This window comes from Camelus ferus, chromosome 1 (genome assembly GCF_009834535.1).
Source record: "Camelus ferus isolate YT-003-E chromosome 1, BCGSAC_Cfer_1.0, whole genome shotgun sequence".
NCBI classification, from domain to species: domain Eukaryota; kingdom Metazoa; phylum Chordata; class Mammalia; order Artiodactyla; family Camelidae; genus Camelus; species Camelus ferus.
Window position 1 is genome coordinate 2,259,035 of NC_045696.1, and position 58,448 is coordinate 2,317,482.

The 58,448-nt window shown below is 56.6% G+C and overlaps 3 protein-coding genes and 1 non-coding gene across 5 annotated transcripts in view; 2 read left to right on the plus strand and 2 right to left on the minus strand.

Annotated features, from left to right (window-relative positions):
• Positions 1-37, minus strand: part of RRP1 (ribosomal RNA processing 1) — a 12,593-nt gene extending 12,556 nt beyond the window's left edge. Inside the window, exon 1 of the mRNA XM_032496020.1 lies at positions 1-37. This exon is cut by the window's left edge and continues 201 nt beyond it. The gene's annotated coding sequence lies outside the window, so the exon portion shown is untranslated.
• An 11,304-nt stretch (positions 38-11,341) lies between these two features.
• On the plus strand, positions 11,342-15,151 carry CSTB (cystatin B). The gene is made up of 3 exons (XM_032496254.1): positions 11,342-11,657; positions 14,323-14,424; positions 14,809-15,151. Exons 1-3 carry the CDS (start codon positions 11,592-11,594, stop codon positions 14,935-14,937), a joined length of 297 nt encoding a protein of 98 aa, XP_032352145.1. The 5' UTR covers positions 11,342-11,591; the 3' UTR covers positions 14,938-15,151.
• A 3,564-nt stretch (positions 15,152-18,715) lies between these two features.
• LOC116666887 lies at positions 18,716-18,824 on the plus strand. Its single transcript, XR_004323696.1, has one exon. It is a non-coding gene; the product is annotated as a U6 spliceosomal RNA (small nuclear RNA).
• Positions 18,825-23,718: 4,894 nt separating this feature from the next.
• PDXK (pyridoxal kinase) lies at positions 23,719-50,546 on the minus strand. 2 transcript variants are annotated; one of them, XM_032496336.1, is made up of 12 exons: positions 50,276-50,532; positions 37,124-37,178; positions 35,210-35,365; positions 34,683-34,787; positions 34,138-34,221; positions 33,749-33,795; positions 33,134-33,219; positions 32,336-32,381; positions 31,146-31,257; positions 30,200-30,336; positions 29,385-29,451; positions 23,719-29,083 (listed from the first exon to the last, which is right to left on the minus strand). In XM_032496336.1, the coding sequence occupies exons 1-12, from the start codon at positions 50,360-50,362 to the stop codon at positions 28,971-28,973; spliced, it is 1,095 nt and encodes a 364-aa protein (XP_032352227.1). In that variant the 5' UTR covers positions 50,363-50,532; the 3' UTR covers positions 23,719-28,970. The 2 variants fall into 2 exon arrangements, with proteins under 2 accessions (XP_032352227.1, XP_032352283.1); XM_032496392.1 differs by lacking the exon at positions 35,210-35,365 and having other exon boundaries at positions 28,780-29,083; positions 50,276-50,546.
• Between the last annotated feature and the right edge of the window lie 7,902 nt (positions 50,547-58,448).

The window sequence follows — 58,448 nt, forward strand, 5'->3', positions numbered from 1 at the left end:
CACAACCACGCCGGCCTCTCCCAGGCGCAGCATGACGTCACCCGCCCGCGCCTGCCCCTCTGAGACTCGCGGTGACGTCACACGCCCGCGCCGGGCTCCCGCCACCGCCTCGTAGTGGCCCGGCCCCAGAACGGCAAGTCCGCCTGGCTCCGTGTTGGTGGACATTCATTGTGGACACTGGCCACCAAAGGGAGGCTATTAAGTGTTTGCCCGTCTTTCGGGGGTGGAGGGCGCTGCTGAGGGAAGGCTCTTCTCTAGCCAAGAATGCCAGCGAGCACAGAGGAATGGTCCTGAGGAGAAAGACCCCAGTGAATCGTTGGTTCAGGCGAAGGTCATCAGAAAATGCCACAGCTGCCTGAGGAAGGTGGTGGGGGCTGGGGTTTTCCTCAAGCATCCCCGCCCCCAGTGGCCTGCCGCCGCCTCCGGGCATCCCCACCCGTGCAGCGGCGTCACCCGTGGGGCAGTCTGCATCCCGGCTGTCAGGACACGAGAGGAGGCCACACACGGGGCACGAGGAAGCACTCACCAGCCCAGGTCTGGGACAGTCCGCATCGCTTCACAGCTAACGTCATGAACAAAGGTATGGGTGAAGAAGGTATAAAGGACGGGATGCAATAATACAAATCATGATTGGATCCTGGTTTAAAAGATAAGCTTTTAAAAACTCATCTTGGGGACAATTGGGAAAGCTTGCATATAGACTAGGTCGTATTGCAGAATAATTGTTTTCTCAGGTGTTGCAGTGATGTTTCTACAGAGTGGGCCTCAGCAGACTTTTCTGTAAAGGGCCAGGTGTCAGGAGAACCCAAACCCCCAGGTTCACTGATTTGCTAGGAGGACTTATGGCTATGATTTACTACGACAAGAGGATGCAAAGCACAGGGATTGAAGACTTGCTTAACTCCCCAGCGAAGAGCTGTGAGGACACTTGTGAGATGTCAGAAGGAGCTCGTTAGAGATCGGAGCCCAGGGTTTTTATCATGAGCTGGTCACAGCACCCTCTGCCTGGCACACACCAAACCTCCAGAATCCCAGAGGGAGGGCAGATGCTCAACACGTGCTGTATTGTTTGTACAAACAGTTTAGGCCCTGTGAGGCGCTCTTACCATAATTAAAGTAATGGGAACTCTCCCCAAACCCACATTCCCAGATGCCTGCTAAGGGCCAAACTTGTAAGCAGGACTTTCTCAGGAGAGCATTGAAGCCTGATGGTAACTTTTCTGCACAGGTGAGGTAGTGAATATTTTCAGCTTTGTGGATCAAAACAACTGCTCTAATGCAAAAGCAGCTATAGGCAATCTGTACATGAATGCGCGTGGCTGTGCTCCAGTGAAACGTTATTTTAAAAAATGGGTGATGGACCAGATTAGGCACAATGATTATGGTTCACCAACACCTGGTGTAGAAGAATATTTCTGCTTTTAGGAAATAACTGCTAAGTGTTCGGTGGGGGTGACGTGTCATGGTGTCAACAGAGAAGTAATCACACACGAGCAAATTGGGCAAAATGTTGACAATGGTTGACTCCAGTGGCAGGAATACAGGTGTTCATTGCCCTACACTTCCAACTTTTTCTATGTTTGAAAAAGTTATTTCAGTTCTTTTGCCAGCTATTTAAGCACCATATGAATGCCAGGCTCCACCCTAGGCAGCAGTGGCGCTGTTGAACAGGACAAAATCCCTGCCTCCCGGAGCCCACGACGTCATTGGTGGTGCTGGGCTGTAAGATAACAAACCCACGCACTCGAGAGGATGGTACTACCTGCTGTGGGAAAGCCTAACGCAGGAAAATGACAGCCTAGAGAAGACAGTGATTTTGGTAGACATTCGCTGGATTTCTTTTTTTTTTTTTAATTCAAGGAAGTGAAAAAAGGATTTACTAAGCAATAGTCTGCTCTCAAGGGGAGAGAGGGCAGGGCAGACTCAGGTAAGTAGCTGCCCAGTGAATTTCTGACGAAATTTCACCAAAATCACACGATGAAATGCACCAACATATACTTTTAAAATATACTTTACAGTATATACAGCAATTAGATGCTGACAGCTAATGAAAGAGTTATGGTATATTCAGTGTAACTAAAAAATAAATGTACTTCATTCTCATGAAATAAAATTTATATTTTAAGGCAGGAGAGAAAATTTAGGCACAAAATTCTCTCTGTCAAAAAAAAAAAAATTCTCTCTGTCCATTTGGGCCTCCTGCTTCCCTCCCTAATGTGTGGGGCTCATCCCCATCACACACTGACCAAACCTCCTCCAAGGTGAGCCTGCCTGCTCCACCATGAAGACCAATTTTTTTACCTTCGTCTGACACCAGCAGTGGAACTTCTCAGAAGAACAGCGCTCTTTCCCAGCTCTGCAGGGGGGCGTGGTGGCCTGCTGCTCGCTTTGTGCCTGCTCACCTGGACCGTGCATCCTGGGTGAACTTTATGTAAAATGTCACTATGTCATCTTGATGTACGACCCTTCGTCTCAAAAATGTACCTGAGTGTGCCTTCGACTTCTAACAGGCAGGACAGTCCAGAGTTTTCCGAAAGACCGTCTTTCGGGTTACAGTCCTAAATTTGGCTTGGCTCAAAATAAAACTCTTTTTCCTTCTTAACTTGATTGTCAGAAGAATTTTCATCGACAGTTCTAGGTGCAAAATTATCCCTCTTCAGGAGACTTTTCAGAGTCCGCTGTGCATCACAGCCAAGAGCCATCAGTGGACACTAAAATGAGTGGCAAAAGGTGGTGAGAAATATGATTATTTGTGTAGCCGCAAAACTGCTTATTGGTTACGATGGGGAAATAGTAACTTTATGGTGGAGAAACCTGGCTGACACTCCCCTACTCAAGATACAGATCAACGTGGCCAGTGTGAGACGTCTGGGCGTCACGTGCCTGCGATACAACACTCTGAAAGGGCACAGCGTCACTTTGGCGGTGGTCCTGCCCAAACTGCACAGCCTCCGCCTGTTCAGCAGGAACAACAGACAAGCCCAGTCTGTGGGTCATTCCTCAAAGTAAGCAATCCTTGCTCTTTAAAGTGTCAAGGCCATGAATGGGAAAGACCGGGAACCTGTCTCAGGTTGAAGCCGGCTCAGAAGCCTTGACCGGGAGGAGCCCGGGGCCAGAACGGGGACGTCGGTGGGATGGCAGTGAGATGTGCGTGGACTCTGGATGCGAGCCCTTCGCAGGGCGTCTCGGCAGTCATTGCCCGCTTTTGATGACCTCTCCACGCTTAGGCTCGTGTAAGATGTCAACATTTATGGAAACTGGGTGAAGAGTTTTCAAAAACTTTACAGTATTTCTGTGACCTAAAGTTATTTCCATGTAAAAAGTTTTTAAAATTAGAAAAGCAAAAACAGGAAGTCTGACAGGACTCGGGGAGAGGGTGTAGTTTCCCACTTCTGTACACATCCCCCTTCCCAGCCCCCCAGCCCGAGGGCAGGGTTTTTCTCGGTCCTACTCACCTGCCCCCAGAGGTGGCAAGGTGCGGGGACAGCTGTGGCTACCTCACTAGGCACGGGTTAGCAATGGAAGTGTCAGCATGTACTCCATGGATAATGAAGACTAACGTCTCTCATTTCTTCTGGTGTTGTGGGGGTCCGCTTCTCATCCTGAGGCTATCCTGCTTGTGTTTGTTTTCTGGGCTGTAGAAAACCCCTGTTCGTGGATCCTGTGGGTTTTCCTAGGGTCTGGTCTCTCAACTCAAGGTTCAACTTGGAGACAAGTAGACCCAAGGGTGTGACTGACATCTTCAAGGCATAATTTTGCATCCGTGTTGGGAAGCATGTATGATGAGCAAGGGAGGTGTACCTGTTTCTTGGAGCTGCTCTAACAAAGTGCCAACAACTGGGTGGCTGAGAACAATGGAAATGTACTGTCTCCCAGTTCTAGAGGCCAGAAGTCAGAAATCAGTGTGTCCGCTGGGCCCTGCTTCCTCTGAAGGCTCCAGAGGGGCTCCTTCCTGCCTCTCTGGCTTCTGGGGCACCTGCATTCCTTGGCTTTTGGGCACAGCACACCGGCACGTGGTGTCCTGCCCTGCAGCTCTGTCTTCACGAGCTCTTCCTGTCTGTCCCTCTGTGTGCTCTTGTTTTCTTGTAAGAACACCAGTCACTGGAGTCAGGGCCCACCCTGAACCACTGTTAACCTCACCCTAATTAATTACACCTGTGAAGACCTCATTTCCAAGCTAAGGTCACATTCTGAGGTTCTGGGTGGATGTGACTTTGGGGGGACACCACTGAACCCGCTAAAGAAGGTGTAAGGAAGATAGGTACCAGTCACTGCCACCTAACGAGTGCCCAGTACGTGCCGCGGCTTTTCAGATGCCTTCATGAATCTTAAAAGAATCCTGCAAGGGAGGGGTGCTTTCTGCCCTTCTCTCCGTGAGCACATAGGCTTCCGGGTTACGCTTTTGCCCAGAGTCTGTAAGAGACGAGGTGGCGGAGACACCCAGCCCAGCCCGTGGGCCCGGCGCAGCTGGGGGCCAGGACCGTGTCCCAGGTGGCAGGCGGTCCGTCCGGGCAGCTCGCAGCCTGGCCCCGAGCGGAAGTTTGCACCTGGTGTAGCCCTGGTGCCGCCTTCTTGAAATTTTTTTTTTTTAACATTTTTTATTGATTTATAATCATTTGACACACAATGTTGTGTCAAATTCCAGTGTAGAGCACAATTTTCCATTTAAACATGAACATGTATATATTCCTTGTCACATTTTTCTCTGTGAGCTACCATAAGATCTTGCATGTATTTTCCTGTGCTGTACAGTATAATCTTGTTTATCTTTGAAATTCTTAATCCATTTTGAACAAGGGCCCGAAGAGTCATCTTCAACATACACGAGACAGCCTGTCCATCCTGACCCAGCCCCTCCCTCTCCCCAAACCCGACCCCATCCCCCATTCCCCCTGCTGCTCAGAGCTGCTCCGAGCGCCAACACATTAACTTCCAGATTGTGTGTTTTCTCCCTCAATTTTTACTATTGAAAATCAAAGAAAATTAAGGAAATAAGAAAAGTTAAGGGAGGGACTGAACCAGTCTTACGACCTGAAGGAAAAATTTCTGCTGTATCTGTTCTTTATTTTCTGTGCGTAGAGTTTTTATGAATTACATGTTAATTGAATGTTAATTGAATATCATGTATAAATTATATGAGTCACACTTGATTGACAGTTTTGAAACTGCTTTTCAGTAGCATACCTAACATTTTCCCACCATATCATTCACTTCTCAAGAATATGCAGTATTCTGAAATAAAAAAGCTGTGTTTTCTAAAAACAAAAAGTCCTTTAAATAAAACTTTGGAAGAACACAGAAAATCACAGAAAGCTGTGAAACACAATGCCCCACCCCAGGGATGGCTGCTGTTCACATCAGTGAGCATTCATCAGCCCCACAGGTGCCTGCGTCCCACTGAGCCCCAGCGACTTGGAATCTGCAGAGGAAAGGGCTGGGAACTTGGCGTTTCAGCCAGCAGCCAGTGCGGCAAACATCAGGGTCCTGGGGGTCTATAAGCACCTCTTCCCAACCACACAGGGCTCCTCACTATGGGTGGAGGCTGGGCATTGAGGGAGCTTCTCAATTCTGAGATGGACACTTTTATAGCTAAATCTTCTATCCACCCATGAATTTTCCTTAATATAAATTCTTGGCATCGACTGCGTTCATTGTGAAGTTTTATTTTTGATTTACACAAATGTGTAAGTGTAACTGAGCAGGACCCCGTGGGGCCTTCCCAGGAACAGACCCCACCCCCAGCCTTGTCCTCCGCCTGCCTCTTGTCTGTAGAAAACCTTCAGCCAAAGAATAAATGTAACCACAAAAGTGAGAAAATGCAGAAGCAAAGGAATGCAAACAAGACAAAATAATAGTTTAGCCATTAAACAAAGTCAGTGACCTTTAGCGCCTCCTCAAGGGCTACAGACAATACCCTCAGCTGTGTCCTGTGAGCTGCCTTGCAGAGTCTGAAACCCCCACCCGGTGGATGAAGTTACCTACACAATGATCAGACTGTAACTGTGACATAAGCTGCTCCTTCTTACACAATTCTGAGAACTAGCCTCAAGGAAACTGGAACAAACCAACCCTGGAGCTGAAGATTAACTGTACTTAAAACAATCAAGATGTTGCTGACCAGACTGCTGCCGACCAGTTTCAGGATGACTGTGAGAGCTGACTGTGCTGTTCTGCACATAGCTCTGCCTGCACCACCTGTGACCCTGGAAACTCCCCTTTAAAAGCTCCTGCCCCCGTTCAGCAAGGGGCAACTGGTTCTTTGGGACATGGGTCCATCTTCTCCCAGGATTGCTGGCTTCCTCAAGAAGCTGTCTTTCCTTTTATCCAGCACCTGTCTCTCAGTATTGGATTCTTGAGTGACTAGTGGCCGAACCTGAGTTCGGTAGCACAAGGAGCAATTATTTTTTTCCCTTTTGAATCTTTTTGTGTATATATAATTATTGAAGTATAGTCAGTTTACATTGTTGTGTCAACTTCTGGTATGCAGTATAACACTTCAGTCATACTTGAACATACATAGATTCATCTTCATATTCTTTTTCACCATAAGTTATTATAAGTTATTGAACATAGTTAGGAGTCAAATATTTGTTTAGTGCCTCCTATGTGACAGGTACAGAGGCGGGGAACAAGCCCAGTGCTGCCTGTCTGCTGGGGACTTGGACAAGGGTCATTAGGGGACACACAGAGAACAGGTGGGACAGGTCAACAGGTGTACCCAGAGTCACCCGCCCCAACGTGGATCCTGGCTTTCCCTTCTGATTCTTCTGATGTGTCTAAGCTTAGAAAACCCTTTGCCCACGTTAGTTTATAGCAACAGCCTTTCAAGATCGTACATCTGTCTCCTCCTTTGATGCACCCCAATTTCTGCATTCCCCTGCACCTTTTGGGGAGCTCCGGGCCGCCTCTGCTGGAGCTGGCCGCTTCGGGGTGAGAGCGCTGCCCGCCCTGCCTTCAGCAAGGCCAGGCAGCCAGGCCCGCGGTGGGCCCTGAGACTGTGCCCACGCACTGTGCCTATTTTCTATAATAGCTCTACCGTTATTCCCCTTGCTACTGAAGATGAATAGGTAAACTTAACAAATGCTTAGTCATTTAAATTTTTATCTTTCTTTTTATTTTTCCCCCACCCCAATCCTGCACCAAAGAGTTTCTTGGGCTACAGTCTAATTAGCAACAAATTCTAATGACGGAATTTCTGCATGATGAAACACAAGCAACTGAACAGCACGGGGCACAGGGGTGCGAGTCACCCACCTAAGCACACGAGCAGGGAGCGGACAAGCTGGGTCATGAGGGAGCAGAATGTGCCGCTTTGGCACGTGGACTATTTTGAGCTGAAGGCAATCAAGACCCAGGAGGCTCAGGAAAATGATCACCTCTTCCTTAACTGCCCGAAAGAATTTAGACAGGGTGCCTGGGCCAGAAAAAAAACAGCTATTACTAGAGGTAACCTTTTTATCTGAAAGATGCATCTTCAGAGTAGGGAAAAGATTCATTGCCAAGCTGCCCTGGTTACTGCCCTGCCAATGGCCCTCCTCCCCTCCAAGCCCCAGGCCCCCATCCTGTCCCTCAGCTCAGGACGGTGCGTCAGCCTCAACTGTCAGGTTCCTCCTTGGTCTCGTATCTGGGGCTCCTGGATGTAAGAAATCAACTTTGTTTTTCTCCTGTTAATCTGTCTTACATCAATTTAATTGTCAGTCCAGCCAAAGAATCTAGAAAGGAAGAAGGGAACATATTTCCACTTCTATAGCTGATTTGCTGCAGAAGAAAGGACCATGAAACACTGAGACAAAAACACCTTGGCTTCTGCTGACTCTGGGGAAGTCAGAGATCACAAGTGAAACTCCAAAACTGCGTGAATTTAAAAATTTGACCCTTCTGAACACAGATTTCAAATTGAAATGATGTTCCACACCCCTGAACGGCCCCCGCAGCTCCCACGGGGAGTCAGGATATTTGGTCTCTCCTCCGGCTCTAGTAAGAGGAAAAGCTGCAGCATCAAGGTAGGAGAGACGGGGGCAGGGGACAGCTCAGGGGCAGGGCGCGTGCTCAGCATGCACGAGGTCCTGAGTTCAATCCCCAGTACCTCCATTTGAAGGAAGAAAGGAATGAGAGATAAACGTTAGCATTTTCCAGGGCCTTTAGGTAGATAAGGCAGTATGGGTTAGATTCATGTTAGCACAGTAATTATAGACAGTCATAGTAGTAACACTGTCAACTCTCCCTGGGGCTCAGACACTGTCCCAAACATTTTATACTCGTTTAGTGCTTAATTTAGGCACAGAGAAGTTCAGCAGTTAGTCCTATGCCACACAGCAGGTGCAAGGAAGGGCTGGATCAGCACAAAGCACTTGGTCTTCAGAGCCTTCGTGACAGCGTGAAAACATCTGTCTGGACCCAGACCCACAGCAGTGAAGCAACGCTGACTTCACAAAGCAGCGCGAGAGACTGAGGCCACAGACGGACGGTGGCCAGATCACATGCACGGGACAGGGGAAGTCCGACCCAAGGCCTCCGCGAGAGCCAGCCAGGAGCCAGACTATAGCCTCTGCAGCCACTGGCTTGGACGGTCACAAGTCAGCCACGGCCACCGGCTTCCCTAGGTTTTCCCCTCCCTCTCCTAACTCAGGACTCCCAGAGAAGGCCAAATGTGTGCCTGGAATCAGTCACACAGGATGCCCGCACTCAGCCTCCCCTGGCCACAGACCATCAGGGCACACCTGAGCATTCCTTTCTTTCCGGTATAAGCCATACCCCCACTGCCTGCCTGAGCATCTCTGCCAAACCCAAGTGATGGTGGCAGGTGCCCTGCTATAGCCTGTGCTGAAGAAACAGCCTTTCCACAGGGGTTACCCTCCTGTTTGTAAAATGAGCACCTGCAGACCCAAGTCCAGCAGGGAAAGAGGGTCAGACATGAGGAGGCGCCTCAAGATGGCCCAGCTCCCGGAACTGCAGATGAGAAAAGCCACAGGACCACTTCCCTTGCCCTGGTTGGTCATAATTCTCTGATGCTTTGTTTTTGACACAGAGGTTTCCACTTTCATGGGGTCAAATCTGTGACCCCTTCATTCAGTTGTGAAATGGGAGTCTTGAAATCGTGTCCCAAGAATGCTCAGGGGTCTATTCTTGTCTTTCTTATCTTACTTTCTGTTCCCTTTTGTCCTAGCCTGTACCTGTTTGACCACATTTTTGCCTCATCAATAAGGACCAGTGACGGTCAGGGGCCTGGGGCCACAGCGTCCCAGTAAGCAGTACCATCGCTTTTCTGAGTCATCTTCCAGGGGAGAGAGATGACCTTTACAGATTATGGTGACACAGACCCCCGGGGGCACAGACCTCCAGACCTTAACACATAGACCACAGATGATTAAGATGATTAACCCCAGTGGAGAAAAGGGAGCCCTCCTATGCTGCTGGTGGGAATGTACTTTGGTGAAGCCATTGTGGAAAACAGTATGGAGATTCCTCAAAAGACTAAAAACAGACCTACCATAGGATCCAGCAATCCCCCTCCTGGGCATATATCCAGAGGGAACCTTAATTCAAAAAGACGACTGCACCCCAATGTTCATAGCAGCACTATTTACAGTAGCCAAGTCATGGAAACAACCTCAGTGTTCACTGAGAGATGACTGGATAAAGCAGATGTGGTATATTTATACAATGGAATACTACTCAGCCATAAAAATACTAAAATAATGCCATTTGCAGCAACATGGATGGCCCTGGAGAATGTCATTCTAAGTGAAGTAAGCCAGAAAGAGAAAGAAAAATACCATATGATATCACTTATATGTGGAATCTTTAAAAAAAAAAGACAAGTGAACTTATATATAAAACAAAAACAGACTCACAGACACAGAAAACAAACTTATGGTTACCAGGGGGAAGGCGGTGAGAAAGGATAAACTGGGATTTCGAGATCTGTAGATATTGACTGGTATATATAAAATAAACAAGGGCATACTGTACAGTACACGGAACTGTATTCAATATCTTGTAGTAGCTTACGGTGAAAAAGAATATGAAAATGAACAGATGTATGTTTACATATGACTGAAACATCGTGCTGTACGCCAGAAATTGACACCACACTGTAAACTGACTATACTTCAATTGAAAAAAAAAAGATGATTAACCCCAGCTCCTCTGTTCTTCCCCTTTAAAAACCGCTAACTCAGAGACCAAGCTGCAGTGGGCGTGAGGTTTCTCTCCCACTCCCTTGCTTGGACCCCTGCAGTAAACCCTCACTCTGCTGCAAACCTCCTCTGTCAGAGTTTGGCTTTCTGCGCCCTGGGCCTTAGTTGGGTGTCAGTATCTCCTCCCTTCTCCCCAGGGCTCAGTGACACATGACCCCCCATGCTTCCCTGAAGTTACAGACCAGGCTCTGCCCTGGCAGGTACCACAAAGGCTCACCGCCCCACACACCTGTTCCCAGGCCACTCCCACTGGGGCTAGGCCCTGGGCCGGTTCCTGCAGAGTCAGTCCCCAGTGATGGGATGGCCCAGCACCCACTGAGGTGCAGCCCTGCAGGGAGAAGAGGCAGGTGGGTCTTTCTGAAAGGCCAGACCTGTCCAGACGGCTACCAGCACAGGCCCTGACCTGCCCCAAATAAAGCAGGGGACCTTCCCTTACCAGGGTGTTGGAAGTAATCTAAATCCTAAACCAAATCCCAGCAGAACAAAGCCCTTAACTAATGCCCTTGCTCTAACCCCCACCCCAGCCTGGGGCCTGTGAGTCATCCTCCCCATCACTGGACTCCTTTGTGCCGCCCCTGTCCACCCACGTCTGCCCGTCACTGTGTCCCTGTCACATGCTCCTGCTGTCCACAGCAGCCCACACAACACCCCACACAAAGAGCGAGGCCCTGGGGGCCCCAGCCCTCCTCCCCCAGGTCCTCCCGGTCCCGGCTGGGTGGGGGCTTCTCTCCCCTCCACCCTCGGCAGCTCTCAGGTCCAGCTCCCTGCTCCTCTCTGGACCACAGATGTCTCGGTCATTTCAGGACCTACCACTGTCCATCGCACGCACTGGGTCAAACTGTGGGGACCTGGAGATAGAGGGCCCTGGGGGCCAGGCTAGCCCACCTCCACCCCACATCCTGCCCCGCACCGGGCGGGCACCTTCGATACTCCCTGCCGAGCAGTGCCCACCCCCGCGGGGCCTGGACCACTCCCTCTCCAGGGAGCCTGACGGCCGCGCCCCCTCCTCCCGTGTCCTGCAGGCCCGCCCCCACCCCCGCCCTCTGACTCAGACGCCAGGGGAGGATGACACCAAAGCCGGGGTGGGGGAATGACCCTGCAGCCCACGACCCTTGGTCCCGAGAGGGTGCCCGCGGGGGTCCCAGGTTGCGGCCGTGGTCCTGACGCCAGCGCATCGCGACCCGGACGCCCCGCGCCGCATTCTCGCCCCGACGCCCCGCGCCGCAGTCCCGACTCAGGATCAACCCCCAACCGCCGCTCGCCATGGTTCCGCCCGCGTGTCACGTGACCGCCGCGCCAAGTCCAGGTGCTCGGCGTCCGTCCGCCACTCCCGCGAGTGTCCGCCGCTCCTAAGTGCCCGCTGCTGTTTCGGGACCGCCGCTCGCTGCCGAGATGATGTGCGGTGCGCCCTCCGCCACGCAGCCGGCCACGGCCGAGATCCAGGCCGTCGCCGACCAGGTCAGGGCTGCAAGGGGCAGATGGGGTCCCCGGGGCCGGGGTCGTGCGCCGGCATCGCCGCTGGGACGGAGGAGGTGCGCCCCTGCGCATCCTGCCGAGGGCCGGGGGTGGGCGCTGGACCGATGCCCCTCTGCGCCGCGGAAGCGCGCTCGGGGGTGTCCACAGGCGAGGGGACGCGATGTGACGGTTGGGGAAAGGCGGTTAGCAAACGGTGCAGCGGGTGGGGTAAAAAGTCACCATGAGTGAGTCTGGGGACAGGGTACACAGGCTTCCCAGGTTTATACTGTTATTCTAGTACTTTGTGTAAGTTTGAAATGATCTCCAAATGAAATGTATCGAAACAGAAACCAGGCCGGGTTGCAGAGGCAGAGCCGGCTTCAGACCCTGGGCAGCTAGCTGCCCCCTCATGGCTTTCCCAAGAAGCCACCTGCACCCAAGGACCTGGCGTGGGTGGGATGGGCACCCAAGGACCTGGCGTGGGTGGGATGGGTCGGGCCTGCCCTTGTGTGTCAGCAAAGTCAGCGCACCAGAAGCCTTGGGTTCTGATAAGAAAAGTAAGACAAACTTGTCTTTTAATTTTCGTAAACTTAACTTTCATAAACCCGAGGGCGTGAGAAGCCCCATGCCCTCTCTCCTGTGGTTTTGACGTTTGCAGGCAGTAAGGAGTGGTGGTGAGTCAGTCTCATGAGACCTTGGAAAATGAGGAATTTGCAGGGACTCCAGTGTGAGCCAGGCCAGGAGGTGGTTCTTGGCCCTTCCCCACAGCCACACAGAGCCCAGCCTTCCCACTGCTTCCTGGTTCTCCCCGCTTGTCATGTGAACTTGGAAGCCGTGTAAGCTCATTCGGGACAGAAGAGTTGCTGTCCCAAAGAGCTCTTGAATGATTCGGTGTCGATTACTTGAAAGTCTTGAGAGTCGTTGCTACTGGGAGGAACTCTGAGGCAGGAATGAGGGGGCCGCCCGTGTGCTGGGTGGTCTCCTAGAGGGGCAGGGGCACCGTCTGTGGCCCTCTGTACTGACCGCTTTCGGGAGCGTCCTGGGCTGCAGAGGAGAACAGAGGCCAGAGACTGACCACTGGCCGGAAGGACATCAAAGCGGTGCACTCCGTCCCCACCTCCTGGAGTCGTCCTGTGCCTTCCCTGGCCCTCTGTGCCACCTGGGCTCGGAACTGGCAGCTTCCTAACGACCCTGGGCCTTCTGCGCTTCCCTTGGCTGCGGCCCAGCCCATCTTTCTCCCGGTCAGAGACAGTGTCAGTGAGCTGCCCTCACGCAGGCAGCGGCCTGGCCAGACATTCGAGGCCTCCACGTTGCCTGTTCCACCACCTCCATTTGGGTTTTCTCACCAGTCCTTGCAAACATCAGGGGATCCCCTGCCTCCACTCCTGAAAAGGGCAAAGAAAGAGGCAGTTCCTTCCCTGACTGCGGGCGGGTTTGTGGGTGTCGCTCACCCCTGGTCTGGTGGACTGTCTGCAGGGTCAGTTCCCTGCAGAGGGAGCCCGGCATCTTGCAGGAGGACGGGCGTTACAGGGAGGTATTCAGACGCAGATGGGCCCTGGCCCCGGGGCACACGCACACACCCCTGTGGCAGCCGCACTGAGATGGCAGAGGTGCAGCGGGACCTGCCTTCCTGTGCCTGCCCCTCCCTCCTGCCCTGTCTGCCCACCGCGACACCAGGGAGCGCCCCTCCCTGAAGGCGCTGGAAGGCCACGCAGCCTTTGCCACAGTGACTGACTTGTGCGAGTGACCGTGATCCCGTCTCCCAGCCAGCTCTGGTGCCTGCAGTAACCCAGGCAGCAGCCAGCGCACTTTCAACCAGATGAGATTCTGAGGTGGAAACAAAACCAGCCTGCTCTCCCCTTCCTCCGGAAAGATGCTCAGTTCCTGAGAGGCCAAGACCCCGGAAACCAGGACTGGTCCAGAAGTGTGATCACTGTCTGACACTTAAGGTCAGGATCAGCCGTGGCTGAAGGCGCCGCGTCCTAGAGAAATCACCTAAAAATGAATCCTGCTGCATCAGTAAAGCTGCTGCGTTGTCTGTCACAGAAGAAACTGGGACTGCTTAAGAGAATTAAGGTGCCCCCTAGAAGATGGAAGATCAAATTTAACATTGAATTTAGTTTAACATTTTTAAGTGTTCTCGTTTTTAATTTTAAAAGAGTAATTTAAAACCCGTATATGGGGAGGGAAGGGTATAACTCAAGTGGTGCACAGGCTTAGCCTGCCGGAGGTCCTGGGTTCGATCCCCAGTACCTCCATTAAAAAAAAAAATTAAATAAATAGACTTAATTACCTCCCCCTCCCCCCAAAAAAACTATATAGGAGCATTCAAGTGAGCTGCTCACTAAGTAAAAAGGAAAGCAGGGTATGAGCTTGTCTATAGTGTCGTGACAACAATGTGAAACCCTCCTGTGCCGGGAAGAGGAAGGACAGCGATGTGGGGAAATAGCACCGCTGAGACCTCGGCGGAATCGAGGCGCTGTTTGCTGTACCTTGTCACCAGTGCGCAGTCTCATGTCTCTGCTCGGTTGTGACACTCGCGTCATAGAAAGTCCGTAGAGGGTGCGTGTTAGAACCCGGCCCATCGCGCGTGGCAGAGGTCGGCTCGTGTGTGAGTCCCTCGGGCAGGAGCGAAGCTGCCACGTCTCCCTGTGCTCCCGCCCCCCAGGTGAAGGCACAGCTGGAGGAGAAGGAGAATAAGAAGTTCTCCCTGTTTAAGGCTGTGGAGTTCAAGAGCCAGGTGGTTGCCGGCAGGAACTTCTTCATCAAGGTGGGTGTCAGCCTCACAGGGGGGTCTGGCCCGAGGTGGGGCCTCGTGGGTGCCAGGGCAGGGTGCTAAGGGGGGTCCTGTGGCAGCCCCCAGCATCAGGGAGTCATGGCCCTTTAATGAGTGTGTGCGTGCACTCCGGCCTCCTTGGAGGAGAGGACCGAGCTTTGGGGGGACTCAGGGTTCTGATGGGGTGATTGTGGGGTGTCGGGTGCTGACTGGGGCCGCGAGGAAGGAGGAAGGTGGGGATGGCATCGGCCCCGTCCCCGGGGACCTGAAGGGGCATGGCTTCCAGGCGTCCAGGGTCTTTGTCCGAGCCCAGTCCAGTGGAGCAGGGAACTTGGGGTCTGAGGCAGCACCTAACGTCTCCCTCGACTCTCCTTCCAGGTTCAGGTTGACGATGAGGAGTTCGTGCACCTTCGAGTATTTGAGAGCCTCCCACACGAAAACAAGCCCCCGGCCTTGGCCAGCTACCAGACCAACAAAGCCAGGCACGACGAGCTGTCCTACTTCTAGTCCCGGATTCTGACAGCCTGCCGCCCGCTGGCCCTCTCCTCTGCGGGCGTGTGCCTGGGCCGCTGCCCCTCGGGGTGGGGGCGGGCTGCCCCTGGGCCTCTGTTCCTCACTTCCATCATGTGCTTTTTCCTGCCAGTCAATGATCTTAACTAAATTGCTTTCAAGGACAGCTTGTGTTACCTTTAAATATATATCTTTTCGGTCTTTTTGAGCATCCTCTGTTTGGGTTTTTTCATTCATCAAAAGCCATCATCACCATATAGAAGTGTCCCGAGGTGAGAGCTGTCCTGGGGGAGCCCCTGCTGGGCCCCGCGCAGCCTGAGGTGCTGCGCCCCGGGGCTGCCCAACGTCACAGCGGGTGGGATTCCTGGAGCCGGAGTTCTAACCACAGCTCCGCATGCTGTCTCTGCGACTCCTATCTCCAGGCCTCTGCTTCCCCCTATAAAACAAACAGGCTTTGAGTCAATCTGATTCTCGAACATTCGCTCTCGACGCAGTCAGACACGTTGACACATTTCTCCACCCGGTAGAGAGGCACAGGCAAGCCTGCAGGTGACACAGGCGACCTCGCTGCGCTGACCAGCGCGGGGCTGTCTCGTGCTCACCCGCGGAGCCGCCTGAGCTCAGAAGCCGGAGCATCGGCGAGAGCAGGCCTGTTTCCGTGCTCTCTGGTCTCGGCAGCCGTCCCTGCCCGTTCGCGGAGTCAGCGCGGTGGTGACTTTGCCGTGTGTCTGTGAGGTGGGATAAGAAGGAGTGCGCCCTACGTGGGAAGAGTGAAGACCGCGAGGTCTCTCTGTGGTCCAGGGTCCTGGCAGGTCCGTCCCCGAGCTCGGCCAGAGCCTCTCGCGTTCCTGAGTCCCGCTGTGCCGTTGGGCTTTGTGCCAGGCGGGGCCGTCCAGGTCGTGCGGGCAGCAAACAGACCTTTGAAAGCAGAGTAAGAAAACGCTGGGTCATGAGCAGTGTGCGTCCTGTTCTCTTTCCATGATCTGTAAGAATAGAAAACTTCCAAAAAATAAAAAACTTAAAAACAGAATAGAAAACGTCCCTAACGTGCTCTTGGTCTTGGAAAACAAGAGCAAGCGAGCAATTTCGCACTGAGAGGCCGACCCGATAGACTTCCCTCCGGGAGCTCCCAGTGCCGGGTGGCAGGGAGGTGCCACTCGGGTGCAGCCGCTGGCGGGGAGCGGGGAGCGGGGACGGAGGGCAGATCTCACCAGCAGGGACAGTGACCGCTTAACGGGTGCAGGTGTTTTCTCAGGTGATGGTGCATTTTTGAAGCCACAGGTGGCGGTGCACGACGTCGTGAAGGCGCTCAGCGCTAGGGGCTGCGCCCTTCGCAGTGGTGGTGCCGCCTGCTGTGTGAACTTGGCCTCGCGGAGCGCGTCTCAGCCCCTCTGCTCTTCCTCCTCTGCGCTCTTACCCGCGGCGGTGCTCACCTTTGCGGCCTTTAAGGGTTGAATGACCAAGGATCACACGTTTGAAGGGCTGCCTGCCCGCTGGCCCCCAGGCCCCGGGTCTGTGTGTGTCCCTGAGCTCTCGGAGAAGGAGAGGGAATTACCCAGACCAGTGCCCAGCTGGCCGCGGAGGTGGCGGCTTCTGGGGGCTGGAGGTGCGCCAAGAGGGTTTCTGGGGCGCGGGCAGGACGGGCTCTTCCAGGGGAGACAGACCAGGGGCGCGGCCAAGGCACTCGGGGACCTTGCCTGCGGCCAGCTGTGCAGCCCTGGGCGGTGTAGCCCCGAGGGGACCAGTAGCAGCAGAGATTGAAGGGGAACGGGGCTTGGGGGCCGTGCGGTCTGGTCACCTCCCTGGGTGGAGAGGCTGCGGCTTCCGTCTGTGCCCTGCGGCTGCGTGTGGGAGACGGGGACGGAGGTGCCACTTCAGCAGGGCTCTGCAGGTCTGGCCCCGCCGTGTCACAGTCTTCAGGAGCCTTGAAACTCAGTAGGTTCTGTAGGTCTGAGTGAGCCCACGACTGCCCCCAGTGAAGCTCTCTGGGGGTCCTGAAGGCAGCAGGGTTGAGACCGGCGGGTAAGCCCTGGAGGACGAGGACGCGGGCAGGTTGTAGCCGCGCACCTGCAGATGGCGGGGAGCCGGGCTGCGGCCCCACCCATTTGCTCTCGGCCAGCGGCAAGTCCGTGCTTCGGGGAGCCCCTCTGCTGACCTGGGGCAGCTCCGGGGTCCCGCCAGAGCAGCAGCTCTACACGCGGTGAGTCCTGGGGCTGCCATAACAAACCACCACGGACCACCACAGACCGGGGGCTTGTGGCGGGAGACAGCTTTGCTCACAGTTCTGGAGGCCAGGAGCTGAAAACGGAGCTATCGCAGGCCACGTTCCGTCCGCAGGCTAGCGGGGAGGCCCCTTCCTGCCTCTTCCAGCTCCTGCGTCTCTCCAATCTCTGCCCCCGTCTCCACGTGACCCTCCTCCTGGGTTCGGGTGGCTCCAGTCTTGCTCTTACAAAGACACCAGTCGTGTCTGACTCAGGGCCTGCCCGGCCCCAGGAGGGCCTCCCCTAACCGGGTCCCGTCTGCAAAGACCTTATTTCCAAATAAGGCCACATCCACAGGTGCCGGGGTCAGGACACAGACAGGTGTTTGGGGGACACAATTCAATGACGACCTAAGTCACGCTGAGTGGCCTGTATCCATATTAGCCTCCTACTGCAGCTAATGCACCATGCCCCCCGCCCCCACCCCCGAGACCCCGCCCACCTGGCACCCCCCACTGCCACCTGCACACACGAGCCGGTCCTGGGCGTGCAGGACGTTCCTTCCAGCGCAGGCCTGTGTCTCCCCCCTTGCTGGGCTGGGACGTGGCTGTGACCAGAGGTGGTGGAGGCACGTAGGGAGGGAGCAAATGTCAGCCTGTGAGGAGCGGACTCAGGCGTATGGCTGCTGCTCTGTCTCGCGGGGCAGGAGCTGCTCTCCTTCAGCAGAGGCGAGGGCAGTGGGCGGTGCCACCTCGGGCATCAGGGGAGTCAGGGCTTCGAGGACCTCAGACTTGACCTCCCCACGCCCCATCCAAGGCCTCCGGGCCCCAGGTCCCTCGGCCTGTGGCTGCATCACTCCAGCTCTGCCTCTGTCTGTCGTCACGGGTCTATGTTCCTCTTCATCTTTCCAGGACACCAGCCATCAGATTTAGGGCCACACTCATGCCGTGTGACCTCCTTTTCACTAGGACATCTGCAAAGACTCTTATTTCCAAACAAAATCACCTTCTGAGGTTCTGCTGCCCCTGACTTGCTGGAAGACACTGTTGAATTTGGGGGAGACACCTGTCAAAGCTAAATTTAGCATCCTTTTCAAGGGTGCGACCTTTGTAACCAAACCCTGAATTCTACCCTCACCGTGGGCAAATGATGTGGAATGTGAATTCTATCTCAATAAAGCTTCAGGAGGGACGGGAGGGAGGGGGAAGGGATGGGTGCCTACTGTCCTCCCCCTCCCCCTTCCCTTCCCCGACTCAGGCTGCAGTGTGGACTTGATAGTTAGCCACCTCCGAGGTCACAGACGTGGATGAGGGCCACACTCCCAGGAAGGCAGAGCCACAAGGCCGAAGGGGCCCGGACTAGCCTTCCGCAGATTGAGACTCTGCTGCTGGGGACAGCCCGAGTCTGCCCCCACGGGGACCTTCTTCACTGCCGTAACTGAGGCAGAATTCCAGATGGGACGAGGCTGTGTGGCTGTGATCCCAGAGGCCTCTGGAAAGTTCCAGGCAATGAACACAGGCCAGGCCCTGAAGGACCCCAGCCGATGCACGCTGAGCTGAATGGGTCTTGAACAAGGTCCTCCATGTGCTCACTTCCCTGTTCTGAAATTGGAGTGACAGAGGAAGATCAGCATGAACTCTGTACAAGGATGACATGCAAATTCGTGAAGCGTTCCAGGTTTTTATCAACTATCCTCCAATCAATCAATCAATCAATCAAACATCATATACATTTTTTTTAAAAAACGTCTCCAGGGACAGAAGGCAGAGGTGCCAGGCAAACCTGTAAGGTCAGCCCAGCTCAGCAGTCGCTGTGAAGGTGTGCGTGGAGCACCACGGGCAGAGGAAGGACTCCAAGGCAGAGCTGCGGGGCCAGCGGAGTCATAGCTGGACCCTGATGGCAGTGCCTCCTGGCCTCCCGTGCGTCGCCCCCCTTTCAGTCAGGACAGCCACACCTGCCTGGGAGGGGACCTGATCTCCACACCGCCAAGCCCCGCAGCTGCCATCAACCCCCTCCCTGGCTCGGCCCCGACCCCGCAGAACCCGCGCCTCGGCAGCTCCGTCCACCAGCCTCCCCTCTGCTGGCCAAAACTCCCTGGGCGCGTGTTGTGTCTTGAACGGCCTTTGCCACGCGGTCGGTGCCCTGGTGACGAGGGCAGTAAAGCCTTGGCACGTGCTTACTCTCAATCTGTCTGATAGCTATGCTTTTTAACATTTTGAAAAATGTACTTTGATAAAAAACAAATGTTGAGAGTCCATTTGCAGGCTCTGCCACAGAAGTGGTCAGATGGAATTTCAGCCCTATCGGCTCTGCTTTAATATTTATATATTTTCACGGTCCTTTAACATTCTTTCAGAAAAGTGCACAAAAGATGAACATGTCATTGTGACTCAAACACTGGCATAACCATCTCTTCAGCTGAGAAACAATACTGCTGGTTTCTGGGTCTCCGGAAGTTTCCTTCCTTCCTGGAGATAACGGCTGCCCTGAAACCTGTCACAGCTGGTTCCTCGATTTTCTCTGATTTTGCCCAGAAAAATGCCATTGACTTTGGCTCTTCTTCAGAGGTCTATCAGTGGATTCGCACCGCATGTGGTCTTTTGGCTCAGCCTGTGTGCGGTGGCCCCACACCATCATGTGTGGGTGCAGTTCTCTGCCAAGCGTGGCTGGCAGTGTCCCCCTCGCTGAATGCACGTGTCCACTCTACTGGTGATGGACACAGGCTGTATGTCCAGTGTGGGACCAACATTATCAGCATGCTGTGGACGTTTGAGCATCTCTCTTGTTCTCCGGGGCGTGTTCCTAGGAATCCCACTGCTGGGTCCAGGGCTGCAAGAATCCACCACTTCCCTGGAGGACGCCAACTGTTGTTCAAAGTCGGGGTAATAATGTGTGTTCTCTCCGCATCGGACCGGAACTGCTGCCTTACATCCTTGCCAATCTGGTGTGCGGTGGAATCCAGTACTGATTTTAGTTTGACCCCTCCGATTACAAATAAAGTTAAATATTTTTTTCATGCGTCTCTTGGACATTTGAATTTCTTCTTTTACAAAGAGTCTCTTCAATCCTCTTGCTCGTTTTTCTTTTAGGTAGTGTCTACCTTTTCCTTACAGAAATTTCTTAAATTCTGGGCGCTAATCCTATCAGTTTAATGTGTCGGAACTATCCCCTCCTACTCTGTGGTTTTTGCTTTTCTTTTTTTTCCCAGTTTTTTTGTAGGGGAGGTAATTAGGTTTGTTTGTTTGTTTAATGGAGGTTCTGAGGATTGAACCCCGGACTTGTGCATGCTAGCCCACTCTATCGCTGAGCTATACCCTCCCCGCCTTATTCTTTTTCTCTAAGGTACAGTTTTCGAGGTATGGTTACCCACTGTGAAATGCCGTGTTCGGTTTGACAAATTTTGAAAAACCCACGTAGCTAACACCTCCACCAACATGCAGACGCTCCCTCGTGCCCAGCTGGTCGTTCCCACTCTCACTCCCGGGGGGGCCCTTCTCATTCCTGTCCCCGTGGGTGAATTTTGCCTGCTCTCAAATCATGCCTTGGTGCACTTGTGTTTCTGGCTTCTTTTGCTCAGTGTAAGGTTTTCGAGGGTCGTTGTGTTGCTATGCGCTTCAGTTAAGTTTGTTCCTTGTTAAAGCAGAGTAGCTTTTCAGTCTACGGCTATACCAGCGTTTGTTTATCCATTCTCACGTTGACTCTGATAAACATGCTTTTGATTGAAGTGTAGTTGGTTTACAATGTTGTGTTAATTTCTGGTGTTCAGCAGAGTGATTCCGTTATATATATATATGTATATACTTATGTTTTTCTTTTAATGCTCTTTTTCACTAGGGGCCATTACAAGGCACTGAGTGCAGCTCCCTGTGCGGCACAGTGGGACCTTGCGGTTTATCTGCGTTATGCATAGTGCGTATCTCTAAATCCCAACTGAGAACCATGCTAGTGTTCATCAGTATCTTCCCTTACGGCCGGTGCTTGTGTGTTCACTTAAGCAACCTCTCCTTGCTCTGAGGCCATGACTAATCTCCCAAACCATTGCCGAAAGCTTTATAGCCGTCCCTTTCACAGGTAGGCCTGTAATTCACCTGGGGCTGATTTTTCAGGTCCCAGATGAGACGACGGTCAGGGAGCATTTTCTGCAGCCACCCTCTTCTGCCAGCACCACGTATGTAAAAGCCTGCCTACAGGCCACGCCGCCTGCAAGCTGGCACCAGACGGCCTGTTCGGGGCTGTCCTTTTTTGGCGTTTGTTCACCTGGCTGTTCCTCCAACTGTCTCAGTTGCCGTATTTCATCAGTTCTAAGATGCAACCGTCTTCCCCACAACGTTATGTTGTCTCTGAAACTGGGTTGGTCTTATCATCAATGGTGTCTTGGATCCAGCAAAATATGGCCCTTTTAACTTGAGATTGGGTAGATCAAGTCCTCCCAAGCTGTCCTTCTGGGCAAGCATCTTGGATGTGTAACATCGTGTGAAAAGCTGACACGCGTCCACAGCAGGGATAAAAGGTTAACACCTCTAACACACAAAGAGCTCTTACAAGGGGGGAGAAGAGGATGGAAGACAATTCGACAGAGTATTAACACTTCCACTGAACTCTCTTACCGAGCGAGGAGCACAGCGGGCCGCGCCGAGAGCCCACCTCCGTCCTGGTAGCCCAGCATCCGCCGGCAGGCGTGCTCACCGCCCGGGGCCGGCTCTGGAGAAAAGGCCTCACACCTGCCTGTGACCCACAGAAGGGTGCCGCCCTGGCAGGAGCGCGGGCGATGTGCCCTCCAGCTGGCGCCCCTCTGCACGCTGGTGGGTAGCCCTGGCCCCTGGTCCTTTGTGCCCCTGATGTGACTGCAAGCGCTGTGTCCGCAGTGCCCGGCACCCGCCAGGTAGCTGACAGGCGGAAGAGGGCGGAATCTCTCATGCGGTTCAGGGCTCCACCTACCACGTGCTCCCAGCTCGCCTCTGGCGGACCTGCCCCTGGGCCCTGCCACGGCAGCTCCAGCGCTGGCGTCCCACCCAGCGGGACCCACCCTCAAAAGCCCAGGGGGGCATGCACCCCCGGGGTGAACTTTGACCAGGGTTGGAGGAGATGGGAGGGAGCAGCTGATGCAGAGGTCCCCGCGGGCCCTGCAGATGACCCCGTGTGACCCAGCAGCCCGGCGGGTCTCCAGGCCAGTGGCCAGGCACACACTGCCTGGCACACTCTCTCCCTCTCCTGTCCTCTGCCCTTTTCTGTCCTCACCCAGCACCCTGAGAGGCACCTCCCTCCTTAACACTGGAGATCCAGAAAGGTGCCCAAGGCTGGGCTCGCTCCACCCACCCATCATGCGGTTGAATAGCCCGCCCTCACCTCGTGTCCCAGTGCCCGAGCCTGGGTCTGTCGCCTAACACAGCAGAAGGGACTTTGCAGGTGCAATTAAGCTAAGGGTCTTGAGATGGGGAGATGGTCCCGGGGTAGCCGGCTGGGCCCAGTGCCATCGCAGGGTCCCTATGAGAGGCAGGCAGGAGGGTCCATGTCAGGGAGACCAAGGAGGCCTCACTGCTGCTTTGAAGAGGAAGGAGGGGCCACGGGACAAGGAAAGCAGGTGCCTCTGGGAGCAGGAAAAGGCAGGGAAGAGACTGTCCCTGGAGACCCCAGAAGGACCCACTCTGCCCACCCACTTTTTTTATTGAGGTCTTGGTGTGCAGCATTACATAAGTTTCAGGTGCTCAACAGTGACTCGCAGTTCTTAAGCCAAACTCCACTTACATTAACCTAAGACACCGGCTGTATTCCCCGTGCTGCACCATGTCTCCTTGTAGCTTATTTCGGGCAGAACAGTTGGTACATCTCATACCCTCTCCCCGCGGGTAACCATTCGTTTGTTCTCTAGATCCGTGAGTTCCCGACCCCCTTCTAGGCTTCTGACCTCCAGACTATAAGAGAATGAATCTGTGCTGCTCTGAGCCCCTCAGTCGGTGGGAGCGTGTTCTGGCCCCCACAGGGGACTCGGCCCTCAGGGTGAGGCCTGAGCAACGCTGGGACGGCAGTGGAATCGGAGGGACTTCAGACACCGTCCTCGCCCACCCTCCTCCCTGCCTGTCCCGCAGAGCCCGGCGGGCCTGGAGAGACTGCAGGACTGATTGACAAAGGTGCAGGCTGATCTTGGAGAGAATGGGTACCAGCCAGGCTAGCGGGAGCAGCAGCACCCCCAGGCAGCAAAGGAGCTGGGACCCAGGCCCTGGAACCCGGAAGGAGCAGGACACTGGGTCAATGACCAAAGCCAGTCCTCAGAATCTGGCAGAGAGGGGCCTGGAAGGGGAGCCTCACTCCCTCTGATCCCCAGCCCGTCCTGCAGGGAGCCCACAGGCCTGGCGTGCCCAAAACAAGCCTCCCGGGGCAGAGGGCAAGGCAGGCCGGATGGAGAGTGGCCCTGGCCACAGCAGGCAGGACAGCGCAGACCCTTTCCCATATGAGGGATGTTTAGAGAATCCAGTAGTGACCACGGCTTGGTTGGCTGGATAACACCACTTTAGGTCCTAACACCATAATGAACACGGGAGTTCCTCTGGGAAAAAGAAATCATCACACGGCAACACAGTCACCATGAAAATATTTACTTGTGATCATCGGTAAGTCAGTGAGACCAGCACAGACAGACGCGGCTCTACGGCGCTGGGAGGGGCTTTACGGCTGCAGACACGTCCACACGCGCACAGCGGGTGGGGCTGGAAGACCGAGGGGCTAGTGAAAGCACCCCGGAGCCTCACAGACTCGCCCTCGCAGCCAGGACCCAGGCTGCAGCTCTCCCCCAAGCCTCCAAAATCTGAGCTCGTCTCCAGGAAGGAACAGGTCAGCATCGACTGGCCTGAGTCAGGGCTCCTGTGGATCCAGGTTTGCGGTCGTTGGCTGAAATCCCAGCTCAAATTCTGCATTAGGAAGTATGCAGCTTTAAACCCAAGAACATTCAAAACACCTTACACATACTTTACGTCCTTTGGGGGCTACATGGAGTCAATGCAAGATTCACTTCCACCCCCCAAAGCACTGACATCTCCGCCTGTAGCCATCAGGACGGCGGACCAAGGTATCCTGCGGGGATGTGCTAAGGCTGGAGTTCTGCTGCAGGTCTGCCTCCAGCCCCTCCTCACTTTTCAGGGTGCACTAGGGGGCTGCTGCCAGGCTCATGGAGTCCCCTTTTCTGTCCCCCCGCCACGCCCCAACTCACCCTCCTTGAGCCAGAAGCTGGCACCTGGGTGAGAAAGTAATCAGTGGTCCAAACCCACTGGCCCAGCGCCGGCTCAGAGGCGCATGAGGGAGGGTGCCCCGTTCCGCATCCTCAGACTCACAAGGACCAAGGCCCCCAGGTGGGGCTTCCCGAACACGGGCCTAGAGTGGTGTGCCCGCCCCTCCGCTCCAGTCTGCCCAGTCCCGCCAGGTGCAGGGCGGCCCTTGCGGGACAGCCCACGGCCTCACGAAGGCATGTCCCTCCAGGATGGTTTCCTGCAGCAGAAGAGCTGGTCCCGTACTGGTGTGGGGGCTGGGGGCGGAGGGGGACTCTGCAGGCCGGGAACTTCCTTCACCGCCACCCTCAGGCCTGGGGCCCCTCCCCGAGGCTCATCTGCAGCCAGGGTCAGGGAGGGACGCAGAGTCTGCAGCTGTGAGCACTGGGCTCTGCTCCGCTCAGACGACGGGATGCTTTGAAAACACCTGTTTGCCAGATTTTTAAAAAGAAAATCCTAGGAAGAACTTTCCATTAATACCAAATTTTAAGATAATCTCTAAGTCAGACCTCAAGTAGCTCATGAGAGGAGCAAATGAGCGCAGCATGCCATGAGCATAACCCGCAGGAAAGGCAGGGCTGCAGTTTGCAAGGCATCGTTTAATTGGTATCTTTGCACGTTAAGGACAGATAATGTTCTGCACCGAGAACGAACTGCAGAAGTCCACAGGGAAACACACGCTATGGAAAGCTCACAAATTTAGGAACCGTGACCTCGGGCCACGTGGCAGCATGCCTGGGCGGCAGGTCACATGCAGGGGCCCCACTCCCCGGCAGCGCGGCACAGACCACAAAGCCTGGTTCCTATCACCAGACACACAAAAAACATCCCATAGGCGGGCGGCTGATGTGTGTAACCTACCAGGGTTGGGGCAGGGACCCCTGCCCACCTCCCTCTCCCCCCTCTGCCCTCGCTGCCCCCTGCTGGCAGAGGTCAGAAGTATGGGGCTAGATTCTGAAACCACAGCGCTGGCTGTAAAAACAAGTGGGAATTAATGACACTTCTCAGCTGCAGAAGAGCCACCAGCTACCAACTCTGCACCTGTCACAAAGCGTTGGCGGCACAGACACACGCAGGTGCACACCAGCTCCAAGGCCACACCCATGCGGGTCCTCAATCACTGTCCTGCGAGAGACCAGCCTGACTGGCGCCCGTGGGCAGACCACATGGGAGGGTCTCCTGGGGGGACGACGTGCACACAGACTGACCAGGCCTCCCCAAAGCCAGGGGTCCCTCTGAGTGCCCACTCGGCACACACACCCGATGTGCTCCCTGGACAGCCAAGGGAGCCAGCTCTCCAGCGAGTCAACGCGAAGAGCCACACGGGCTGAGAAAGGAAGGCCCTGCAGCCTGGCAGTGGGACGTGCATGAGACGGAGGCTCGGTAGCCGTGCCCTTCTCGTGGGCAGAACTGAGCCTGGGGGCCGCGTGACTCCCACCCCGACTCAGAAAGCCACGACCATGCTCACAGCATCCCTGTCGGCACGTAGTCCACTCTGCCCACTCGCACACTCCCCTCCTTCTGGTCCAGGCAGGTGCTGGGGTGCTTCTGAGCAGATCCCTGCCTGGCGGAGACATGCGAGAAGGCGGCCTGCGGCCAGGCGGGCGGCAGGGAAGGCAGGGGTTCCAGGCCGCCCCAGCACAGTGCACGGCCCTGCCGCGTGGTCGCAGGGCGCTGACTCAGAGGTCAGGGCTGTGCCGCACCAGGAAGACGGCCTCACGAGAAGGTGTGAAGCCCCAGCAGCTGACTGCTCTCACCTCCTGTTTTTTGCCTTCCAGCTGAGGGCTGAGTGTGAGGTTCAAGCTATGAGACGTCAGAACAGCCTGGAAAATCCGCTAAACCTGGGGCTCCGCCCACCCCCCACCCACCGGGCCTCCTGCGCGGCTGTGAGTGGTGACGGCGGGGTGACCGCAGCAGGACCAGGCATCACGGCGCAGCCAGTGCACTCCGGCCCACGGGCCCAGCTCCGGACCTTCCACCACACCAGCAGCACCGTTCCGCCAGGCCAGGCCTAACACTGTGAGGCCCAGCACACCTGACGACTGGCTCTAACAAGTTTAAGAACAAGACATCAAAGCATCGCCGTTACCACCATGTGTTGCAAAAAAGATCGCACAGACTAACCCAGTTACCGTTGCAGAACTTGGCAATGATTCAAGACTGGTTAAAAAAGATGGACTGTATTTTGTAATTCATCTTTAAGGTCCACAGAATAAGATTTGAAATCTACACTCTGGCAGTGAGCAGGCGACTCAGGGCCAATGTCTCTCTCATCTTAAAGTAAATTATTATTCTGCATGTTACTAAACTACGGAGGGTTAAAAAAAAAGTTAATTCTAACTTGGACCCAAACTGTATCAAAAACCACTGCCACTGGCCATGGGAAGCTTCTGGATGGGAAATCCTGAACAGAGATAGTCTGGGGCCTCTGCTGTCGCCATGACAAACAGAGTAGGTCCCCCTGAGAACGAGGCTGATACACGGGGAGCAACATCAGGACGAGAAGGACACTGCCGCGCGGGGAGGTCGGCCGTGGTTTCCCACAGACGCTCATGTTCTCCCTCCGAGCCCTGCCCTCTGCAAAGGCTCCCAGGAGCCCCGTTTCCTTCTCTTAGGACAGAGGGCTCAGGCCACAGCCTCCCCTCGTGGCTGGGGCCTTACAGCCAGGGGAGACAGGAGCGCGAGCCTCAGACCCTGCCAGAGTTCAGTTTTACGGGTGGAATGGTTCTCACTGTTCCGTTCCTGACACTGGGAAGTCAGAGGCAACCGAACGTGAGGCCCAAACCTCTGAAATAAAACTTAAAGAACTGAGAAACCTTGTGTAAAAAAAGAAAAAGGGTTTCCCGCAGGCGGGTGGGATGGCCGTCTCCCCAGCGCTACGTGGCAGTGACAGCATTTTCCGTTAAAGGCTCTACGGGGGCCCAGGGCCGGGGGGACTGCGGCTGGCCCCTGGGCCGCCCTGCTGGGGAGGCCGCCTCCACCAGCCGCCGGCCACGGCCCTCCTCCTCCTCGGCCAGCGGGGCCCGCAGGGACCAGGAAACAAGGACACAGACACCCTGACCCGCTGGCCACTTCGGGGAGCTGAGGCCCCCTGGCCCCGCGCGCAGGCACTACTGCCCCGTCTTCGTTTCGGGGTATTTTCAACAAAGAGAAGAAAGCAGTACTGGGCGGGGGGTTGTCCTGGACCCACGGGAACGGCCATGAGAAGGTGCGGGCTCCAGGAGAGGGCTGCTTGTGGGGACAGAGCCAGGGTCGCGGACCAGGGCAGCCCTTGGAGAGCCTGCCTTCCTGGGACCCACATCCTGCAATTTCCCTGTTTCCCTCCAGGCTGTGGGTTCCCGGGAGATGCAAACAGCTGCAACCCCAGAGTCGGGGGGCGAGTGCTGAGTCTTCAGCCTACTTGCAGCCATGCCTGGGGGATCTTCACAATTCTGGGCAAAGTGGGGCCAGGGAGGTCACCCCGGCAGCAGACAACTGGACCAGTATCAGGGTTTATGCTGTGGCCTTCGGGGCCCCAGCCCACCTGAGGCATCACGGACAGCTGCTCCTCTGCAGCTCCGCCCCACCCGCTGTGGGGAGGAGGTGGGGGCTGCGGCTGGCTCCCGCACGCCTCTTGCTTCCTGGCACCTGCTAGCACAGGACGTGGGACTGTGGCGGGAGCAACGCCGGGGACGAGGTAACTGGCCGGTGGGGTTAACACGCCAACAGTGGGGCAGGAATCACCTCTGGCCTCCGGACCTGTCTGTGCACTGACATGGGGACCCAGTGCATTTGTCACCAGCAGTCAGGGGCAAACAGCACTTAACCTGTTCCCCTAGAAACTGGGTGAGTTTTCCAAAAGGAGCCTGATGTGATCTTCCCACAGGCCGCCCTCGGCCGTACAGCGCCTCTGTCCTGTTGCCCAGCGGGTCCCTGGAAATGCTGTGAGTCACAAGGCAGTCCCCTGACACGCGTGAGATCTGCGGATTTGGGGGGTCCAGGGAAGGTCCCCGCCAAAGTGGCTGTGCAGGGCCTGCGCCTGAGCTGCAGGAGCCTGTCCAGGCCACGGACAAAAGTGGAGTATCTGAACCCCCGGGGGCCTGCCCTGTGGAGAAGTAAGAGGCAAAAAGTTGTGAACTAGGAACACAGGACAGGTCAGACCAAGAAGACAGACATTCGGCATCACCCTTCTGGACAGGGACGGCTGACCTCCGACTTGCTCTCAGAGAGGCAGACGCGGGCGTCCCCGGGCCCCACACTCGGGATGGGGACCTACCACGCATCCCAAGCCATCCCAGAGCCCGGGAAGGACGCCCCTGAGATGTGGACATGGAGCTGCTTTTCTAGGGGGGCCTGGGGGCCTTGGGGGAGGGGAGCTGGGGTCCCAAACTACAAACACCTGTGATCACTTAGTTACTTTTAAAAAGCACAACTGGCACATTTTCACAATTAAGACCAGTGGATGCTGGACACTCACGAAAGAAAAAATATCAAGTTTCGGTCACAGCTCTAAGGCAGACATTACACTTTTCACAAGGACGAAAACGGGGACACCTAACACTGCGTCACAGGAGGCGGAGATGCGCGGCCCTCACAGCACCGTGGCCTGGACAACGATCTCGGGGTTCTCGATGTCCTGCTTGCTCTGGACCATCCTCAGCTCCAGCTGGGCCGGGCTTGGCTTCAGCCCTTCCCCAGACTTGGCTACAGAACAAACAGAGGGGGCAGAGCCACCAGTTACCCCAGTGTCTCCCCTCCTCCCCCCGCCTCGGCCCGAGCCCCCGACAGCCCGGGGGCCCCAGCTCAGAGAGAGCTGCACGACGCTGGCCCTGCCCCAGCCCTGAAGGCCAAGGCCAGGGAGGTGCCGGGAGCCACGGGGACCCGTTCACAGTGGCAGAAAGTGGTCACACGAGTCCAGCGGGCCCTGTGTCCCTCCCACCCCCAGCTGAGGCTCCACACGTAGCACCAGCCAACGTGACTGGCTGGGGGGAAGGCAGAGCGGTACCTTTCGCACATTTGATGGTCCGCTGCAGAACGTGGTGCATGGCCGACACGGTCTTCTCACAGGCCACCTGCAGGGAGGGGGACAGCTGAGCCCCCGCCCACTCGAGCCCTCTGCACCCCCACGCTGCCCACAGCTGCCCGGACGGGACTGTCCGTTAACACAGGCACTGGCTCCAAGATCACCAGCGAGGCCTCATCTGGGCACCAGCTAGTCAGCTAGTCACGGGGCAGGTCACCCTCAGCCCCTGAGGGAGGAAGGAGAAGGCAGAACCGGCGAGGAGACCAAGCATTTAGGCTTCGGGTCACAGCACTCGGCCCTGAGCCTTGCAGGCGACGGGGAGGGCCCCATCCCAGCCTGCGCGTCACAACAGGGCATCAGACACCTGCCCGCACGGGAGGAAGGAGGTCCAGGAACGAGGCCGTGACTTCTGCACTTGGCCGGACCGCACGCAGGAAAGGCCTCACACCCCAGTTTACCAAACCAGCCTAACCGCCCACCCACCCAGCAGGGCCTGAGCAGGACAGCTGTGTCTCCACACAAGTGGGTTGGGGACACTTACCCCTCAAGTGAGGGGGACGGACGGGGACAGCTGACCTCAGAGCCCTGTCCCCTACCCTCCATTGAGTCACTGCAGCGATCACACTGCAGGACGAGCTCTCATTGGATCTCTCCCCTGGACGACGCTTCTGGGTTCAGCCACGGCCCCGCAGAAGCCCTCACGTTCCACGCGGCTCAGCCCCCCACTGCGGGCCGGGCTGGCCGAGTCCACACTTCACGCACGCTCTCCCGTTTACGCCCCGAAGCGCCCTGCTGACCTTGAGACTGTTGGGGTGCTTGTGCGTCCAGGCCAAGAGCATGGCGGCGAAGAGGTCCCCGGTGCCCACGAAGACCGCGTCCACCTTGTGCATCTCCATGCTGATGCGCTGCGTCACCACGGAGCCGTCGGGGGTCCCTGGGGAGGGAGGGGGGCAGCTGGGACCCCGGACCCTCGGCCAGCAGAGGCCCACAGCCTGGGAACCAGCCTGCCCTCCTCCCACTCCTCTCCAGCACCACGGCAGGGGGCTCGGTCTCCCCGTGTCACCCGCGTCCCTCAGTGACCACCTGTCCCAGGTGAAAGAATGAGAGACTGGGGCCCCAGGAGCCGCTCAGTGGGGGGCCTGTGAGGGGGAATGCAGAGCCCGAGGGGCCGGCACAAGCATCGTGACATGGAGGGAGCCTGATGCCTTGAGGGGAGCGGTGGGAGGGAGCCTAGAGCTGCAGGGACGGTGAACTCACTGAAGTCAGGGCGCATGTGTGAGTATGAGCGGAGTGTGCACATGTGCGCCTTCGTGAGTGAGCGTGCGAGTGCCCTCCCACACCGGCCCGAAGGGAGCCCTGAAAGCCCCGCCAGGACCAGCTCTGAGCGGGGGAGGCCTGTGGAAAACGGTTCCCAGGACCCGGGCTGCAGCTGGGCTGGCCCACGTGAGCCCCGGGGACGTAGGAAGGGAAGTTACCCCCGTGTCGCCAGTGCGGTCACAGACGTGACTGCTGCGTGGTGACTGTGGGGGAGCCATCAGCACCCTGGGCTCACTGTACCCCGGTTCACAGAAACCTCTCCTGATTCTGTTCTCAGCCTGATCTTTCTCGGGGGTGATGGGAGTTCTGGAAATTGGCTGCCTGCTGAGTCGGTACAACTTCCTATTCGACCCCAAAGCTCGGAAGCCTCAAGGGACACGTGGCAGGAAGGCGGAAGGTGGCACAGCACTGGGCAGGGAGACATACGCGTCCTCTGGCTCCCCAGTGCGATCAGGTAGTCTCTGCCCTTCGGGGAGGGTAGGTCGGAGCTGGTGATGACCACTGTGTCGGGGCCCATCGAGTGCAGCATGTCCATCACCTGCCGGGGCACAGGGGCACATCAGCACGCCTCGACACCCGCACCTGGCAGCCCTGGTCCCCACTGCGCCTCCCCTCCCGTCAGAGTCTTACAGGGTCTGGCTGGATGGGGTGGAGCCGACAGAGGCCAAGATCATGGGAGCCACACCCTGGTCCCAGCCCGCCCTGACCAGCCCCTGCCCATCCGTGACAGCTTAACCAGGTTGCAGCCACCGCTGCCCATTCCCTCCAGCTTGAGGTCCAAGCTTGCATGCCCGCTGGCCCCACCCTGTGCCCAGCTCCAGAGGAAGGAGCCAACCCGGCCCCCGTCCTCCCTCATCTGGGCTCCAGGGCGGCAGGAGCCACTCACGGCAGCTGCCAAGCAGCTGGGCTTGCACGCCCCGTCCTCGCTGGGAAGCGGGCGCCAGAGCTGAGCACGGCTGCGGACGACGTGTCCCCTGCCAGGCACTCACACACGTGCACACACCACATGCACACGCACCCAGAGACCCCCCATGTGAACACACATACGTGTGTGCTCTCCCAAAGCCCACCCGCCTGTCCACACGGGCACACTCACCCCACGTGTGCACAGCACACATCCCCTCACAAAACGCACGCACACCTGCATACGCTGCGCCCCACACGCAGCGTCTGCACACGCACGTGTGCCCACCAGGCAGGAGACCCTCGGCCATTCAGGGGGCCTCCCTCCTCTCATCTCTGTCCCCTAAAAGGAGATATCGGAGTCTGAGGCCCCAGCACCTCAGTGTTTTCTCTGTTCATGTTTGGATGTAGGGTCGGTGCAGACCGTCCAGGTAAGACGAGGTCACCAGGTGGACCCTCGTCCAACCTGACAGGCGTCCTCATGAGAGGAGATCAGGACACACACACACACACAGAGACAACGCCCTGAGTGGCTCTGCCTCGGCCGCCCGGGGAAGTTCCGACAGGGGACACAGCAGGGCAGACGGCGGCTGAGCCCAGACCCAGCGGCAGCGAGTGGCGGACGGCCAACCAAGCGGCCGAGACGGAGTTTACGGCGCGCCCCCCAGGCCCTGTGGGGGCTGCGGCTGCCCCCTCCCACCGTGTCCCCTCACCGCTAAGGCTTCTTCCTGGCTGTGGATCTTTCTGCCGCTCAGCAACCTGGAAGACAGGCAGGCAGGTGAGCCATCACTCTTCCGGGGCCTCCTGTCAGACCCCAACCCAAGGCTACGGCGCCCCGGGCACCCCGTTCTGCCCCGCAGGGAACGGACGCAGCACCTGCCGGGCATCGCGGACCAGGCGGCCGCAGCGTCATCTGGGGACCACGTCTGGGGCTAGTCGAGTAAAATTCAGTTTTAAAGGGGACCCAGACGTCATGAGGTGTGGTGAAGTTCCAGACCGTAGTTACTGTTTACACGGAACATCTACACGGCACAACAGGGGAGGACATCACACACGGCCACAGCACGCAGTGCCAGTGAGGGTGGCCGGTGTCCACGCACAGCCAAAGAGCTGCAAACAGTTGGTGCGTCACATTTGCACGTGCCACCGTCAGCTCAGGGTCCTCCAGTGAGCCGCCAGCCCCGGGGATTGATGGGCCCTTGTCAGGGAACCCTGGGCCCCAAGAGTCCAGGTGCCCGCCCCCCCCCCACTTTAAAGAGACAGAGAGGACCCGGCTGATGGTCCAACAGAGCTGAACGGGATGCAGACAAGCCCACTGCAGCCTCCACCATGAGCCACGGCGCTGGGGGCCGCTTCCTACCCCCTTCCCGACTCCTCGGGTGGGCCCTGCATCCAAGAAAGGCCCCCTGAAACTCAACGCTGGGCAGCGGGGGGGGGGGCGTGTGGGTTCCAGAGCCGGGGCGGCGGGGCGCTCTGCCCCCGGCCTGCGCCAGCCACTTCGAGCCACTTACTCAGCCTCGAACTGGTTCGGGGTGATGATGTCTGCCACGGGCACGACCTGCTCTCTGTAAACGGGCAGGAGGTCCTCCGGGACGTACTGACGGAGAAGGACACGGGCAGGTGAGGGGTGGGCCAGGCCGGGACGGCCCGTGCTGCGGGAACCCCAAGGATCCCAGGGGTCCGGAGGCAGGGTCGGGCCAAGCCCTTCCATCCCACCCCACGGGCATCTGCGCGGCCTCGGGTCCCCCCCCCCACCCCCCCCACGGACTCCGCCCTCTCCGGGGGTGACACCACCCACTGGACCCCACACTGGGGCCGGGGAGCCCAGGCCCCTGGGTGTTGGTGTGCAGCTTGCAGGCGAGGTGTGATTTTTACGTTTTTAAAGGGTTCGGGGGTAAAGTCAAAAGCAAAATAATATTTTGTGGCACATGGAAATTACAGGAAATTCAAATTCAGTGTCCAAACGTGGAATTTATTTAGAAAACAGCTGTCCTCACTCGTTTGGAAACCAGCTGCTCTCACGTACCCCCGCCCGGGCCCCGCACAGAAACCTCTTCTGTGCATCCAGGCCTCCCCTTCCCAGCAAGGACGTGCGCCCGCCCACGCCCCAGGCCCCGAGCACTGACCATCGAGCCTTCTCCGTCCCACTTGTCCCCCATCACTGGGTCGCACACTGTGAACACAAAGGGCATCTGATCAGGAAAGCCGCAGCTGGTGAGACCGGTCTTTCTTGTCCATTCTGTTGTTAAATTCCAAGTACCCACCACCGACCCTCATTTATCTCACCTGGCACTTCACATTCTGCTGCCGGGAGCCCCCGGCTCAGGGTCGGGGGTCAGACACGCCACCACAGTGCCGGACACTGATCACAGCGCCAGTAACCTGCTCCTGTGACCCGCTCCCTGGGAGCCCAGCAGCCACAAAGCTCATGTGCTGGGGATGGGGGTGCAGGGCATGTGAAGGTGGGGCGCCCGAAAGGAAACTGAGATGCCCACTCGCGGGGCCCTGTGCCTACCGTACACGAGCCGGGGGTTCTGCTGCTTCAGCTCCCGCACGATGTCTACCACCATGGCCAGGAAGGACTTGTCCCTCGTGTAACCTTTGGGAGGGACAGAGGACTCAGTCACCCGACCATGGCAAGGGAGACACAGTGCCATCAGACCCCTCTGCCAGGAGAACAGCGGGCCAGGTCCGGTCCTGTGGCCGGGTGAGGACAAGCGTCCCCAGCAACCACAGGTACCGAGGGGACACCAGGTGACTCCCGAAAGAAACGCTAAGTTTTACACGAAAGAAAGAAGCCAAGGGTGTACAAGGAACGTCTTCCTCCCTCCTTCCCACTTTCGAGAATGAGCACGTTCACTCTAACTACGTACAGAAACACAGCCCCTAAGGCTACGGTACTGGGACGTGGCGGTCACGCTAGGGCCCCACTGAGAGCTTGGTGGCCCGCACACACCCTCCCAGGGAGAAGCCGGGTCAGGGATGCTCTGCCACACCCCCACCCAGGCTGGAGCGAGGCCCTGGCCTGGCCCCACCCTCGGCACCCACCCTGGGCCTCACCAGTGAGCACGTAGTCGTATCTGTTCACGTGGTTCAGCCTCAGGCCGTCATACAGCTCCCGGAGCTCATCCGAGTTAAGCACCTGGCCCTTCCAGTGCGCGTAGCCTGGTGGGGGGGGACAGGACCTCAGGGCCCCCACGCGGGTGGCCAGCCGGCGAGACCCAGCTTCAACAGGCAGAGCGTGGCCACGGCCCCTGGCCTGCCCCCCGCGGCCTGGCTTTCCGCCCTGCGGGCCCCGCACAGGCCGGCTGCGGGCCGCGGCACCCCCTGAGGACAGGAGGTGAGGGCTCCCCCGCCACAGAGATGCGAACGCCCAACAGCACCCGTCAGCCGTGTCCAGGGACAGCGTGGCCTCTGGTTGCCCCCCCTTAATTGGCAGGGAGGGCCCAATGAAGTGGAGGTGAGCCCCTCCCTCCCAAGGCTGTCCCTGCAGGCTCAGGTGTCCGCTAAGAACTGGCGGCCTCTGGCTGTGTCCCCGCAGGCGTTTGCGGCCACAAAACCCCGCAGACCCAGGGAAGGAGGAACACCTTCCCAGCGGCCACATGGGCCTGCAGCTCTCATGGCGCGTGCTTGTCCCGGGGCTGCTGTGACCAAGAGCTGCGGAGTCACGGGGTGGCCCCTCTGTGGGCCGTCTCCTCCTGTGTCCTCAAGGTCATCCCCTCTGCGGGTGTGTCCTGATCTCCCTAAGGACACAGTACGGCCACACATTTGACCCCATCGACTTTAATTGCCTCTTTAAGACCTTATCTCCACGTATAAGCCACATTCTGAGGTGCTGGCAGTCAGGACCCTGACACGAGCCCAGAAGGGGGCACAACTCGGCCCATGACAGGGGGTGACAAAGGTGAGGTGCGCTGCCCACCAGGTCCCAAACACAGAGACCCATCCACCGTGAGGTCTGCTTCCTAACCAGATAAGAGGGTTTGGGCCCACACCTGTTGGTGCCCCCCGCACCAGCTTCATCTCACACTCAGAGGAGCCCACAAGACCCCTGGGATACACAGGGGCACTCGGGTCCTCCATCTAACCCACTCGCTTTACAACTTCACAATGTACAAATGAAAAAACTCTGCAGAGGCTGAGCCGGTGACCCTGAGGGTCCCAGCTCCTCACTGCGCGTCTGCTGCCAGCACCTGTCCCCGGCACCCCAAGCCCCAGGGCGCCCTGTGTCCACACCTGCCGCCCTCGCCCCCGGGGGTCACCACCAGGCCCGGCAGCTGGTCACACTCCAAACTCTCCGTGCTGGCCTGCCCCACCCGCCAGCCTCCAGCCCCGTCCAGTTTCATCCAGTGCCTGTCCAGGGGCTGGGATCCTGGGTAACAGGAAACCATTGCAGAAAGAGCAGCCACAGAACAGTGGCTCTGGCAGGGGCGAGCCTGCCTCAAAGGCCACAAGGGAGGCTGCGGGGAGCCTCCTGTGATTTGAGGCCCAAGCCAGCTTGGTCCTTTACTTTAAAATAAACAGATAAAGGGAAAGAAAGAGGGTAGTTAAAACAGCCAGTAAAACCTGTAAGCTCTGGGGAGGTTCACTGGGTTGACAGCTTTTGGGGATGTTTCCAAATGTCACTGTGCCCTGCACACTTGGAGACCGAAAGCAGGAAAGGACACTTAGTGAGAACAAGGGCCCTTTCATCTGTGCCTGGCCCGGAGTTCCTCCTCCCGCCTTGTGACTGCGGATCCCCCTCTCTCCCGAGAGCCACGCCCAGGAGAACTCTGGCGGGGCAGGCACCCCCTTCTGCGTATCTGGTCGGCCCTCTGCCAGCTGCTTCTGGGACGTTCCGTGCTCCGAGGTTCTGTCTGGGTTCAGAGCAATTTCAAAAGAAGGGATGTGGGGATGCTTCCAGAACTGCGTGGCTTTGTCCTCGTGCCGCTGCTCCAGCTCGGGGACCCCCGGGGCAGGGGAGTGCCAAGGCCACAGGGTGGGGAGCCCGGTCCTCGCCCCGATACCCTGGGGACTTTCCAAGGGATGTGACCCTCATGTACCCCCGAGCCGGCAATCCCACTTCAAGGCTCCTGTGCGAGGAAACCCTCGGGGACCTCACATGTGAAGACACACACACAAGCCCATGAGGCTCTGGTTTTCAACAAAGAAAATCAGGACCCGCTCCGCCCCTCCCCGTCCGCGTGGGGCCCTCCTCAGGCCCCGTGGTGTCACCCTGTAGGCAGGCGGCATGGCCCCAGAGCAGGTGCCAGGATCATAGCTCTCGGTTCATGCAGGAAGCTGAGGGGCTGAGGGGTCACGTCACCAACCCGGGCGGCCCAGCCCCAAAGCACCCAGGCGGATTCAAGCCCACAGCCGGCACACCCAGGCCCCCCCGCCCCCCGGCCGTGCAGCCTCAGCCGGGGCCACACCTCCGAGGGGTGGCCCCCAGACTTCCAAAGGGCCGCTTCTCACACCCACACGAAGCTCTGCGTGGACACCGACCGAGGCTGACGCCTTACCTGTGTGGTTTGAAAACTGGACAGAGTTCACCGCATCTACCTCAAACCCCAAAACCTGCAAAATGGACAGAGAAGGACCAGGCTTAAGAGAGCAGGCCGGGCTGCCACTGACCCACAGAGGGTGCCCAACAATGGCCTGGGCAGGCTGGAGGGTCCCCAGTCGGCCTCGGCCCCCACAATCCCTGTATCTAATAGGGAATGTGTTGGGGAGCAACCAGCCCAAAGGGCCCAGGTTGGGAGGCCGAGGCCCACCTCCTGCAACTCAATGGCTCACTTCCAGAAATCCCCCCAAATGTGTCATCTGTTCGGACACCCAGAGGGCAGTGAGGCCGTCTCAGTTCTGGCCCCGTCCAGTGAGAGGCAAGGCCAAGGGCGCCACCCACACCCCCCGGGAGCCCAGCCTGTTGCCCCTCCATCACCACGCGTCCACCGGGAGAAAGGCACCCAGCCCAGAGCCAAAGGCCCCCAGAACAATCACAGCGACAGACCCGTACGCCTTCAGGGAGGGACCACCCCACACCCCAGCCTCACGCCAGCCCCTCATCTGGGCCTCCAGCCTCTATGGAGGCGCCAGTTAAGGGAGGGGAGGGGGTGGCACTGGTGCCAAGGGAGCTCCCACCCAGCCCCAAGAAAGCTCATCCACAGCAGACGAAGCAAGTGACGGGGGAAAGCTAAAGCCAGCACTGAGATAGCAGCTAAGCTTATAAAAACTAGGAGCTCCCTTTTTAATAAAAGGGCAGAAAGCTGGTGTCTACAATGGCCGGGGTGGGGCGGGGGAGGGTGTAGCTCAGTAGAAAGGTGCGTGCTGAGTGCGCACGAGGTCCTGGGCTCTATCCTCAGTACCTCCATTAAAAACGTAAAAAATAAATAAAACAGAATGGCCTGAGGACCACACAGCCAAGGCTGACAACCGCGCACTCACGACACGGCGAGTCCCGGGGCGGTTCTTCCTTCTGCTTGTGTTCACTCTCCTGTTTTTCCACATTTAATAGGCGCTGGAAATCTCGAACTCCCCATCCATCCCTTCCCACCTGCTTCCCCCCCCCCCCCCGCCCCGTAACCATGCGTTTGTTTTCTACGGCTGTGAGTCTGTCTCTGTTTTGTAATAAGTTCATCGTGCAGCACGGGAAACTGTATTCAGTACCTTGTAGTGACCAGCAATGGAAACTATGGAGGGTGTTGTGCGTGTACGTCTGACTAAAACATGGCGCTGCACACCAGAAACTGACACATAAGCTGACTACACTTCAATTTAAAAAAAAAATGTATTGGTTCCCTCAGGGGAATCGAGGTACAGGACACTGCAGATCCTCCTGGGGGGGTCGGGGTGGGGGATGAACCACACTCCCTGTGAGGCCCCCCCGTGCCCCTCAGCCGTCAGAGGTGCTGGGCGTCAGGATCCAGGACCCCCCGGCCCGCCTCCCAGCCTTGGTGTCCTGCCCTGACCCTGCGTCCCCATCAGGCCCCACCAGCATCTTCCACCTGCCTCTTCCAGGCTGGTCCCCCACCCCCGGCATCACTGCAGGCAGCCCTGGGACAATGGCCCTGCTGTGTAGTCCCCTCCCCACCCCCCGAGGGTATCCGGTGCGTCCCTCTGCAGGGCTGGCCGTCCCAGCTGCCCAAGGAACACTGCCCAACAGGGCAGGAAGGCCTCTGGTGCAGGGCCGGGTGCTCAGGGGCACAGCCGTGAACCCCCACCCACCCCGAAGGAGCGATCTCACAAGCTGGAGTAGCAGAAAAGACAGCGCACAGCACGGTTATCTGAGAATCTCAGTACCTGCGGACGGGACGCAGATGAGAGTGGGCCCTGCACCTGCAGAGCCTCCCAGAGACAAAAGGGCGAGAGAGAATGAGACAGAAACTGAGTGTGCAAGAGAGACAGAGAGTGTGTGTGAGTGAGTGAGAGGGAGGGGGAGGCTGGAGGCCCAGAGAGAGCCTGGCCCCGGGGCCCCATCCCCCCTCCACCACTTTGCTCTGGCCCTGTCCTTGCCTTGCTGGGCCCCAGTAACTTCCAAACCCTCTCCCCCTCTTCACCTGAACACCAACCAGCTTCAGGTCTCATCCAAAACAGGCAGAGCTCTCTGGCGACCAGGAGCGTGGCTGCTCTGGGCAGTAGGGGTAGTGGCTGGGGTGGGGGTTCTGGGTGCAGACATGGATGACACCCCAGCTCTTCATGGGGTGGGGGTTCCCCGGACATGCTCCCTCTGTGGGTTCCTTGAGTTACACACTTGAGATTTGTATTTAAGACGTCTTTCTAAACAAATTTAAGCCAGTATTACGAGGACTTCAAGCAGTGAAAGAAAAATCAAGTCTTCTCAAACAAGAAAGTTAAACTGGCACTCTGCAAACTCACTGGCCTGATTTCGCAGCCTCTGAGACACAGAGAGAGCTTGCAGTATCTCAGATCCGGAGAATTCCCTATCAACTCTGCAGAAACAGACCTGAAGCAGGGATGACACAAATCCTGAAAATCCTGCCGGAACGCCCTGCTCCACGGCCCCTGGAAGTGCAGACCATCAGCCCTTCGGAGCTGGCACGTCTGCTATTTTTGTGCTCTTCAATGACAGCGCTAAGCCCCTGGGCTTCAAACACCAGCAGCTTATTAATTCGTACCCCGTGCTGGTGTCGGGCACCTACCACACGGCACGTGCAGGGCTGAGGGGCCCAGCTCCAAGAGGGAGCCCTGGGACCCCAGGGACAGGGGGCTTCTGTTGTAAAAGCCCAGTCTTCAGCTCAAGTGCCCGTCCCCTTTCGTGCTTGTTTCTGGGATCTGGCCTGCAACCCTGGGCATCGCGCCCCAGCTCGGCTAGCAGCTCCCACCTGGGCACTGGGTGGGGAGAGCCGGGAGACGGGAGGGTCCTGCCCCGGCGGGTCACCTTTCCCTGGCAGCGCTCTGTACCCACAAAGGCGGGGCCCCCAGGAGCAGCTGAACCCTACTCTGCGGTCTTCCCGTCTCTTGCAGGCACAGTCCTACACATCACCCCTTTTCCCAGCTCTAAGTCCTAACGACCCCAACTGTAAGCAGACAGGGCAGTGTGCCTCGAGAGAAAGAGCTAGGCGTGGCCTTCCTGACACAAGGGAAGCCATTTTTGGCCTAAGCCATTTGTGAGCTGAGCCTGGGCACAGTGCTCGTCCTGCGAACAGGTCTCAGTAATTCATGATCTCAAGGAGACTAAAGAATGCAGAAACAAGGACTGTCTCAGGCAAGAGAAGGAACAACAGCAGATAATACATCAGTTGTAAAGCGTCCCAGATCTGTTTCCCCTCGCTCACCCCTGCAAAACCCCACTGAGTGCAGGGGGAACCGCCAGGTGAGTCCGATCTACTTACACGAACCCTTTAGAAGCAGTGTTCTCTCTCCTCAAGGCAAAAGAGAAAAAAACCCAAAATAAACAAATGGGATCTAATCAAACTTAAAAGCCCTTGCACAGAAGAGGTAAGCATCAACAAAACAGAAGGACAACCTAGGAACGGGATTAAATATTTGCAAACGATGCCAGGGCTTAATTTCCAAAATATGCAAACAGCTCATACACCTCAGTATCAAAAGAGACAGACAACCCAATCAAAAAATGGGCAGAAGAGCTAAACAGACGTTTCTCCAGAGAAGACATACAGATGGCCAAGAGGCACTTGAAAAGATGCTCAGTTCTGCTGGTTATCAGAGAAATGAAATCAAAACCACAATGAAGTATTACCTCACAGTGGTCAGAAGGACCATCGTTAAAAAGTCCACAAATGATAAATGCTGGAGAGGGTATGGAGAGAAGGGAGCCCTCCTACACTCTTGGTGGGAATGTAAACTGGTGCAGCCACTATGGGGGACAGTATGGAGGTTCCTTAAAAAACTAAAAATAGATTCACCCCACTTCTGAGCACACATCCAGGGAAAACTATAATATGAACAGACACCTGCACCCCATGCTCACAGCAACACTGCTCACAGCAGCCAAGACGTGGAGGCAACCTCAGTGTCCGCTGACAGGTGACGGGCTAAAGCTGTGGTAACATTTATACAGTGGAATACTATTCAGCCATAAAAAAGAATAAAATAATGCCATTTGCAGCAACGTGGATGGGCCTGGAGATTATCACACTGAGTGAAGTTAGACAGAAAAACAAATATTTTATGATACCACTTACACGTGGAATCTAAAAAATAATACAAGTGTATCTATTTACAAAACAAACAGACTCACAGACACAGAAAACAAACTTCTAAACAGGAACGGGTAGGGGAGACACACTAGGAGCATGAGCTTAACAGATACAAATTGTTACACGCGAAGCTGATCTCCTGTACAGTATCAACGCCTTGTAACAAGCCGTGACGGGAAAAGTCTAAAACCTCTCGATGTACACTCTGCTGTGCGCCTCAAACTAACACCGCACTGTACCCAACTGCACTTCAATTAAAAATTAAAAAAGCGGTGTTTTCTGGCCGGGGCCAGAAGAGGAAATCAGCGTTCCAGGTGTTCTGAGTGGGAGGAGGACCCTGCGCACTTCCGAACACGGAGGCCACGCGAGCAGCAGCGCAGCTGTGTGGCCGGCGTCCCACGCAGCGTTACCAGCTGTGAACCACAAAGCCACACAGACAGAAGTTACACTAAAAAGCAAGTAGGATCAATGTCCTAACCAGTTCACTGCGCTTCTCCGCCGGCGAGGCCCGTCTGCGGGGCGGCTGCGCGGGGCCCCGGGCTCCCCGGCAGGACCCTAGGCAGAGCCACCGAGCCTCTCGTCCCGCGCAGGCCAGCAGTTCAGGGTCTGCAGGTGGAAGTGCTCACAGCCACGGAAACTGGCCCTACCGGTTTTTTCACCATTTACCAAAAACAAGACTCAATTTAAGGAAAAAAGAGGAAGACCTGACTAGTTCAGTGCAGGGAGGGGAGGAGAAAGGGAAGCGGGGGAGAGGTCTTGCGAGATGAGGGGGAACACCACCACCTCCAGCTTCCCCCGACAGATGCCCCTCCGGCTGGGTCCCCTCCTCCCGAGGGCCCCTCCCCCAGCCCAGTGTAGCCAGGAACAGGTGCTCCTGGTTCTTCCCAGGAGCCTCTGTGCCACCATTCTCCTCACTCCTGACCCCCAGATGCGCCTGAGGAACCCCGGCCTTCAAGGGCACGCCGCTGCCCGTGAGACAAAGCCGAGACCCCCAGGCTACACATGCCACCGTTCTGTGATTTCCACCCCTCCTGCAAAGCCGCCTGCCGGCTGCTCTCTGAACCCTCCAGGCCTCTGTGAGCCTCTCACCTTGAGCCAGAACATCGTCCCTTGGGCCCAAGCCCCAGTTTGAGACCTTGCCTTCTCAGCCTCCACCGGCAAACAGAGTCCCAATTCAGAAAGAACTAGAGACCCAGCGAGGAGCCCCAGGACGAGCCAGTGCCCGCTGCCTCTGGGGACGAAGCCCGGCTCACAGTGACCACGTGCGCACAGCTGATGCTGGGGACCCAGGGTCTCAGATCCGAGAGCGCCGTCGAGGAGCACAGCCAAAAACCGCCCTCAGGCGGGGTCCTGGCGTCCGCCTGCCATGAGAGGCCAGTGCAGAGGTGCGCCTGGGGTCCTGCCAGGACAGGCTGCTGCCTCAACCCCGGGTCCCTCCCAGGCCGGGGTGACGGCTTGGAAAGGGCTCCAGCTTCCACCCACCCCCAGGGCAGGGGAGAGCCCAGCAACCAGGGCACACGTGCACCCGGGAGAGCACGTTCAGACGCTCCAGAGGCGCGGTCACAAAGAGCAGCAAGAGCTGCACAAGGACGAGTCCCCGCCCCCCCCCAGCCCCACGCAGACCCCGGGCCACCTCTGCCGGCAGAGCACCCTTGTCGAGGGCGGCCACACACGTCAGGGGATCCCTCAGCCTAGGGGTGACGCGCCCTCCCAGCCGCCACCGGCCCACCTGGCTGCAGCATCACTGTCCCCCTGCTGACGGCCAGGCAGACACAGGGACACATCGTTAGCTTAGCGGTCACCCTGCCTGGAAGTCAGAGTGCTCAGACCGCAGGTGGGGGAAGCTCTGGAATATTCCAGAGCAGCCCCCCACCCACCCAGACCACCCTGGTTCCTCTAGGGGAGGGGTTCATGCTGAGGCTTGTTCTGTAAGACCTCCAGCCCCTCTCCTAGGAAGTCAGAACTGGGGAAGGGGGGACGTAAGAGCCACGTGACTGTGGTCGGCTTGGTCTGCCTCGGGGCCTGTGTCCCTTCCACCGCCTGCTACCGGTCAGCGCCACAATTCAGCCCAACCCACGACCAGCGGCCTCTCATCTCCAATGGGAACTTCGACTGGAAACAACCCTGTGTCCCCTGAAGCAGCCTCCCTAGCTCACCTTAAGTCCCAGGGCCACCTTCGCCCGCTGTGCACCCTTGTCTCAGTGTCACAGCCCTGGACCGCATCACCGTGACCCAGCCCGGCTTCCGGCAAAGGTGCGCCGGTGCTCACTGCGGGGACCAAGGCACCTACCAGGCCCTGCCGGGGCCCCGCATGCCACTGGCTGGGCACTCTGGGTGCTGGGTGTGCTGCAAAACCCTAATAGAAGGGGTCTCACCCCAAGTTCGCGGTGGCACTGGAGCAGGGTGGGGGCCACTGCCCTCCTGGGCCCACGTCCTCAAGCCCCCTTCCTTTCTCCTCGAGAAACTCTATTTCTTCTTCTCAGTGTCACTCTTTCAGATCACTGAGTAATCTTATTTCAGAGCTCCGTGTGGGGGAGCAGCAGGGGACAACCATGCCCACGGCCACACGCGTCATGGAAGCCACCTGCTTGCAAACACACCAGCCCCTTCCAGGGAGGGCAGTGCTGCCCCAGGTCCCTGTGAACAGAAGACAGGACACCACACAGCACAAAGTAGTGCTGCACAACACTCACCACACGTACACACCTTCATACCCACACCTGAGCACGCACACGCATGCACCACACACCCACATAGCACGTGACCCACAGACACGGAGAGGAAAAGATGACAAGGACCACTGGGCTCTGGCTCTTCTCCACGACGGGCAAAGAGGGGTAACAGAAACCTCAGTCCAGAATGAAGCAATTCTGGAACTTCTGGGAGAAACATAGAAGCAAGGGAGGAGAAAAAATGAAGCAACACTTAGGTTCCAGGATTGGGACACATCGTGGGCCAGATGGGGACTTCCAGAGGCCGAGGGAAGCCGCAGGGGGACAGGCAGACTCGCGTGGCCGCAGAGCACAGGAATATTCCAGAGGACACTCACAAGTGTCCCAGCCCCAGCGCATCCCCTCCAGGAAGTGAAGACGACGGCCAGCGGGGCAGGAGGGAGGCGCGCTTCCTGGCATCCGCTCCCACACACCATTTGTCAATGAGTGTGTCACCACGAGACAGCATGAACGCAGAACCTCTGTCTTATAAAGGGCAGATGACATTCTTCCAGCAGCTTCCAAATGCAGTTCTGCTGGAAAAGGTCCTTTTTGTCCTAGGAAAATATGTAAAGCTGTTCCAAAGGACTACGTGTTTTAAGCATTCATCAAGAGGCCTTCTGAGGCTCAGGGGGATCCTAAAGGTGAGAGGTTGGAAATAAACCCCTTGTGGCCTGAAGTGACCCCCTGGGGACCCAGTATTGAGTTTCCAGGAGACCCTGGGGTGAGTCACCCACATGTGCACATGTGCTACTGAACCCCAGGGTCTGCAGCCCGATGGCTTCTGCTCTGCTCCAGAGCGGGCAGGGGGCTGGGGGCGGTGGCAGGCGTCCACGGACCCTCAACCTCTGTTCAGCTCCGGTAGCCTCGTCACTCGGCAGGCAGGGGTCCCAACCCAGGCTTCCAGACAAGGGGTCTCTCAGCACACCTCGCTGCCCGCCAGCCTGCCACTTCCTGCGGGGTGGCCAGGCCACAGTCCGCTGGCCAAGAGGCCTGGCTTTGAGGCCCCTGCACAAAGAAACAGAATCTCCACCCGAACCCTCTTTCCCTCAAGATGCCTTGGGTCCACTTCTGCACCCAGGGGCCAAGAGATTCCAAGAATGAGGCTGGCTTCTGCAGGTCCTAAACTGAGCTGTCCCCAAAATCATCTTCCAGGGCCCCCTGGGTGGTCTCCCCTTCCCATCTCGGCAACATGGTATTTAAGTGGGTTTTAAGCTAAGGCCCCAAGTCAGATTCTCAAGGCCACTGGGATTCAGTACTTTACTGTCTCTCCCTGCACCATGGCCTTTCAGGGCAGCACCTGTCCTGCACCGTGAGCCTCCAGTGACCCCCCAGCACAGAGGTCACACGTGTTCGAGTCAGCAGTTCCAAACCCCAGACACAGGCTTGGAAGGAAGTGCCCGCACACAGTTGGCGTGGGCCAGCTGCCTGTCCCCGGACACCTCCAGGAGGGCTGGTCTGGCCAGCAGAGCAGCTGCTGGCACTGGAGGTGCTGGCTGCCCTCCCCAGAGAAGCACCCGGCGGCTGGGCTGGGAGTGAGACCAGGAGCTGCGGGTGAATGGGTCCTGACTCTCATTTCCAAAAAGGGTGGCTTTTGGATTTTGTGCCATCAACTTCAGGCCTTACATTAATTCTCTAACTTGTGCCACTTTTAAATTTCTCTGAACAGGCTCCTTCTAACCCGCAGTGGACTGAATGTGGCCCCTAAAATACTTGCTGACTGGGGGAACTCATGCATACGACCGTGTGTGGAGAGAGGGCCTGGGTTATCTCCATGGACCCTGCATCCGATAACACATGTCCTTATAAGAGACACACAGGGGAGAAGGACACGTGACACAGGAGGCAGAGATTGGAGGGAGGAGGCCACAAGCCAAGGGACGCCAGGAGCTGGAAGAGGCAGGACGGAGCCTCCCCTCCAGCCCCCGGAGGGACTGCAGCCCTGCCAGTGTCTTGACTTCAGACTTTCGGCCCCTAGAACTGTGGGAGGATAAATCTCTGCAGTTTTAAGCCCCAGTTTGTGGCACTTTGCTACGGCCACCCCAGGAAATTCATAGTAACCCTAAGCTCTGTGTGCCTGCTGTTTTTTCACCAAAATGGGAAGCAACAGGGCAGAGGCAGGTGCGGGGCGGCTGGAGGACCCCAGGACCTCCACGCTGGGTGGGTGGGGCCTACGGAGGCCCGGCGGCCCCGGCAGGCTCTCTACACACACGGCAGGGGGGGGTGTGCTCAGCGGAGGTTTTCTCCTTCTGAGAGGACACAAGGCCCGCGGCGCCCGGTGTGGGAGGGGCTGCACTCGCTCTATCCACTCTCGTTCTTCCCCGCTGAACCAAGGCCAGAGCAGCGGGAGGTCCCCCACCCTGTGTGGGGTGGTGACCCCAGATGCGTTACGTGGCCCGACGCCCTTGACTTGGCAGCCCCTCTCCTCGGACGGGGCCACAAGGGCCTCGAGCGCCACGAGCCCGCCCTCCCTCTTGGCAAACACAGACCAACCTGCCTGACGTCTGCCTCCTGTGTCCCCGGTCACAGTAGCACAGTCCCCTTGGCCACTAAAATGGACTTTGGACCCGAGCCCAGAAACAAATCCAAAACCAGGGTCAAGGTTCTGGTCCTTTCTCTTTTGTATAATGTTATTCTCTGCCCATGGGCTGCCCACCTGAGACCACAACCAGTGTGCTGTGGGCACCTGGCGAGAAGCAATTTGGACTCGCTGGTGTCCAGCGGGGACAACTTTGTGTCCGGGCGTGCCCTGGGAGCCTGGCACCATCTGAATGCCAAGACAGCTGTTCTCACTGTGCCAGTGAGGCTTAGAAAGACTCGGGAGGGATGGCCAGTCCCTGAGCCGGGTCTCCAAGACCAGGGACACAGGCTCAGCCCCCACAGGCAGCCTCTCCATCCCGCCACAAGCACATCCTGTCTCTCCAAGTTCGTGGGGCCCAGCCAGAGCCCACCTTCTCCTGCCATTTCTAAGTTCTCTTCCCCTACTCACTCTGTGGATAACCATGCCTTTGGAGCCCCCAGCTGTATGCACTGACCAAACTGCAGAACATACTCCCCGCTGAGCACAGCTCCGGGTGTTAGGGGAGGGCCGGCACACTGGGGCTAAGGCTGTGTGAGCCCCACCCACCTCCTGCCTCCCTGCTCCCGCAGGGCCCACACGTGGGGTCAGGGAGCAAAGTGCCCGCACGGGACCCTGTGGCGCATCCTCAGGAGCGCGGCAGCCTGGGGCAAAGCCAGCATGCGCAGACTCCTGAGGAGTCTAGACTTTGGCCAAGGAAGCACCAGGTGGCTAAGTGGAGAAAGTGTCCCGTGAACTCAGCAGTCTCTGGAAACGGTTCCTGTTATGGGCTGAACCAGGGCTGAACCGCGTCCCCCAAGCTGGACCTCAAACAAGGACCGTGTCAGCGTGCTCAGGGGTCTGAAACAAAGTTTACTCTCTCACAGCTCTGGAGCCTGAACCCCCATCAGGTGGGCATGGTCCGGTGGAGCACGTTTTGAGGACCACCATCTCCGACTTTCTCCCCCTCCTCTCTATCTGTCAAAGACTATGTCTTCTGTAATTAGGAGGAGGAGGTAATTAGGCCAAAGAACAGGGGTAAGGAGGTGAGGACCCAACCCTCATCCAGTCCTGATGGGGGTCCTGGCCTCCCCAAGATGTCCTAGGCACCAGGCACGCGTGGCTGCCACCCGGCCCTACTACCTTCCTGTCTGGTCTTTCCGCCCAGTGAGGGGTCAAAAAAGCACCCCTGGGCACTGGGGCCACTGCACTCTGCAGCCAACACCTCTAAGGCACCTCGGAGAGGTACCCACACCCTCCACATTCCTTGGTCTGAACACGTGAGGCAGGAATGGTGCCCATTCTACAGATGAGGCAACTGAGCAATGTGGAAGGTGGCCGCTTCAAGGTGAGGACCTAATGAACTACCCCTCCTCCTGGACAAGCCTCCAGGGGAGAAAGACAAAGAAAAACAAAGATCCTGGCTCCCCTCCACAAGGTTAAGCAGAACCCACTTCAGTCACCCCCTGGGGAATTCAGGGTATTGAAAAAAAAAACAGGAGGCAGCTCTAGGCGCTTGAGGTAAACAGGCCTTGAAGAGTTAGATGCATACCTCAGACAGAATTTCAGTGACCTCAGATTCCTGCATCTTCCCATACACAGTGAAGTACTAAAACCATTAACTTGAGGTAGTTGTCCTTTGCGATCAGCGGTAATCCCTTACCCAGATATATGCTTGACTGCGTGTACTCCCCAGCCAAAAAAGTCGTATGTGAACTGGCTTCTCCCTGACCTCTTTGGATTAGTCCCCTCAGCGCCACTGTCTCCTGGGCTGCCATCCTCAGTAAGTCCCCAAATAAAACTTAAACTCACAACTCTCGCGTTGTGCATTTTTCTTTAAGTAGCCTGGAGGAAGTGCAGGGATGGACTAAGTCAGAGGCAGAGGCCCTGGCCCCACCCCAGGGATGACAGGAGGGAGGAGGTGACACCCCCCATCTATGTCCCTCAAGCACACGGGTAAGGATGCTGGGCACTGGGGAGACCCCAAGTGAGAACTGAGATTCTGTCCCTAAGAGGTGTTCCCCAGGTGGGTGGTTCAGAGGACTCTCCTCCCCACCCCCAAGTAACTGGAAAAGGAAGTTGAGGGTTAAGTGCCTGGAAATTCAGGAATAAGGCCCAGCGTGGGCAGAGGAAGTCTGCCCAGTGGAAAGAGAAAGCAGAGAGTGGCTGCAGGTGGCCGGGGAGGAGGGAGAGGCCGGCACATTTCTGCCAAGGGCGACTCCCAAGGCTCCCTCCAAGGCGGGGTGGGACTGAGACCACTATCTGGTGGGGAGCCGCAGCTGTCCTCAGCGCCCTACCTGGTCCCACCTCCCCTAGCCGCCCCTGCTTCAGGGACCTTGCACCTTACCCCAGTATAGTCCCACCCCAGTGGCCCTGCCCAAGCCATCAGTGGCCAACAGCTGGGGCCTCAGGACAAGCCCAGGTGCGCACCCTGAACGCCCCCTGGTCTGCCCCCTACTGGTCGGAACCACCAAAGACCAGGTGGCCAGAGCGAAGCGCCACTCACATCTCCACAGGTGCACACAGATCAGGGGCAGCTGTCAGGTCACTCTGGACTTGAACCTTTGTACCTCTCCACCTTCAGGTCTCTGCTCCACTATTTCCTCCTCGGGCGACGGGCCTGCCAGCCTCAGGCCAGCCCTCAAGCCTTACTGAGGCAGTTCTGACCACCCTACAGGCCATTGACTGGGTGGCCCTCTATGTCTTCAAGGGCCCAGCACAGGGACCTAGCACACACAGCACACCTGCTCCTGGATCCGGGATGGGGCCTAGGGACAGTGGGCGAAAGATGAGTGGTCCAGAAAGCCACCACCCTGCCTGGACGGCCAGCCTCCTGCTGAGCCCACAAGGCAAGGAAGGCCTGTTACCCCAACGCTGACACCCCCGCATGACACCCCCGCATGACACCCCGCCCCACGCTGGCCTCCTCTTGCTCCTCCAAGGGCCGCTCAACCGTAACCGCGGGGCTGCAACAGGAAGCAGTGGGCGCCGGCTCCAGCCGCAGGGAGACGGTGTGAGCCCCTCCCCGAGGGCAGGCGGGGGAGGCCGGGGGGAGCCCGTGGGGACCCCGGTAAGGAAAGGCTTAACACGTAAAACGCTAAGCCCTGCACGGGCCTGAGCCGGCGTCTGGGGTTTTCTTCTCCCGAGCCTACGGCGGCAGGCGGGCCTCCGCCCCCGCCCCCTCCCTGCGGCCACCTCCCGGAATGGTCAGCCGCAGGCTGGAGCCCACTCCCCCCGCCCCAGGCCTCCCTGCCAGATTGCCGCTGCTCCTTCCTCCTCCTTTTCCTCCTCCCCCTCCTTCTCCCTCCCTCGGGGCATCCTGACCCACAGGGACAGGGACTAAACCGGGAGCCCGCCAGGTGAGCAGCGCAAACACCTGCCTACCCAGCGCCCTCCTTCGCAGGGTCACCGGCAGCCGCGTCGCATTTTCTCGCCCTCAGGGTAGGGCGGGCGGGAACGGGCGGGGGCTGACGGGTGCGCACAGCTCACGCACCGGGGCTTCATCCCAACCAAGCGTCCCCGACCCCCGCCCCATCCCACCGCAGGGGCCCAAGAGCAGCCCGGACCCCTCCCCGGCAAAGCGCCCGCGTTGGGCACCCGGCGCTCCACACTGGGCCCTGGGGCTGCCCGGGTGGCCCGGCCAAGGTCACACGGCCCGGCTGCGGCCACCCCTTCGCGGGGCCGCACGGTGGGGCGCGGGGACACAGCTGGCTTACGTAAGCGTACCTGCAGAGGGAATGTGGCCGCCCGGTTGCCCACGTAGCCGCGGACGACATGGCTCTGGATGGAGAGCACCCGGCACTCCTCCTCCATGCCGGGCCTGCCGCGGCGGCGCGGGGCCGGGCGGAGTCAGCGTCTCCACCGCGCGCTGGGGCTCCGCTCCGGCGGCGCTCGGGATCCGCTCCGCTCCGGAGAGGTCCCGCTCGGCGCAGGCGCCCCTCTCGGACGACAGACCGCCTCCCTCTGACCTCAGCGCGGCTGGGAACCCGCGGGTCCCGCGCTGCGCGGGGGCGGGCCGGGGGCGGGGCCGGGCGGGGCATCGGCACAGGCTCCGCCCTCTCCGCCCCCACCCCGCCCCCGGGGGGATAGGGCAAGGGCAGATCTCAACCCCGCGCCAGGCGAACCAGTCGCGTCACTCTGCGCTCCTGGCACGTGGTGGCCACCCTCCATTCGCCGGGTTGCACTTTCGGTTTTACCCGGGAGGGCACTGCGGCGTCGGCATCCTGCATTCGATTCATTGAGATGTTCGTTCACTCCACGGAGGTCCGCCGCCCAGGCCTTGCGCCCCGCCTCTAACACTCCCCGGCGCTGCGGGACCACGAGCGGGTCCAACAAGGATCCTCAAAGAGGAAACGTGGGGGCGCGGCGCCACGGGAGTGGGCGAGGGCAAGGGTGCCAGCGGAGGGGCAGCCGGTTTGGGAGTTGCCGAAACTGCCCTCCCCAGGGCCCAGCGGCGCCCAGTGCCCAGTCCCCACTCCAGGGCCTGCAGAGCTCGGAACCCAAGTGCAGTCCCCTGCCCCTGCGGCCACCGCGCGAACGGAGCTAGGACGCAGGAGCCCCGCGCCCGCCCCACAGGACGAAAGATCCATGCCTCACTTGCTCAGGGGGGCACCCCTGCCTAGGGTATGCGGGGCCACGAGGCCAGCGGGGACTCGACCTACCCCCGCAGAGGCCTGGGGAGTGGACACTTCCGCAGAGCCCGGAAACTCTTGGGGCCTCCAGGCGCCCAGTTCCCCAACCCCTACACTTGTCAGGCCTCAGGGTGTTCCAGGCCAGCCCGTGGCCGGGTGCCACCACCCCCCGCCCAGGGTCCTTGTTCAGAACCTGCGGCAAGGACAAACCCAATCGGGTGGCGCCCAGCCTTGCGGTCACCACCCTGCGCTTCACCTCCCACTCTCACCCCGCTGCCCACAGGATTTCCTCCCTGCAGACATGGTGACTTCCGTCTCTCTGGTGGCCCAGGGGAGCTTGTTTAAATCTCTCTAGCCTGGTGAGAAGGCGGATACAGTGCCTGGGACAGTGAGGAAGAGGACAGGGCCTACTGTCCAGATTTTAAAGAGGAAGTGCCGGGGTCAATAATAATCAACTGTTGGTTAGTAACAGCTAACACTTAGGTGCTTGCTGTGTGCTGAGCATATTTCCCGAGTTAACACACGTAATCTTCATGACTACCCTGCACGTGCAGATTCATCCTGTTTCACAGGTGAGGAAACTGAGGGAGAGAAACCAGAGGTTACAGAGTCAGTGACGGCGTTGCCGGGTGAGAGCCCCTGGAATCCACAGCGGCCAGCAGCACTAGCCACTGTCCTTACTGCCCTGTTCTTCCTGCTCTGTGAGGTCAGCTGCCCTTGGCTCCTAGGGGGGCCTGAGGAATCCTTTCTCTGCAGCCAACCTCACCCCTCCTCTGATCCGTCATCTACAGTTCCTCCCTCTCCCTGAATACTTTGTCCACCCAAAATCCACGTGTTGGAGCCCGAGCCCTCAAAGTGATGACATTTGGAGGCAGGGCCTTTAGGAGGTAACTAAGGTTAAATGAGGTTCTAAGGGTGGGGTTCTGATTTGATAGGATTAGCGTTATCTGAAAACTGGATACACCTCTTGGTGTACGTCAAGCCAAAAGCAGCCAAGCCAAAGACCGAGAGAAGGAAGGATTTATTATTACTTGCAGCAAGTAGGGAGAACACTGGTTTTTCCTTCACCAGTGTGTAGAGGAAAAATTAATCAGTCAACCTTATAAAGAAACGGAAAATTTTATTCGAGCCAAATTTGAGGGTTATAAACCGGGAAGAGCATCTCAGAAACCTCTGAGAACTGTTCTGCCCTTTAGAAATCAAGGCACAATGATACTAGTTTTTTGAGACAGAAGGTTGGACACACATGACATGTTATTGACAGTTTACATAATACAGAGCTCAGCGGCATCCTGGTGGGTCTTGTGACCCCTTACGAGATGGAGAAGGAATGTTATCTCTTAAGGAGTTTCTTGTTGGTGCTGGGAGAATGTTGCCCTTCATGGTTGAGCAGATATTCCCACCAGTGGGGGAGGTTTGGCTGATGCACAATGCAGACGCGCAGTGTGTACCTGAGCAGGACCCTGTAGGGCCTTCCTGGAGCAGAACCCCCCCCCCCCATCCTCTGCTGTAGGGCCGCTCTGAAGTATCCAGATAAAGTATCTCATGTATATTTCCTGAGTTTTTCAGATGCTAAAGCCGCCGTCAAATGCGAGAAGTTAACTACTTGATGACCATGAGCATGCGGCCCCCAGACCTCCTGGTGCCTAAGGCCTGATAATGTTAATCACCCTGCAGCATCAGCCTATCAGAGGTTGTGCATGAGCTGATACCACACCCTGGGGTGCACCCCCTCACGTGGCCTTTAAAAATGCTTCAGTGAGACCCTTGGCGTTCAGGGGGCTTTTGGGGTGGGGGGCACAAGCCACCATTCTCCTTGCTTGGCCCCGCAATAAACCTTTTTCTGCTCCAAACTGTAACCTTTCAGTTTGTTGGGCCTCACTGTGCATCGGACACAGGAACACAAGTTCCGTAACAAATCCACATGTGGGGAGAGAGGAGGCCAAAGGGCAGAGAAGAACTTGTGTTTACGTTCTTGTCTTGGGGGAGGGCATGCTCAGGGGTAGAGCGCGTGCTTAGCATGCACAAGGTCCTGGGTTCAATCCCCAGTACTGCTATTAAAAAAATAAAACAAGTAAATAAACCTAACTACCTCCCCCCCAAAAAAATAATAAAGTAAAAACAATATTTTTAATAAAGTAAGAGAAGAATCATGAAAAGTGAGGCTGGGGAGCCCCTGCAGGAATTAGGACAGGAGCACAGCTCTGCCTGGGGAGGCTCCCCAGGCATAACAGGGAAAGAAAGACGTGAGACACACAGACACACATGTATGTTATATAAGCACATATACACGCATGCAAGGGGATATTAGTCATAAAAAAGAATTAAAAAATCAAATTTTCTTGTCTTGCCATGAAATATGAATTTTATTTGACGAGTATCTCCCCGAATGGCAAAACTGGGAAAATTTTAAGCTAAGGGTCCCTGCATATTCATGAAGGGGCCCAGGCAGCAGACAGAGTGAAGTCATGCGCGTCAGCACCATCATTCTCCTCGGAACGGTGAGTGGGGCCTTGGTTCCCACAGACTCAAGGACATTTGTCAGATGTTACGTACATCCCTGGAGGAGCTAGGACCCAGTTTTGCCACTGAACTACTGTTTCTTGACTGCTTCTCCTTTGTTCCCGCACCCCCCCACTCCCCCTAAGATCATGAATTACTGAGACCTGTTCCAGGAAGAGTAATGTGACCAGGCTCAGGTCACAAATGACTTAGGCCAAAAATGGCTTCTCTTGTGTCAGGAAAGCCATGCCTGGTTCTCCTTCTCTGGGGACCCTGACCCCATCCGCTTACATTAGTGTCCTGAGGAGAAAAAACCCAGAGAGCTCACTCTCTCTGTGTGTGCAAGCACTGAGGACAGGCCACGTGACGACACAGTGAGCAGGTGGCTGTCTGCAAGGCAGGAAGAGGGCCCTCACCAGGAACCGAGCCAGTGGCACCTTGAGTCCCACTTCCAGCCTCCAGAACTGGGAGAAGATGTATCTGTGACACTGCCCAGCATGTGGTCTTCTGTGACAACAGCCCCAGCAGACTGAGAACATCCCTTTGCCTTATGGGCTATGCATGCCTTCAAAGCCCTGTCATGATTTTCAGACCACACTACCTATTGAACTATAACACATTCCACAAGGCCACTTCCTGCCCTGCTGGTGGCTGGTCTTGTTTGGCTGAGACGTTTAGCTAAGTGTTTAAAAATTCAGCTTGTATTATTATTCAGATATGGTGAGGTCAACAAACAGATCAGGAGATGCCTGCCAGTAAAGACAGCTTGTCACTCACAGTTCCTAAGAGGTGGGGGCATGCTGTAAGCAGACAGGATGGGCGTCCCGACAAAGAGAACCAGGCGAGCTCTTCCTGACACAAGAGAAGCCGTTTTTAGCCTAAGCCGTTTGTGATCTGAGCCTGGTCACGGTGCTCGTTCTGGAACAGGTCTCAGTAATTCACGATCTTAAGGGGACAAAAGAATGCAGAAACAAGGACTGTTGTCAGGCAAGAGAAGGAACAACAGCAAAGATGACACATCAGTTGTAAAGAGTCCCAGATCTGTTTCAGTGGGTCCAGGTTAGCCTGAAGCTCAACCACCAGATCAGCTGGAACCCAAGGGATGAAGATGTTGACCTTTCCTGACCCTTGACTTCAATCCACTAAAGCTTGGACTCTGTCAACTGCCCTACATGAATATGCATGTGCCCTTAGCTTAAACTTCCCCAGTTTTGCTGTTGGGGAGACCCCGCTTTGGGAAAGATCCCCAGTGTTCTTACTTGGTGCAAGTAATACATCCTTCCTCCTCCCACTCTTTGGCTTCGCTGTGTCTTTTGGCTCGACACCCATCAAGAGGCAAACAGCGTTTCAGGTGACAGTGCCACGCCAGCAGGGCCACGCCGGGAATCACTGGGTTGGGTCAGGAGGCAGAAGGAGCGAGGGGAAGGCATGGGCACTGTCGATGAAAATAATCAATAAACAATCAATAATAAGAATAGAAAAGAGTTTTATTTGAGCCAAACTGAGGACCAGCCTGGAAGCCCGCTTCCCAGCCTCCTCCGAGAAACCGCTCCGGAGAAGCAGGGCTCCCAGCAGAGTTTTGCGTCTTGTCAGAACAAAGAGCATTCAGCAAGTCAGGATTGCATTTTCTCAAGGTTTCTAAATAAAAACAGACCAGCACAGACACAGCGAGTCAGCGTGGCCTCAGCACTTGGGAGGGGCCTGATCATCAAAGGAGGACCAGCACCGGCGCCCCGGGAAGACGGGCGGTTGGTCTTTTTTGTTTTTCAAGATGGACCTTCTTTACTCCTGGTCAATGTGCCCTTTTCCATAATAATTAAAGCAGATGCACGATGCATGTTCGATGGGCCACACACAGGCTGTTTTAGTCAGCATCAAATTCAAGTGAACTCACGTGTTATATATATCTCAATATGTGAACACGTCTTTTACCAGCAGGAATCTTTACCGCTGCATCAACGAGAAAGGCAGGGCAGGTGCCAGGCCGCATGCGACTGGCTAGAACGGTCCGCAGGCTCCAGGGTGCAGGGCTGTCTCCAGCTGTGTGGTCCCCGCCCCTGGGGCAGTCATGGCTGAGGGACGGTGCCTCCCAGAGTGTAAGCTGGGCAGAGGAGTGGTTTGGAGCGGGGGCTCGGGGGTTTGGTGAGTTTGCCTGTGAAAGTCAGGTTTTCCATCTCAAGGCTGGGACTGGCGCTGGGAGGGGCGGGAACCAGAGGAGGGAAGTAATCCCAGTATCATGTCCAAGTGATGTTAGGGGCATTCAGCAGACAGACTCAGCGCCTAGCATGATGGAGCATTCAGTGAGAGTTCCCTCTTCAGTGCTTAGCCAAGATTCCCCTGGCCCTGCTGAACAGAAGCTGGTGGAAAATTCTGCATTCTCTCATGACTAAGGGACTCCAGGCGCCATTTTTATGGAATGAAGACTCTAGTTTGAAATCCTTCCATGTTTAAGAAATTGCTCCATCCTTTTGGGAGCAGACTTCTGGTCATTTCCCAGTTAGAATGTCTTTCTTAACAGGCAACAGTGGAACCTCAAGGCTGAGTTACAAGTTTAAACAAAAATTAGAATAGATAAAAAAATAAGAAATTAAAAAAATTTTAATTAGAAGTTATTATTATTATTTTGCTTAATCTTGGGACTAGACAAGATTTTTTGAACCTTTAAAACACTTTGAAGGGGAAAGTGTAGCTCAGTGGTAGAGCACATGCTTAGCATGCACGAGGTCATGGGTTCAGTCCCCAGTCCCTCCATTAAATAAATAATAATAATAAATAAACCTAACTACCTCCGCGCCCCACCCACCCACACTTTGGGCCAGTGTCTTTTCAAAATTCTAGAAAATACCCTGGATTCTTTCCTGGGCTGTCCGGTGTAGTTTGACTTTTTAATCCTCAAGCACGCTTGTCTGGTGTGAAGCTCAGCTTGCTGTCTTCGGGTCACTAGCGGGCCCCTGTGACAGCCTCCCAGGCTCCCCGGGGTCCCCAGGCTGCACCCTGAGCAGCTCCAGGCTCCACCCCGTGCAGCTCCAGGCTCCACCCCGAGAAGCTCCAGGCTCCACCCCAGCAGCTCCAGGCTCCACCCCGAGAAGCTCTAGGCTCCACCCCTAGCAGCCCCAGGCCACCTGGACAGTTTTCTCGCGAGATCGGGGGAGCGTGTGTTGAGTTGAAGGGGAGCCCGCGAGGGGCGTTCGCTGCTCAGAGTCCCCGCCTGCAGAGGTATCGTCACGCCTTGCGCTCTGTCCTGGCCAGCCTTCCCTGAAGCGTTTCCTCTCCCCCCGCCCCCCTCCCACAGTGACACTCTAACAAGAAAAGATTCAGAATCTGGGCCAACAGCCAAGAATTTTAGACCCTCAAGGGGCCTGCTGGGGTAAATTGTTCACCAAGAAAGACAAGAGAGAAAGCGAGGAAATCCTCCCTTTCGCTGTGAGTTCGCCTTCCCCGGGCGCTGGGTCTTCCTCCCGTCTCCCTGGAGGCAGCCTCGCTGCCTTGGCGGGCTTGGGTTAGCTTTGCCGCAGGGGTTCCTTTCCTTTCTACGTACCGCACGCCACGGCGATTCTCAAACGTCACTCACGGCTGCTCTGGTTGTAAGAGGACTCGTGTTGCAGAAAGCGCGGCAAGACTAGAAACACTGCGGAGAAACAAGCTCCTCAGCCCCTGCGCCTGAGGGGGCGCAGCCTGCTGGTCTCCTTTCTAAGCGCACCTGCTTTCACAGGGTGCACGGCAGGTGTGTGACGCATGGTGAGTGCTCAAGAAGCGTACTGACGTCAGATTTTTTAAACACTGGGATGGTAATGTATTATGTATATACATTATAATATATATATATTTAACTTTGGGGTGTCCTTGATTTTTTATTTATTTTATTTTTATTTTTAATGGAGGTACTGGGGATTGAACTCACTTCCTCGTGATGTTAAGCACACACTCTACCGCCGAGCTCTACCCTCCCCCCTGTAGTATATTTTTATACTTTCAACATGTCCTCCACTATTTCTCCACGGTCTTTTTAAAACTTTTATTTTTTCTTTGCTTTCTAATTTATTTTTTATATTATTTTTTTTCTCCGCGGTCTTCAACGGCTTCATTATCTCCATCATGTGGAGCTACAAGAATTCCTTTAATCCTCTGTTACTTGATAGGCTGTCTCCAGCTCTTCAGTGTTACAACTATTTCATCGGACTTACTTGCAAGTAAATCTTTCTGTACATTTCTAGTTACTTTCTTAGTATGGATTCCTTGAAGCGGAATCTTCAGATCCTTAAATCCATATTGCCAAACTGTATTCTAAGAAAGTGTGTAATTGACACTCCTGTGAGCAGCTGAAGAAAATTTTAACACAGACACATCAGGTATCTGTATTTTTTTGTTTTTGTTTTAATTGGTGTGTAGTCAGTTTACAATGTTGTGTCAATCTCTGGTGCACAGCGCAATGTTTCAGTCATGCACATACATGCATACACTCTTTTTCATATTCTTTTTCATTATAGGTGATTACAAGATAGTGACTGTAGTTCCCAGGCATCTGTATTCTTAAAGAATTCTTGAAAATTGGGAAATAAAAAACACAGGAGACATTTTTAGAGAAGAACTTGTGTAACGTCTCCCTATAGTTTTATAGAAATTATATATGCAAATAAAAGGGACTGATCTAATTGTAGGAGCTGGATTTTTAGAGTGTTAACCAAGAATTCCAAGAATGGAGACGTGGTTGAAATAAAGAGGCATTTTTGTTTTTGGAGTTTGTTAGGACTGTAGCCCTGCAGACA

Excerpts from the sequence above, each read along its gene's own strand:
- CSTB (XM_032496254.1), top strand. The coding sequence starts at position 11,592 with ATGATGTGCGGTGCGCCCTCCGCCACGCAGCCGGCCACGGCCGAGATC. Across the intron at positions 11,658-14,322 it reads TCCAGGCCGTCGCCGACCAG|GTGAAGGCACAGCTGGAGGA; the intron begins GTCAGGGCTGCA and ends CCCGCCCCCCAG. Across the intron at positions 14,425-14,808 it reads GCAGGAACTTCTTCATCAAG|GTTCAGGTTGACGATGAGGA; the intron begins GTGGGTGTCAGC and ends CTCTCCTTCCAG.
- PDXK (XM_032496336.1), bottom strand. The coding sequence starts at position 50,362 with ATGGAGGAGGAGTGCCGGGTGCTCTCCATCCAGAGCCATGTCGTCCGC. Across the intron at positions 33,220-33,748 it reads GGGACGGAGAAGGCTCGATG|TACGTCCCGGAGGACCTCCT; the intron begins GTCAGTGCTCGG and ends CTTCTCCGTCAG. Across the intron at positions 29,452-30,199 it reads AGCACCCCAACAGTCTCAAG|GTGGCCTGTGAGAAGACCGT; the intron begins GTCAGCAGGGCG and ends CCCTCCCTGCAG.